This window comes from Manis pentadactyla, chromosome 6, assembly GCF_030020395.1.
Source record: "Manis pentadactyla isolate mManPen7 chromosome 6, mManPen7.hap1, whole genome shotgun sequence".
Taxonomy (NCBI): domain Eukaryota; kingdom Metazoa; phylum Chordata; class Mammalia; order Pholidota; family Manidae; genus Manis; species Manis pentadactyla.
The window spans coordinates 117,366,238-117,438,326 of record NC_080024.1 but is presented as its reverse complement, the minus strand read 5'-3'; positions in this window follow the sequence as shown (position 1 = coordinate 117,438,326).

Sequence of the window (72,089 nt, the reverse complement as noted above, 5' to 3'; positions counted from 1 at the left end):
AAGTATACTCAGACATAAACCTAGTGTATTGTGGCCTGATCCCAGGGCATTTCTGAACTCAGTTCAGGGGAACCAAATTAAATGCGAATTCCTCAGTTCATTTCTAGGAATCCTGCTAACATTTAGGCTGGAGGCATATATTAAAATATGTATTGAAATTTGACCGTGTGTTTTAATATTAAAAATGGATTATAAAATGCTTTCCTTGTATTTGAAATCCTTGCCTTTATAAATTCAACTGGGTTGTAATTACATTTTTGAGTTTTGATTGTAAGTAACAACATGAAAGATAAAGTCTCAGAATGCAGTGGGCAGGTACTATATTGAGTCTGGAAATAGGTTTCTTTCCCAATCAATGCAATTATAAAAGGAATATCATTATTTTTCTTCGTTTTTGGACAAGATCTTGCTCTGCTACAGAAGAATTTCTATTAGATGGTTGCCAAATTATAGATTTGTCACAAATCATTTTAAACTAAATTTGCAGGTTTATTAGAATTTAATGCTCTCATTATACCCTTAAATATCAATGTCAATATTCTTGGTGCTTCATGACAGTAAACCAGTGGGTCCATTATATGCATGTATTAACAACATATCATCAAATATATACCAGTTCTCAATCAAGTGATAATTTCCCATCCCATTTATAATTTCTGCATGTGTACACTGGATAAACACTAGGAGACTTTCAAACTGATGCAAAAGGGAAAAATTCACATAGTTTATTTAGTGGATATAAAACACACTCACCACCGTCTTTTAGGATGAGCCCTTGGCTCTTCTCTAATCAGTGGTGGCAAATACCACCTCAAACTGTCCCAGCAGGCTCCCGACCTGTCAGCTCTGCTTGCGATCCTTTCTCCAAGCAGCCGAATCTACCTGGCACAGCCAGCCAACAGCTCTGCTAAGGTCGCTCTCCTTTACAAAAAAGTTCAACAATTGTCCTTTCATCTTCGAATCCTCTCATTCAGAAACTGCATCTACCGGCTTTTTCTCACAGAAGTCATTTAAAATGACAATTCTTTGATTCCTTATTTCTCTACCTCTGTATGACTGTTGTCCTAAACATCAATACCTGGTTCTCCTCCATACCTTTGCATTTTTGCTGGATTCTCAATTTAGAATATCTGTTTCTGATTGTCTTTGCCCTTTGAACACCATGTACTAAAGCACAGAGGCAAGAAACAAGAGGTCCATATCGGAGACTGATAGGTAGCTCAGTAGGTAGGTAGAGTGGGTGCTCAACAGGTAAGCAAAGTGGGTGCATCATTACAGTGATGCCAACATTGCAGACAGGAGTCAGAATGTGAGAGGCCTTGACACCATCCTAAGGACTTTCATCAGAAAACTGAGCCATGATAGTTTGTGAAGCAGAGGAGTAAGAGAATCACTTGTGTGTTTCAGAAAAGTCACTTGGGCCACATTTGGCAAATAAGACTAGAGTTAGGAAGGCCACTTGGGGAGATCAATTACAACGGAGCAGGAAGTAAGTAGCAAATGACTGAACCAAGGCATGGCAGTATGGAGGGAGGGAGGGGTGGAGCCCGGAGATATCTGGGTGGTAGGATCACTGACCCCACTGGCAGAATTCTGTCTGACCTGTGAGACCATAAAGGAACATCAGGTTGGAGGGGATAGCAAGGTCGTATTTGGACACACTGAATACAATACATTCATCTAAAGAGATACATGGGGTGCGCAATGAAATCGGAGGAGTCAAAAAAGATGGAGGAAAATATAAAATAAAATGATATGAGACATTTTGCACGCTGGTGCTGAGAACAATGGTAAATGTAGAGTGTGATTAATACTTAACTCTGATTTCTGGGAATTAAAAGAAAAGAAAACTTAAAATAAGAGAGCAAGTTGTTTTGCAGCTGTTGAGTAAACAGTGAGCAAGCCAAGTGATCCTAAGGAAGTAAGAAGTTCCCAAGGAACACTTTGGAAACACTTCAGAAAAGCAACATCTATCAACCTTTCTCACAAAGCTACTCATGGGGTCCCAGACAGCCTGGAAAGACATTCCACCTCAGCACATCCATTAAAAGGACTACGGTACTTCTTCATGGCGCTTTTGGCCCTAACACAGCTTTATGTCTTCAGAGGTACATTTAGAAGATATTATTTCTACATTTAGCAATCTGTACATTCCCAATTAGTAGCTAAATGTATATTTTAAGGTGAGTTCTTCTCCCCCAAATTAATCTATGTGTAATATATGGAAAAGATCTTTTGAGAATGCTTCCCTCCCTTTTGGCATTCATTTATTATTTCCTAAGGGAAGCCTTTTTTCAACCCCCATACCAGGTCAGCACTCCACTGATACACTCCAAGAAAACTGGTACCTCTTTTTAGCACTGACACAGACATCAATGACTTTTACTTTATTGGGTTTGACTAATGCTACCTCCTCACTTATCTATAAGCTCCAGAAGGGCAGCAAACATGTTGCTTTTTCTTGTTATTTTATTCTTCAGTGCCTAGAACAGGTCCCGCACATAGTAGGTATTCAGTAAAGAGTTGCAGAATGAATGCATAAAATAAAGAAACAATGAATGAAGGAAATGAAAAGTTTAAACTAGGCTTTTGGCTAAGTGGAACCTTCCCTTCAGTAACAGAAAACTCAGATAAGACCTCTAATTCTGATTAAGGCATTACTTACTGAGGCCTATCAGAGAATACTGGCTCACCACAATGTCAAAGCAAGGAGAAAATTGAATAATTGTTTAAATTTAAAATACACTTTAGCTGTCATGTCTCTGCACATTATGTTTTGCCTGGAGGCCTGCACTGTGAAATTTTCATAAAGAAAAATGAGGAAATGGATGTAATAGAATAGGCAGTGGCACAAATCACGAACTTTTCACATTTGGCAGGCTGTGGCAGGACCCTAAGGTGAGTACAGAAGTGGGGAATAAATCTACAGGTCACATTTGAACTCACATTGGAGAGAGCCTTGAAGGCCACAGATCTGGTGTTTAATCAGAACTTACTGGTGGAGAGAGGTGGAGGGGGCTAAGGATTTTTAATGCAAAATTTACACCAGTTTTAGCAAGGCTTCAGAAACCTGATTCTGGAAACTAAGAATCGCAGGGAGGAAAATCTGATAGGACATTACTGATATTGTTCATATCAGAAGCAATTAAAACCAGAAATAAGGTGGCAGCCGAGACAAAGAAAGAGAAAGCAGTTTTATTATTCTCTCAAATGATGGAGGCACTAATTTGTGATGCTCATTAAGGAGGCAGATTTAGAGAGGTCAGTAAAGAATTCAGCCTCATCACTGAACCTCAGGGCTGTCTGTGTGAAAGACGTCTGGCAAGCAGCTAGAAATGAGAGCCAGAGCCGGGAAGGGGCCCCGACCAGGAGGGAGGACTGAGAAGACACGGATATGGCTGAGATGCTCAAGGAACGTAGGACAGAGAGCAAGAAAAATAAAATTAACGAGGGAAGTATGATTGCGTTAAGGATTTATTTGGATTATTTGGATGGGCCCTGACTGCCATCACAAGCATCTTTACAGAAAGGAGGCAGAAGGAGGGCTGACAAAGAAGAGAGGAAGCAAAGCCATGACCCGAGCACAGAGGGGTCGGAAGAGGCTGCACTGCGGGCTTTGAAGACAGAGGAAGGAGCCGTGAGCCAAAGAGCACAGGTGGTCACGAGGAGCCGAAAAAGGCAAAGAAGGCAGGTCTAGAGGCTGGAAAGGGCAAGGAAACAGATTCCTCCTTTCCAGAATCTCCAGAGGGAGTCCTGACGACACCTGGTTTCAACCCAGTGAACTGGATTTTGGAATGTCACCATCAAGAACCATAAGAGAATAAATTTGTGCGGTTTTAAACCTCAAAGTTTGTGGTGATTTGTAATAGCAGCTATAGAAAATTAATATAGAAACGAAGGTAAAAGCAATTTTTAAATACCTGAAAAGTGAGTAAAATATGAAGTGAAGACAGTATATATCAACCTCAAAAGGGCTGGCAGTTAAAGAAATGCAAGAGTCAAAACAACTTGAAGACCAATCAGGTTCAAAAGAATTAGTGAGCGTGTATTATCTTCTAGATTTTGGGATATCATAATATGTATGTTCATAGGCTTAGAAGAAAAGAAAATCCATGTAAAGTAGAAACCAAAGATGCAAGAGAGATGAAAGCATAGTTGATGGCCAAAGTCATATGGGAAAGGTAAAAAAATGGTAAGAGGCTAGATCTGGGAAAAAATAGAGGGCCCTCATGGAATACACGAAATACAAAACACCTGCACATCCTTTACCTTAGCACTCATCAGTATATATTCAAGGACTGCAAATTGATTTTAATGTTAGCCCAAGCAAAACATGGATAGGTTAGGTCTGCTATATTACAAAATAGAAAACATCTCATTAAAATAATTCATTATTTTGGGTTGTCCATGTTACTATCCATCCCAACCAGTGTTGGTATTATAGACTTAAATACACTTCCAAATTAGTAAAGAATAATAAATCTAGAAACATACTGATCAGAGTAGTTAGAATAAAATGTGTTACAATTATATTCTTTGCATTCTAAGAGCTTCAAGACTTAGAATTTATAATTACTCATGCCTCAGAATTTCTCTCTGGTCAAGCAGTTACTTAAATCATCACCCTGAGTATTAAAAGGTACATCACTAAATTTTTAAGAGGCAGACATGACTGAGATTCCAACAGTTGTGTCATTATGAGACCAGCAATTTGCAAACTTACTAAATCAGAACTTAATGTCTTCAGCCTAGCCCTGTCCTCAGGTTTCAGACATTTCCTAGCAAGTTCTTTATCAGAAAATATATTTCTTCATATTAAAAAAAAATCAGAAGAGTATTGAGGTATGTTGTAAAAGTACTGGTGCTTCCAAGAAGCTGATGAATTAAACTGCCTGTTCATACCTGTAACTCACTGCTCTGAAGCTTCAGCGATTGAGGGGCTATGCTACAAATGGCCTCAGGTGACCTGCATGCTTGCCTGGGAGTCTGAGAGCATAGGACAAGGCTCAAAATAAGAGAAAATAGGATTTCCCTCTTTCTGAGTAGTCAGACTGTTAGGATCATTGTGAAAATAGGGATACACTATGGTTTCCTGAAAGAGCAGCTTCCCAAATGTCTGCCCAGTTTGGCTGATGTCTTTCCCCAAGGAAGGCTTGGGAGCTGAGGAATGCAGGGGACACTGTACTCAGCACTTCTTTACAGACAGATAGTTGTCTCCTGCTCAGTGGGCAAAGGCAGAAACCCACAACGGAAAATAGGAAAACCACGACACAAGTGGGTTGTCTTCTAAGTCCATTATGGACCCAAGAAAGGGAAACAGCTGGCAGACCCCAGGTGCTTATACACCATGGACATTTTTTTTTCTTTTCTAATAAATAAGAAGGGTCCTTAGCATCCTTGGGAAGATCCATATTGTAGAAGCCTTTATTATGGTGAAAACAACCCAAGTGCAGCTAGAAAGAAGTCAATAACCCACCAACCGGAAGATACCAACATGACTAGAGTGAGTCAAGGACATAGAACAAGGAAGGCTGGGAGAGTATTGGGCCTGGGAGAAGACAGCAAGTTCAATTTTTGATACACTGATTTGAGATGACTCCAATGTAAGATATCTAAGTGAAAAGTTTAAGTTGGCATTTGGATTTCAAGCTCAGAAAAGAAGTCTGACTGAAGCTATAAATCCAGACAGCATGGCAATCCACAAACAATTGAAACTAACTCTGGCTAATTTAAGTAGAAAAGAAATTTATTAGAAGATGTTGAACAGCTCCTGAGATTTCCAAGAAATTTGGAGAAACATACTCATAAAATAAGCAGAAACCACAGAATGCTGCTTAGTCAAGAACATGATGAAAGTCATGCTATTATTGCTTCTCTGCTGAGGCCACAGCAGCCACCACTGCTGGCCCTGGACACTGAGCAGGGCCGCTGGCTCCGCAGCTCAGGCACTCCCAGGGTGTGGATTTGCGGACTCTTGTTCCCACCCAAATGAGCTCTTCCCTGCCCCTGCTTCTTGAAGTCACTGACCTCTGAATCAAACCCAGGCACCCAGCACCAGATTTTCTAAGCCCACCTGCCCACACCCTAGTTGCCATTAGTGAGGATAAAATTAAGTAGATTTGAGGTGGAGAGAAAAGGCACTTTCTAGTGGAATGAATAAGATCATTTAGGGAGCAAGAGAGAGAGGGAAAGGACAGGGAAGGGGAGGGGAGGGAAGGAATGGGGGCAGGGATGCTGGCAGCAGGGAGCCTAAGACCAAACCTTGTGACTCTCCAGCATTGAGTTTTGCCTAAATGAAGGTTATCAAGACCTAGTCTGTGATAATACATTCCATATCAAATTTATATAACATCTTAAATTGAAAATAAGGCAGAAATAAAGATGGTTTTCCTCATTTGGGAGCACACTTGATTTTAACAGATGATTCTTGAAGTGAATTCTAAGAATCACAGTATGAACCTGACCCCTTAAGATGGCATTTTCCACATGACCTTGCCCACTCTGGAGCCATCTATAACTGAGCATGCTCATATGGTTGTTAAACTAGTCAACAATGATAACAACATAAAGAGAAAAGCTGATAGAAATTCATAAGAAAATTAATTGAAACACCATTATGTATTATCTAGATGTACTTCATTATTCTTAACTGACCTATGACTCTGAGTAATTATCTGCTGCTCTTCAAAACTGGCAGAATTCATCAAAAGCAAATAAGAAGACATGGTACATCCTTTAGTGCTAGGAATAAAATAAAGTCTAATTCCCTATGAAAAAAATAACTCGGATATTATGATGAGAATTATTATGGCAAAAAAGGCAGGGGGTGGAACTCCTTACCAAGTTAATATACTTTTCCCAGGCATTCATTCTCACCATTAGAAATAGAGCCCATTTAAATTCTTTTTCTTTGGAAGAAATACTCTCATCCTTTAATTCCTTCATCCCCACCCAAGTATTTAGAATGCTTCACTCCAAACACAGTGGAGGGATTTTTTTTTTAATGACTCATGATCTTTTCAGCCAATTCTTGATGGAAAAGCGATTTTTTTCCAAGTAGGCAGCAAGGGGTCCCAGGCTTCCACAAACATACTTTAGGAGTCACTACAGAAGATAAAGGGGAGACCCATTAGCCATGGCTTGGGACTCCTAACATCACTGTGATTTTATATTTCCTACATTGGTTCTATGGTGTTAAAAATTTTAATGAATTATCACTAGTCAGTTATTAATATCAATGCTGTGAATCATAGAGTATTCTAAAGAGTCTGTGAGTATTAATTTAGGACCCCTAGATGCAGAGGACACCAATATCCCCTAAGAACAAAAATGTCGCCTCTAAAGAAGAAGACCTTGGCTTTTGCCACCCACCTCAAATGTTGGCCCATGCAAGGCTTGGACCTCCAGATGAGTTTCAAATCTAGGGTTGCCAGATTTGGCAAATAAGATATAAAATAGTTAAATTTGAATTTCAGAAAAATAATGAATAAATTTTTGACATAAGTTTACTTAGAAAATATACCTCATGTAATATTGGGATATACTTACACTAAAAGATTTTTCATTGTTTACCTGAAATTTAAATTTATCTGGGCATCCTGTACCTTATCTGGGAACCCTACTCAAGTCAGACTTGGCATGTGGATCTGCCATGGAAGGTGATTATATAATCCATAAGTGTCAAAATTCACCTTCAGTATGGGAGCATTTTACTATCCAGGAAGTTTTACTTGGGGAGGTAGGGCCAACAGATGAGCCCAGATGGTCTTTCAGAAGTTCAGCACAGAATGCCATCCCTACAGGTGCCCTGTTACCCATTTTGCTTCCAGCCTGTATGATTTAGCCATCCCTTCATCCCAGTTACTGACTTTAAACCTTACTTCTCTGCCTACCATTACCTCTCCCCAGGTCCCTCATTTCGAGGTGTATTAGCCCCCAAACTGGCCAGAGAAGACCCAAATGTACTCCTAAGTCTCTTCACTTCTTCATGGTTCTTGCCTTGAAATAAAAAAGGCTTCTCAACCCCATGATCTAGAACTTCTAATCTTCAGAGGTGGAACCACTTAAGAACACAAGATTCATCACTACCCCAGACCCTGAGATTGATCCTATTTAGAGTCAGGTCATTATTTAAAAACCCAGAAGTTTGGCATGATCTGCCTCGAGGCCAATCCCTCTATGACCTTACATCCTTCTCAGTGAGGACTTCACTAACCACACAACTTCAAGTTGCACATATCTCTCTCCCGTGACACTCTAGCTCCTTCTGTTTTTTCTCCAGAGCACTTATCACCATTTAAAATGCCCAATATTTCACAAGTTTTTCTTGTTTAATCACTGTCTCTCCTCAGGAGGTTAGCTCTACAGGGCAAGCCATTTTCCATATTTTGTTCAGTAACTACAGCAGTACCTGGTATAGGATAAACCCTCAAAATTATGTTTTTGAATATCATATCCTTCTTTTCGTAACTGCATTACTGGAAGTTATTACCTGATTATTCTGCATTAGGTCACTTCCTGCCCAAGACCTCTGTAAGTCTGACATTAGGTTCTTATCTCCCTTCCCTGACCAAAGTCTTTCTAAAAATGTACATCCTGACCTAGTCCTCAAACCAAACACAGCCAGCTTGCTGATGTCTGCCATCAAAGTTTCTCGACCTCAACATCCTGTCTATTTGAACCTCCCTTTAATGTCCAGATTCACTTGCTCATTTTTGTCCTTCTCATGTGCCCATTATAAAAGAGGGGTACATGTCCTTCTTGTCATCTTGAGATCAAAGGGATAGCCTAGCCATGTAGAAAAGATCCTCACCACCACATGGTGTGACCATCTCCAACTTTCTAGTCTCTCAGGGGTCTTCTCTTGTTTACATATCAGCAGGCTGTCCTCCCATGTCAGTATTTAGTGAATTAGACAAACTTCTAGAATTTCACATGATTCATGACTTTCAACCTAGAGAAATAACTAGCTTTAAAACACAGACATCCTGATAGAACCAGTATTGCACTTACATTTTTAGGGACCGTTGTTATCCTAAAAGCCTACAGACAATACCATTAGATGGTGTGATTTTGTGATTTGGGGGCTTTATAATAAGAAATATATGCCTGTTCTTCAAATCTGTTTCTAGCACACTTTCTAAAAACTTAGAATTTCCTAAGTGTTCAGAGTGATCAAGGTATCTTTTGCTATGTTATTGAGGTGACTTTTGGACCACCCCCAGGTCACCAAAAGATAGGGATGGTTGCCCAGGAAACCACCCTGTGATTGGAGGGTTGGAACTTTCAGTCCTACTCCTTGACTTCTCGGGAGGGGAGAGAGGCTGAAGATAGAATTGATGGCCAGTGGCCAATGACTTAATCAATCATACTTTTGTAAAAACAGCCTCCATTAAAATGCAAAAGGACAGGTTCAGAGAGCTTCCACATTGGAGAACACATGGAAACTAGGGGGCAGTGGTGCACCTGGAGAGCATGGAGGCTCCTCGCCCCTTCCCATACCGTGCGCTATGCATCTCTTCCATCTGGCTATTCCTGAATTATATCCTTTTATAATTAACTGGTGCTCTAGTAAGTAAAATGTCTGAGTTGTAAGCAAACTGGTGTCATGGGAATCTCTGATTTATAGCCTGTCAGTCAGAAATACAACAAATGATAACCTGGAACTGCAACTGGCATCTGAAGGGTAGGAGTGGGGGAAGTCTCATGAGAACTGAACCCTTAGCCTGTGGGAAGGATATGTTGCTATCTCTGGGTAGACAGCATCAGAATTAAGTCTAATTATAGAATGCCTAGCTGGTGTCCAGAGAATTGGTGAATGTGTAGTAAAGGACATCTCACTGCCAACACACACATACACACTAGGAACTGAAGTCAGAATCACCCTTTAGATGGAAAAAGCAAAAATGATTATAATATATCTCAGCTGACTTTCTCATTCTTCTGGATTTCTTATTTCTCAGGACCATTTTGTTGAATATTTTATAGAGTAATAGGACCTCTCTTGTCCTGAATTTATATATTTATATTCATACTAATTAGATAGTATTATGAAAAAAAAGTTATGGATGTATTTTCATGAAGTCCTTCAGTATCAGAAAGATCTTTGGCTATGAGAAAGACTAAAATAACCACATTGGGTCATTTTGTAAAATGATATGTATTAAAATAAAGGAAAATATATTCTAGAACATCTATATTGAGATGACCTAGAACTTCTGCTAAGGAATATATTGTCTCCAGAAGTTGTGATATATGAACGCAGGAAGCAATTTTCCCAGATCATTAGTATTTACAACACCCAGTCTAATCAAGTCCAACAGGTAATTTCAAAATACCCAAAGGCATAAATTTCACTGAAACTAGGATATGAATTTCATGAAAACAGAATTTGTCAGATTTTGTTCATTGCAATATTTCCAGTGTCTACAAAAGAGCAGTCACTCAATACTTATGGAACACAGAAATACTTCTCTTAGTAGATAGGCATATTTGGCTACAGGTGACTTGAGGTTTCCAAAGCTCCAAACTTTGGAAACTCCTTCAAACATTTCCAAGAAAAAAACTGTGAGTGTGACTTATGTTGCTCAGGGGCACCTTTGCCTCAATATTATCAGTCCTTTATGTGGATTACTTGTGTTTCCATAATTGTCAAGATAATCTCTATAACTACAAAACAAATTTTGATGAATATAAAATTAATGGGAAACCAAATTCTAGAGACATTAACATTTGTCTTAGATTCTCTGCTTTCTTATTACTTCTACCAAACTCTCTATAATACAAAATTAAATTAGATAAATAAAAAGGAAAATGGAGACATGTTTTCAATATAAAAATGAAAACAATGAATATCCAAGAGACAACTTCTATTCCTCTTAGATGTACCTAAATCATTGACAATGCAAATTGATATTTTTAAATCACTGGCTCTATATACATATTTGATTCCACTTAGATAACAGAAAAATAAGTATGAGAATGGGAACTGTTTATAGTTAAGGAATATAAAGTATATAAATACATATAATCAAAAATATAAAAATAAAGCTCCCCTAGAATGCCTGGAATTCAGCATAGCTGAGTTTACATAGAGTCTCAAGGGGATTTAACTATACAGAGTGTATGATAGTCATTATAGAAGAGTTATCCTTCAGTCTTATTCTTCAACTTAATATTGTAGCAAGGCTCCAACACATAATACTGAAAAAAGCATTTCAGTAACATCCTAAAACTAAAGATGAATTCCATCATCTATCATGTTTTCTGGTCACCTTGCAATTTTCCAGGGAAAAAATCATGATTTTATAAGAAATACGGGTTTGGGCACTGAATTGTGACAGTATCTGCATTTGATCACCAATTCCCTTTCTAAGTAAAGTTTCTACGTGAAACAAAGCTGAAGTTCAGAATTAGAGCACATAAAAACTCATCCCCTATTTTAGTTTATATTTTCAGATTTGTGCTTCAGATGAAACTAGGAAACTAACATATCATCCATTAAAATATTGAATGGTTTCTACTGTTCAGAGTTACATCAAAATCTAGTAATTTAGATGACTGTCTTATTATCAAACTGTTTAAGGAACATCATTCCCTAGTAAAGCATATGAGTAATTCAAACTTTCTTGTTTTTCCTTGACTTAAAATACCAGATGTCATCTATAAACATGATATGAAAATCATGGAGTTTGTTTGGTGCCTTTAGATCTTCCATCTCTGTTTCACAAGGGATTTCTATGGTCTCCTGAAAGAATCTGATTTATAATATGACCACTAGGCATATTCTAACATCCCAGAGAACTCAGATGGTAGAGTCTAATGAATGTGGGGAATCCACAATTGCTTTTATGCCAGTTATTCTAAGAGTGTAACATCTAGGGAGAATGGTTGGAAAGATTACTGAGTAAGAAGGCAAGGAGGAAACCTCCTACCTACACACCAAGGAAGCAACTACAGCAAATGCAACTAACCCTGAAAATTACCTGAAGACTGCAGAACAGACCATCTATACCTGGTAAATTAAAGAAGGCCACACTAAGAAGGGTAAAGTGGCAGAGCTATGATCAATAGGATCCCAAAACCTTCCCCAGTCCCAGACCTCAAGGAAAGGGAAAGGATGAAGCAAGGAGGGAATAAGTGCTCAGGAATCCTGCATACCTGGCCCTGGAGATCTGCTCTGGGAACATGAGTCCACACTGCATTGGGCTTTGGTGATTAATGGAGCTGGACTCCAGTGAGAGTTAAAGCACCCTGGGAGACTGAACTCCTGTCACTTGCAGAGGAAAGGCATGCCCCATAGGTGCCACTGAGACCCAACACAGAGGCAGCATTTTGAATGATTTACAAGCAGCAGGAAGTGTGCCAGAGGGGTGGGAGGCTTCTCTGAAGGAGAAAGGGCAGGTAGCCAGTACTTTCCCAGCCCCTCCTCCACCCAACTGGTCAGGTGCTCACAGAAGCCCCAAAACATTCCATCCCACTCACTGGTGGCTCAGCCCTGCAGTGTGCCTCTTTGCTCAGCCACCCACAGACCCGACCTACTTGCCCCAGCAGCAGTCAGACTTTGCTGCCTGGCAGGCAGAGGGAGGGCTTTCCCAGTTTTCCCACCCAACTGGTGAGGAGCTTGTGAGAACCAGCTCCAAATAGTCCATCTCCATTGCTAGTAGCTCAGCCCACAGCAGCACTCCCCTGCATGCCCCCCTTGCTAGCCCAGCAGTGGTAGCCATTACTGCCCAGAAGTAAAGGCAGCCCCTCCCATGAGGATCTCAGCAGATGCTCTGCAAGGTACACAAAGAGCATACTATGTAGCTGTCAGCCTCTGCTGATAGAGAACAGACACTGACCATAGGCAGAAAGGTGGCCACAACCACAGCCCACCAACAGCAACTGAGTTTCCACTGCAAAGGAGATCTAGGTACTGGTGAGCAAGCAAAGAGCAATTTACAGATTCAATGCAATCCCTATCAAAATACCAACAGTATCCATCAATGAACTAAAATAATCCTCAAATTCATATGGAGCCACAAAAGACCCTGGATAGCCAAAGTAATCTTGAGAAAGAAGAACAAAGCTGGGGGAATTATGCTCTCTGACTTCAAGCTATATTACAAAGCCACAGTGATCAAAACAGTATGGTACTGTCATAAGAACAGACCAATATATCAGAGGAGCAGAATAGAGAGCCCAGAAATAAGCCCACACATACACGGTCAATTAATATACAATAAAGGATCCATGATTATATAATGGGGAAAAGACAGGCTCTTCAATCACTGGTATTGGGAAAACTGGACAGTTACATGCAAAAGAATGAAACTGAGTTACTGCCTAATGCAATACAGAAAAGTAAACTCAAAATGAATTAAAGATGTAAGACATGAAACCACAAAACTCTGAGAAGAAAACATAGGCAAAAATCTCCTGAACATAAGCATAAGCAATTTTTTCTGGACACATTTCCCTGAGCAAGGAAACCAATAACAAAAATGAACAAGTCAGACTACATCAAAGTAAAAAGCTTCTGTTCAGCAAAGAACACCATCAGCAGAACAAAAAGGCATCCTACAGTATGGGGGAATACATTTGTAAATGATTTATCTGATAAGGGGTTAACATCCAAAATACGTGAAGAACTTGTAAGAATCAACACCAAAAAAAACCACCAATAACCTGATTAAAAAATGGGTGGAGAGGGGCAGAGCCAAGATGGTGGCATGAGTAGAGCAGCAGAAATCTCCTCCCAAAACCATATATATTTTTGAAAGTACAACAAAGACAACTCTTCCTAAAAGAGAGACCAGAAGACACAGGACAATAACCAGACTACATCCACACCTGCAAGAACCCAGCGCCTCGCGAAGGGGGTAAGATACAAGCCCCAGCCTGGCGGGACCCGAGTGACCCTCACCCCAGCTCCCGGAAGGAGGAGAGGAGTTGGAGCGGGGAGGGAGAGGGAGCCCAGGACTGCTGAACACCCAGCCCAAGCCATCCGCACCGGACCGCAGACAGTGCATGCATGGGGTGCTGAAAACTAGGGAAACAGGACAGTAAGACCTGTGAGCAGGTCCCTGCAGCCGGCGTCCTGGGGACAAAGAAAAGCGAGAACTTTTTGGAAGTCTTAAAGGGACAGGACCCCAAAGCCAGACGAAAGCATCCCGGGACACTTATTCCAGCAGCAGGAAATTCCAGGCACCCTAAACCACTGGATAGCAGGGCAGCTCAGAGGCCCGTCATGGAGATAAACAGTCTCCCGGCCATTTCCCCTCTGACACGGCTCCACCATATCGGAGTAGCGGCCCGAGGCAGGCCACGCCCACAGCAACAGCGGAGATAAACTCCACAGTGGCCGGGCAGGATTCAGAAACCCCGTCTGCATGCACCTGCCCAGCACAAGCCACTAGAGGTCGCTGTTCTCCCTGGAGAGGAGGGCCACAAACCAACAAGAAGGGAAGTTCTTCAGCTGTCACTCGTGCCAGTTCTGCAAACTATCTCTATCACCATGAAAAGGCAAAATTTGAGGCAGACAAAGATTACAGAGATAACACCTGAGAAGGAGACAGAACTAACCAGTCTTCCTGAAAAAGAATTCAAAATAAAAATCATAAACATGCTGACGGAGATGCAGAGAAATATACAAGAGCTAAGGGATAACGTCAGGAGGGAGATTACAGAAGTGAAACAATCTCTGGAAGGATTTATAAGCAGAATGGATAAGATGCAAGAGGCCATTGATGGAATACAAACCAGAGAACAGGAACGCATAGAAGCTGACACAGAGGGAGTTAAAGGATCTCCAGGAATGAAACAATATTAAGAGAACTGTGTGACAATCCAAAAGGAACAATATTTACATTATAGGGGTACCAGAAGAAGAAGAGAGAGAAAAAAGAATAGAAAGTGTCTTTGAAGAAATAATTGCTGAAAACTTCCCCAAACTGGGGGAGGAAATAATCAATCAGAACATGTAAATACACAGAACTCCCAACAGAAAGGACCCAAGGAGGACAACAAGAAGACACATAATAATGAAAATGGCAAAGATCAAGGACAAGAACAGAGTTCTAAAGGCAGCTAGAGAGAAGAAAAAGGTCACCTATAAACGAAAACCCATCAGGCTATCATCAGACTTCTCAAGAGAAACCTTACAGGCCAGAAGAGGATGGCATGATATATTTAATGCAATGAAACAGAAGGGCCTTGAACCCAGAATACAGTATCCAGCACAAGTATCATTTAAATATGAAGGAGGGATTAAATAATTCCCAGACAAGCAAAAGTTGAGGGAATTTACCTCCCACGAACCACCTCTACAGGGTATTCTAGAAGGACTATTCTAGACAGGAGCTCTCCTAAGACTAAACAGATGTCACCAGAGAAAATAAAATCACAGCAAAGAAAGCAGACCAACCAAATACTAACTAATGGCAAAAAATAAAATCAACTACCTACTAAAAGCAGTTAAAGGAAACATGAAAGAGCACAGAATAAAACAACCAACATATAAAGAATGGAGGAGGAGGAATAAGAAGGGAGAGAAGAAAAGAATCTCCAGACAGTGTATATAACAGCTCAATAACCGAGCTAAGTTAGGCAGTAAGATACTAACGAACCTAACTTTGGACCTTTGGAAACCACGAATCTAAAGCCTGCAATGGCAATAGGTACATATCTTTCAATAGTCACCCTAAATGTAAATGGACTGAATGCACCAATCAAAAGACACAGAGTAATAGAATAGATAAAAAAGCAAGACCCATCTATATGCTGCTTACAAGAAACTCACCTCAAACCCAAAGACATGCACAGACTAAAAGTCAAGGGATGGAAAAACATATTTCAGGCAAACAACAGCGAGAAGAAAGCAGGGGTTGCAGTACTAATATCAGACAAAATAGACTTCAAAACAAAGAAAGTAACAAGAGATAAAGAAGGACATTACATAATGATAAAGGGCTCAGTCCAACAAGAGGATATAACCATTATAAACATATGTGCACCCAACACAGGAGCACCAGCATATGTGAAATAAATACTAACAAAACTAAAGGGGGAAATAGAATGCAATGCATTCTTTTTAGGAGACTTCAACATGCCACTCACCCCAAAGGATAGACCCACTGGACAGAAAATAAGTAAGACACGGAGGCACTGAACAACACACAAGAACAGATGGACCTAATAGACATCTATAGAACTCTACAACCAAAAGCAAAAGGATACACATTCTTCTCAAGTGCACATGGAACATTCTCCAGAATAGACCACATACTAGCTCACAAAAAGAGCCTTAGTAAATTCCAAAAGAATGAAATTCTACCAACCAACTTTTCAGACCACAAAGGTATAAAACTAGAAATAAATTCTACAAAGAAAACAAAAAGGCTCAAAAACACATGGAGGCTTAACAACATGCTCCTAAATAATCAAGTATCAATGAACAAATTAAAATAGAGATCAAGGACTATATGGAAACAAATGACAATAACACAAAGCCCCAACTTCTGTGGGACGCAGCGAAAGCAGTCTTAAGTGGAAAGTATATAACAATCCAGGCACACTTAAAGAAGGAAGAACAATCCCAAATGAATACTCTAACATCACAATTATCGAAACTGGAAAAATAAGAACAATTCAGGCCTAAAGTCAGCAGAAGGGGGGACATCAGAGAAGAAATAAACAAAATTGAGAAGAATGAAACAATAGAAAAAATCAATGAAACCAAGAGCTGGATCTTTGAGAAAATAAACAAAATAGATAAGCCTCTAGCCAAACTTATTAAGAGAAAAAGAGAATCAACACACATCAACAGAATCAGAAATGAGAACGGAAAAATCACGACAGACTCCACAGAAATACAAAGAATTATTAAAGACTACTATGAAAACCTGTATGCTAACAAGCTGGAAAACCTAGAAGAAATGGACTTCCTAGAAAAATACAACCTTCCAAGACTGACCAAGGAAGAAACACAAAAGTTAAACAAACCAATTACAAGCAAAGAAATTGAAGCGGTAATCAAAAAACTACCCAAGAACAAAACACCCGGGCCAAACGGATTTACCTCGGAATTTTATCAGACATACAGAGAAGACATAATACCCATCTCCTTAAAGATTTCAAAAAATAGAAGAGGAGGGAATACTCCCAAACTCATTCTATGAAGCCAACATCACTCTAATACGAAAATCAGGCAAAGACCCCACCAAAAAAGAAAATTACAGACCAATATCCCTGATAAATGTAGATGCAAAAATACTCAATAAAATATTAGCAAACAGAATTCAAAAATATATCAAAAGGATCATACAACATGACCAAGTGGGATTCATCCCAGGGATGCAAGGATAGTACAACACTCGAAAATCCATCAACATCATCCACCACATCAACAAAAAGAAGGACAAAAACCACATGATCATCTCCATAGATGCTGAAAAAGCATTTGACAAAATTCAACATCCATTCATGATAAAAACTCTCAGCAAAATGGGTATACAGGGCAAGTACCTCAACAGAATAAAGGCCATCTATGATAAACCCACAGCCAATATCATACTGAACAGCAAGAAGCTGAAAGCTTTTCCTCTGAGATTGGGAACAAGACAGGGATGCCCACTCTCTCCACTGTTATTTAACATAGTACTGGAGGTCCTAGCAATGTCAATCAGATGAAACAAAGAAATACAAGGAATCCAGATTAGTAAAGAAGAAGTTAAACTGTCACTATTTGCAGATGACATGATATTGTACATAAAATACCCTAAAGACTCCACTCTGAAACTACTAGAGCTAATATCGGAATTCAGCAAAGTTGCAGGATACAAAATTAACACACAGAAATCTGTGGCTTTCCTATATACTAACAATGAACCAATAGAAAGAGAAACAATGAACCAATAGAAAGAGAAATCAGGAAAACAATTCCATTCAAAATTCCATCAAAAAGAATAAAATACCTAGGAATAAACCTAACCATAGAAGTGAAAGGCCTATACCCTGAAAACTACAAGACACTCCTAAGAGAAATTACAGAGGACACTAACAAATGGAAACTCATCCCATGCTCCTGGCTAGGAAGAATTAATATCGTTAAAATGGCCATCCTGCCCAAAGCAATATACAGATTTGATGCAATCCCTATCAAATTACCAGCAACATTCTTCAATGAACTGGAACAAATAGTTCAAAAATTCATATGGAAACACCAAAGACCCCGAATAGCCAAAGCAATCCAGAGAAAGAAGAATAAAGTGGGGGGATCTCACTCCCCAATTTCAAGCTCTACTATAAAGCCATAGTAATCAAGACAATTTGGTACTGGCACAAAAACAGAGCCACAGACCAGTGGAACAGATTAGAGACTCCAGACATTAACCCAAACATATATGGTCAATTAATATTCGATAAAGGAGCCATGGACATACAATGGGGAAATGACAGTCTCTTCAACAGATGGTGCTGGCAAAACTGGACAGCTACATGTAGGAGAATGAAACTGGACCAATGTCTAACCCGACACACAAAAGTAAATTTGAAAAGGATCAAACACCTGAATGTAAGTCATGAAACCATAAAACTCTTAGAAAAAACATAGGCAAAAATCTCTTGGACATAAACATTAGCAACTCCTTCATGAACATATCTCCCCGGGCAAGGAAAACAAAAGCAAAAATGAACAAGTGGGACTACATCAAGCTGAAAAGCTTCTGTACAGCAAAAGATACCATCAATAGAAAAGAAAAAGGTACCCTACAGTATGGGAGAATATATTCGTAAATGACAGATCTGATAAAGGCTTGACATCCAAAATATATAAAGAGCTCACACACCTCAACAAACAAAAAGCAAATAATCCAATTAAAAAATGGGCAGAGGAACTGAACAGACAGTTCTCCAAAAAAGAAATTCAGATGGCCAACAGACACATGAAAAGATGCTCCACATCGCTAGTTATCAGAGAAATGCAAATTAAAATCACAATGAGGTATCACCTCACACCAGTAAGGATGGCTACCATCCAAAAGACAAACAACAACAAATGTTGGCGAGGTTGTGGAGAAAGGGGAACCCTCCTACACTGCTGGTGGGAATGTAAATTAGTTCAACCATTGTGGAAAGCAGTATGCAGGTTCCTCAAAATGCTCAAAATAGACTTACCATTTGACCCAGGAATTCCACTCCTAGGAATTTACCCGAAGAATGCAGCACTCAAGTTTGAAAAAGACAGCTGCACCCCTATGTTTATTACAACACTATTTACAATAGCCAAGAAATGGAAGCAACCTAAGTGTCCATCAGTAGATGAATGGATAAAGAAGATGTGGTACATATACACAATGGAATATTTTTCAGCCATAAGAAGAAAACAAATCCTACCATTTGCAGCAACATGGATGGAGCTGGAGGGTATTATGCTCAGTGAAACAAGCCAAGCGGAGAAAGAGAAATACCAAATGATTTCACTCATCTGTGGAGTATAAGAACAAAGGAAAAACTGAAGGAACAAAACAGCAGCAGAATCACAGAACCCAAGAATGGACTAACAGTTACCAAAGGGAAAGGGACTGGGGAGGATGGGTGGGTAGGGAAGCATAAGGTGGGTGAAGAAGTAGGGGGGTATTAAGATTAGCATGCTTGGGGGGGTGGGAGAAAGGGGAGGGCTGTGCAACACAGAGAAGACAAGTAGTGATTCTGTGCTGATGGACAGTGACTGTAATGGGGTTTGTGGGGGGCCCTTGGTGTACAGAAGAGTCTAGTAAACATAATATTCTTCATGTAATTGTAGATTAATGATAACAAAAAAGGGGGGGGATTACTCCCAAATAGGATAAAATTAACTGCAAATCAACGATTAATGCATGCTTTACATTTCCTTAATTTTGATCTTTTAAAGGGTGTCAGATGATCAGCTATGGAAGTACATTTTTCTGATAGTATTTCTTTCTCTTAAAAAAGAAAAGCAGTTCCTGTGTGGTGGCCTCCAGTAGGTTCTTCACAATGGTATAAAGGCCATATCAAAGTGTGGGCAAAGGGTTTGTTTGTGTTTATACAGAGGATCAAAGCCTAATTTGGCTACCCTTAAAATGAATTAAGATATGATACGAAGAAGAACTTCCAACATCAACATCCTCTGGAAGTGTCATTCCAGAAGATGATCATCAAAAAACTTCAGCAAAGATCCTGGCACTGTTGCAGTTGTAGCTGCAGCCATCCCACCAGTTCCTGGACTTGCCATTGGAATGAAGAAGGAAATATCTAAGCTGGCCTGTGCATACAGTAAAACAACAAATTTGACTGGATCTATATTGTCGGAACTCATGCAAGAATTAGGAGAAGTGCAAGTTGTAGTGCTCCAAAATTGTGTGACTATAGACTATCTACTGTTAAAAGAACATATGGGATGTGAACAGTCCCCAGGAATGTGTTGTTTTAATTTGTCTGATTTTTCTCAAACTATTGAAATTCAGTTAGACAATATCCGTCATATTATTGATAAGTTTTCACAAATGCCTAGGGTGCCTAACTGGTTTTCTTGGTTTCACTGGATATGGCTGGTAATTGTAGGTCTACTTTTGTTATGTATCTGTATACCTATTCTGTTAATGTGTGTACGCAATTTAATTAGTAGTTTGTTAAAACCTATACATGCTTATGTTACTCTACAAGAAGTTGTATCAACGAAATAATCAATCTTCCCACGTTTTCTTCTGTCTGCTACTTCTATAGCTTTTCTTCTTCCTTCCTCATTACAACCCTTCAGTAGAATTCGTGCCTCATATTGAAAATTACCGAGTATCATAATTCTTCCAAGTGGTAAAGCTACCTCAAGACAAATGCTGGGTATAGAAGCCACAGGGCATAAATCTGCAAAGAAGTAAAAAGCTAACCTTTTCAAACAATAAGGCTTCCCTCTCACTTACCAACTTCACATTTCCCTGTATGGCCCCGGAAGATGACTGGTTAGCCAGAGACGGGTAAGATTCCTCAAGGGAGGAACAACCTAAGACAGGCACAGTCACAGGGGGGCCATCGGGTGAGAAATTGGGGATCAACAGAGGTGAGGCTTAGAACCTCACCCCCCCCCTGTTTTGAGAGAAATTTTCTGCATCCATGGATGTTTTGTTGCCCTTGTCTAGCTTGGATTAATACTTAGTCTATAGGCACACACCTGATCATCTACATTTGCCCTCTTATAGCACTAAATTATGTTTTCTACCTTTATCTTGCATCTACCTACCACTTCAGCATTTTATTTAAAAAAAAATAAGGGAGAAATGTGGGATCCACACATATAAATCAAGTATAAAAATCAAATGAATAATCATTTCTGACTTGATTGTTTATAGTTCATGATGTGTGATCATAACCGAAAGTTTCTGTGATGACTGCCCTTGCACTGTTCACCATGTAAGAACTTATTCACTATGTAAGAACTTGTTCACCATGTAAGAACTTGTTCGTTATGCTTCAGAAGATTGGAGACTGTTGAGAATTAGGCTTGGGGTTGATTAATGATTGTGCATTGAGTCCCCTATACAGAATTTTATTGTTGTTAACAACCATTTGATCAATAAATATGAGAGATGCCATCTCAAAAAAAAAAATGGGTGGAGAACCTGAAGAGACATTTTTCCAAAGGAGACATGCAGATGGCCAACAGGAACATGAAAAGATGCTCCATATCACTAATCAGAGAAATGTAAACCAAAACCACAATGAGATATCACCTCACATCACTTAGAATGGCCACTACCTAAAGGACAAGAAATAACAAGTATTGGCAAGGTTGTGGAGTAAAGGGAACCCTTCTACACTGTTGGTGGGAATGTAAATTGGTAGCCCCTATGAAAAGCAATATGGAGTTTCCTCAAAAAACTAAAACTAGGAATAACATACAACCCAGTAACTCCACTCCTACGAATTTACCTGAAGAACTCAAAATCTGATTTAAAAAGATATGTGCACCCCCATGTTTATTGCTGCACTATTTACAATAGCCAAGATATGGAAGCAACCAAAGTGTCCATCAATACATGAATGGATAAATACACCATGGAATATTATTCAGTCATAAAAAATATATATAAATAAAACTTTGCCTTCCAATATGGTATCCACTAGCCATGCGTTTCTTTAAATTTAACTTAATTAAAAGCCAATAAAATGATAAATTTTGCACATGGTTGTGGTTTCAGGTGAAAAGAATAAGAATATTTTACCTTCCTTTCATGCTGAATGCAATTATAGAACCCAGAAAAATATACTGGACAATTATTTGAAGACTCTGAAAATAAGTAGTAGCAGGCACATTGAACAACTCCAGAATTTGAAGTAACAGAATCAGTGTGAATTTACCAATCTTCTCCTCCAGTAGCCTATGACTTGAATTCAATGCAGCCTGAAACCCAGAAGTAAAGACCTGGCCCAGACAGACTAAACTCCAGAGGAAGCAAGCCAGACCTGGCTCAAGACTAAGAAAGGGAACTCTCAATGCTCAGGGTAGAGAAATTTATTTTCTCCTTTCTGCCATATTCCATCTTCCGGGCAATCCCATGGCAGAAATGACAGAAACAACTATGGGACCCTGCAAGAGCCAAAATTCAAAGAAATTTCTCCCTTGTTCTGCAAAGGTACAGTTGAAAAAAGATGGGACAAAACTATGTTGCTTTCTTCTCTGTCTTCTCCCTTATTAGGCCAGAATGTAAGCCCAATCACAGAAGTGTATGACAGAAAGAAGTCCCTAAAGCCCCAAGTTTCTGGACAGAGAATCAAAACAGAGCTCAGGAAATCAAAAGGCACCTGAGAAATTAGGAAGAGGGAGGAGCTTGGGAAAGTAACTCCATAAAGCTGAGCTTGTGGGCTCACGCCTGACCTACACCTGTGTGATCTGACTGTAATTAGTATGCCAAAGACTTTGAGAACAGGAACAGCTATTGACAGCCTAGGTCCCAAACTGACCACATTGGGTGGTACACACCCAGAAAATATCCAAAGAGCATTATGAAGGCTTTCACAACTAAACTGACATTGAAACCATAGCCCATAAGGATAGTAGGAATTTATGGCCAAATCTAACTAGATCAATTGCCTGCTAAAACAAAAATGGCTACATTCTCCATAGAATTTAAATAAGACACAGAGTCTCACAATGTAACATTCAAAACATGCATTATATCATCTAAAATTACATGGCGTATGATAAACCCAGAAAATGTCAACTCACATAAGGAAAGAAAATGAACAGACATCAATGCCAAGATAACATAATTGTTGGTTTAACTGACAAAGACTAATATATTCAAACTAACATTGTGAACACTTTCGCAAGTGTTGAAATAAAAAATAAATTCAAGATATAAAGAGAAGCAAGTTGAAAACAAGATAACTGATAAAAAGTACAGTGAATGGGCTCAATAGAAGAATGGAGATGATACAGCAAAGATTCAGTGAACTTGAAGATGGAGTAATAAAAATTATCCAATCTGAACAGCTGAAAGAACAAAGAAAACAAAAAATGAACAGAGCTTCAGGGACCAGTGGAACAGTAGCAAAAGTTTGTTCTCATGTCATGTCACCAGAGTACCAGAGGGAGGAGACAAAGTATAATGATAAAAAAAATATTAGAGGGAATAATGGCTGCAATTTCTCAAATTTGTCTAGAAACATAAATGAACAGATTTAAGAGCAAACACCAAGCAGGGTAAGTCCAAAAAAACCCATGCCCCCACACAGCAAAGTCAAAGTGGTGAAACTAAAGACAAAAAAGGAGTACAAATCTCAAAAGCACCCAGCATCCAGAGAAAAGGAACACATTAACTACACAAGAACAATGACTCAAATGACTATTTCTCATCAGCAATCAAAGAAAGAAATCAGAAAGTAGAACAATATTTTTACAGTACTGAATGACTATAAACACTGAATTATATATTTCGTGAAAAGATTCTTCATGAAGGCAAAATGAAGACATTCCCCGATAAAGAAATACTAAGACAATTCTTAGGCAGCAGACCTCTAAAGGAAGCTCTCAGACTGAAGGAAAATGATACTAGAAGGAAACTTGGAACAGTAAGAAAAAAGGAATAGCAAGAAAAATAGTAAATACCTTGGTAAAGTTAATAGACCATTCTCTTCTTGAATTCTTTAAAATGTGTTGGACAATTGAAAACAAAAATTGTAACACTGATTGATGGGGTTTACACTGTATTTATATAAAACAACTATAGTATGAAGGACGAGGACGAAGGGACCCATAAGGTGGTAAGATTTTTAGATTCCAATTTAAGTGGCAAAATAGCCATTCAATAATATTGTGAAAAGTTAATGATGTATTTTGGAATCTCTAGAGCTGTCGCTAAAGAATACATACATACAAAGTGGTATAATAAAAGGTCTCAATAGATAAATTAAAACAGAATACTAAAAAATATTCATATAACCCAAAGAAAGCGAGAAAGGGGGGAAAGGGGAACAGCAACAAAAAAAAGAACAAGCAATAAACAAACAACAAAATAAATCCGAAAGTATCAATAAATGCATTAAACATAAATGGTTTAAGCCACTAGTTCAAAGACACAGATTGTCAGCATAGAATAAATGACTCAACTCTGCCACAGCAAAACTCACTTAAAATATAACTATATAAGTGGGTTGCATATACTAATCAACAGAAAGCTAAAGTAGCTATATTAATGCCAAACCAGGTAAACTTCACAGCAAAGATAATTTACAGCAATTTAGAAGTATACTATCTATTAATAAGAGGATCAAGTCACAATAACACATAGCAATTCTAAATGTTTATCCATTTTACACCGGAGTTTCAAAACATATGAAGCAAAAACTGAAAGAACTAGAGAAGGCATGGAAGGTCCATGCCATTTCCCCATTTCATGCCCTATGCATCTCTTCCATCTGGCTGTTCCTGAGTTATATTCTTTTATAATATACTGGTAATTAGTAACTAAAATGTTTCCCTGAATTTTTATTTTTAAAAACACATTGTAATGGATGAAACTCTATTTTTATTTCATCTAATAGATGAAACACTATTCTATTCTTTCCTTTTTAAATAATCAATTAAAAATATTGTGGTTTTTTTTCAGAAGAATAAAAATATTCCATAACATATCTGAAATATATGCTGGTGCAAAAACTAGGAACTGTGCTTTTGGTTCTAAAATATTATCCAGTTCTGAAATTTTTTGTTTTCCATTCTCCTTTTTTTCAGCTTGAGATAAATTGACATACAAAATTACAAAGTATTTAAAATGTACATTGTGGTGGTTTGATACATAGATATAGAGATATACACATTGTGAAAAGAGCCCAAATCATCAAATTAACACACCCATCACCCTACATATTTCTTTTTTTTTTTTTTTTGGTGAGAACATTTAGGTTTTACTATCTTAGCAAATTTCAGTTGTATAATACAGCTACACTAATCACTTTGCTTGTAAAGAAATTCTATTGTGAATCTTATTGTAAAGGGAAGTATTATTATAAAACCAATATTCACCACATATTTTAAGGTATTGTCTAATATTTATTTTCATGACATGATTTATTTAATTTCACTTTGTAGCATGCAGGTGCTTCAAAGATGAGCATCGCAATATTTACTTGTCTGAATCCCCCAAATGGACTACAACCCTCCTCTAGAACAGGAAGTGCATTTATTTTATTTCTATTGTAGTCCAAGCTCTTAGCACAGTACCTCACTTGCAGGCGTTCAGTAAGTATTTGTTGAATTGAAAAATAAATGAAGTTCATTTCCAGGAATGTTGGACTGGGTAATACAAACTGATCCTTCTACTATAGACAACTAGAAAACTTGAGCACTTTTTAAAAATTATCTGTTTAGAGACACTGGACAGCAATAAGATTGTGAATAATTACAGAACAACAATCCCTGGGAGGGCACATTTAGGAAGTAAAGCTAGGATGAAGAGCAAGGAAATGATAGCTATGGACAGTCAGGGTACTGGTTACATTTAGAGGAGAAGGAGGAGCTAGGGATTCAGAAGAAACATGAGGAAGACTTTCAGATACAGATACTGTTTTTTTAAACCTGACTGCTTTGCAAAAAACCATTATGATATATATTTTTTATTGTACATTTATTTGCATAGTTGTTATATGTCACAACAAAAAAGTTTTAAACAAAACGCTTAAATTATAAATAAATGAGTCCTGGTAGTGTTAATCATTTGAAGTTAGAAGTACTTGAGAAAGTTTACAGGAATTGGAATAGGAAACAACATTTCATTTCGGTAAATGGCTTCTCCTTTGTGTTTCAGAGAATAAAATTAGTGGGCTCCAAACGGGCAGTTCTGGACAATGTGAACCATCGTAATAAGGCACTGTGGAAGGGAATATGAGGACAAAACAGTACAAGAAGGTGCTGCCTACACAAGGTCCATTTTTCTTTTGCTTAAGAGTCTGAAAAAGAAAATATATTTATCTTAGACAAAGGCAAAAAAACAAGCTTTCCAGACTGATCATTAAAGCTTCCCACACACACTCGGAATAGCCTCGGCTGGACAGTGAGAGTCCTTAGAAAAGCAACAGTTCCCAAGTCAAAGCAACAGAAAGTTTTCTGTTCACATTCCAACCGAAGAGGTACGATGAAGACAAGTACATGTGCGGAGAACTGCGTATTTCTCATAAGCAAATCATGACTATGGGGAATGCCTAAAAATCCATTAGCTGCCCTTAAGGCAGATCTTTCAAGGAGACTTCCTTATCTCTGTTTTGACTGCATTAAGAAAGAGGATCGGGAAAGCCTGTGAGAAGGTGTACTAAATCTTTTGCCAAACAGTTCTACTGGATTGTGGAAAACCTGACAAAACTTTGATTTTCCATTTTGATCTCTTCTAGTTTTGTTCATACACAAGCTGCCAGCTCAGTGCCAGGAAAGTCATCAGCAGCCTATTGCAGCTCTTCTTTAAGCACTATTGGGCAGTTTTCCTACTTACTTTCTCGTTGCAAGGATTTAAACTCCATGTAAGACTGAAAGGCACACACTGCCCCCATCAGGTCAAATCGCCCTGCAAAATTAGGTTCTTTGGAAGAAGAAACAAACTGAGCGTAGCAAACAAATATGCACAGAGAAACAGACTGCAAACCTCTTGGTCCCACTTATGGTCCTGGCTCTAAAGGAACTTATCTGAAATGCATCATTCTTTAAGAATATTTTTATGTAAATATTCAATTGTCAGCATCAGCTCTAATTCTAATACATCTGAACTGAGTTATCTTATACCCTCACTTCCAACAGAGGGAAGCAACCTGAGGAAAACAACTATCTTTTCTCTCTCCATTCCTACAGAATCCATTCTTTAATTCTTAATAAAATTGAGTTAATTCAGACCATTAATAGGTTCCATTATAGGATCTATCCTGTTACACGATGTTAATGCTCCTCTGCAATCTTTCAAAAAGAACTATGTGCCCTATTACTTTACTTCCTTAAACTGTCTGGGAAAATTTGTATTTTATTATAAGTCATTGCATGTGAAGTAAACTTTGTGCTGATGCTGATGGCAAAATTTTCTCATTAGGAATATACTGAGATCCTTCTGGAGAGAAAGCTAATGATGATAAATGCTATTTTTAGTATTTGGATATGCATATTTATGGATGGCAAATGCCAGGCACTGTAGGAATTCATTCTTCATGTAAGCTAAACTGGTCATGCCCTCTATGGTATGATTTTAAAGAGATTCTTGTCAAAAAAAAAACAGAAAAACCACATACCTGGCTAGATATCAGAAATTTCTACATCAATTACTTTTTAGAATAAGATATTAAGTCTAAATCATCTAACTGTCAGTGGTACCATTAAACTTACTAACCTGTCTGGAGGTATACAGTCTCTGAAGAAAAAATATTCAAGAAAGGGAAGTTTTAATGGGAGGAAGGAACACAGAAAGTGGGGAGAGGAACAGAAGCAATATGGAACTGCAGGACCACAGTAGTGTTTCCTTTGGCCTGGAATGATCTGTGTGGAGAACTCAAAACTATTTTTCAAATTGTAACTTAAATGTCAAATCTTTTTAAAACCTTTTCTCTCTGTTAAATGGTACTTATTTATAATCTGTTTATAAATAGATTTTTCTTGAAGTACAAACATGCATAACAAAAGTATACAATTTTAAAGTTAACCACCCAAAGATTTTTCACAAAGTAAGATGCTCATGGCCAGCACCCAGTTCAACTAGAAGACCATCAGCAGCCAAAAGCCTTCCTTTTGCTCCCTCTAAATTACTACCACCCCAAAGGTAACCACCTTCCAACACAATAGTTTTGCTTTCATTTTTTTATCTCTGTTTTTGAATTTCATTTCAATGGAATCTAGCTTTAGGAGATATTATTTTCCCAAGTGGTTTTACCAGTTTATACCCCAACCAGCAGAGTTCAAGAGTTCCAGTTGCTCCATATCTTTGGCAACATGATGTTTTACAACTTTTTCTTTTTATTGATCCTCTTGGATACACAGTGATATGTCATCATAATTTATTTGGATTTTGGGGATGACTAGTGAGATAAAGTACTTTTTATATATTTATGGGCAATTTGGATATCCTCTGTTATGGAGACCCCATTCGTTAAAGTAGTCGTTGAATTTCTTCTTTTTCTTATTGACTTGTAAGATTTATTTATATCAGAGATGCAAGTCTTGTCATTACAAATATCTCTAATACTAGGTTTTTTGTGTGGCATGAAGTAACTATCAACATTTTCTTTTTCATTTCATCCAATTAACACAGCAACTTTCACAGAAGAAATTATCTTTTCCCAAATGGACTTCCATGAGACCTTTGTCAAAAATCAACCAACTGATTTTATGTGTGGGTCTGTTTTGTACCCTATTTTTTTCCTGACATTATTTTCCTATCCTTCTGCCAACATTATACTGTCTTATTTACTATGGAGAGTATCCTTTTCATTTCCATAATCTAACTTCATTACAGGAAATATTTGAGGTAGCTAACAAGGACAGATAAAAGACACACAAAAGACAGTGAAGGTTCTAGTGGCATGCAAATCTCTTATCAAAAACAGCTACACAAACATACACACACACAAATCTATTTGAAGGCCCCAGAAAGTCATCCAAACAACCAGAAGCCAAGGAATAAGAGAAAAACATTGAAGTTAACCTTTGCCATTTTACTGCTGCTTTCCCCTTTAAACCATTTATTTCTAAGCAATATAAGCTGTGTGCTGGGGATATCTTTCCAAAATAACTTAGCTAAGAAGTTGAAGAAACTAAAGAAGACATTTGCCAGTCTCATGAAACTGAGAAGGTTAAGAATTTGAATTCAGGGCCCATAAAAGTGATGGGCCCTGGTTATGATCCTAGGTTTTCAGTTGGAAACCCTACAAGATTACACCATAGGAATAAAGCAAACCAGAATAGATCATTCCTTAAAAAGACTGAAGCACAGCTTTAAATTAATTTTCTCTGGTGAGAAAAAGGTTATCTTCCTGTATTTAAACTACCTTCCAGAAGCTAAAGTTTCAAAGAAATATCTGATGAAGAACACATAAAAATATCAAATTGAAATTTAAAAATGAAAAACTAAGTTTTAGACCAAAAAAAACTGAAACATCAGATAGAACAAAATGAAATATAGAACCAATGAACTGAAAGAGAGGTCCGTATAAAATATGCTTACTAAGGCACACAGAAAAATAGAGAAAGGAGCATAAAGGGCACCATGAGAAATTCTAACACACATACAAAGCAGTCTCAAGAAAGGAACAGTGATAATGTGACTGAAACAATACTAAGGAGATAAATGAACTCAGATTGTTCCAAAATGATGAAATACATCAAGACAAAAATTCAACAAGTGCAATAATCTACTATTAGGATAAATAATAAAACTCCTGGACATATTAGAATAAAATTGCTGAAAACTAAACACAAAATAATAATATAGGTAGTCAGAAAAATCAAGAAACATTAGTGTGACCCTTGAACAATACAGATTTGAACTGCATGGGTCCACTTATTCATGGATTTTTTTTCAGTAAATATATTGGAAAACTTTTTAGAAATTTGTGACAACATGAAAAATATTTTTTTCTCTAGCTTACTTTATTGTAAGAACACAGTATATGATACATATAACACACAAACTATGTTATTCAATTGTTTTATTGGTATAAGGCTTCTAGTCAACAGCAAGCTATTAACAGTTAAATTTGGGGGAAGTCAAAAGTCATACATGGATTTTTGACTGCATGGTTAGGGGAACGGTGCCCATAACCCCATTGTTCAAAGGAGCAAAAATATGACTTACTCCAGACTATTCAAGGCAAATGATGGATGTGAACACACAATGGGAGAATATCTGTGAACGACCAAAAGACTATAACTGTCCACTTATAATTATATACCTTACAAGATAGATGTTTCCAGACACAGTAGAAAGATCAGAAATACACTGTAGAAAATAATCCTCACCAGGGAATATGTGGTTGTAAATGATAACATTTGAATGAATGAGAATCACAGCAGACTTCTAGAAAGGTTAACTAACTCATCTAGGGGAAATAAGGCTTTAAAAAGAACAATTATGCCTGTAGGCCAACTGGATACATGTCAGGAACTGGGCCATAGATATCTCATCAGCCTCTGTATTACCAATATATTGCATATAACTTCCAAACCCTAAAGAATAAAGTACACTCAGAATTATAGCTGTCCTTAGAACAACAAATCCTGGCACAAGTGCATTTCATGTACAGCATAACTCCAAAACCTTTGTTCTTATCCCACTGACTGAGTTCAGAAATATAATTGCCAACAAGGCCTCTGATAAGTCTAGAGTCACTCCTTCATAATCATATTTAGGTTGGTAATAAATTTTAATGTACATTAAAACGTGCATTGAAATTTACCATGTGGTACGATACCAATAATAGGTTTTAAAAGACTTCCAATATTGTATTTGTAAATCTTGTGTTTAAAATAATAAACTTGTTCATTTTTATTGTTTCTGTATTTTGTTTCTATATAGGAAGATAAGAGACAAGATTCCAACATCCTGTCTATAAGAACTTCTCCACAAATAAAATGTTAAGGCAGTGAGTGGTTATTATTCCCAATCAATGATGACATGACAAATGAAATAAACTCATCACTATATATTTTTTTAACATTGTTTATTGAAGTGTTGGTAGGATTTTGATGTTCTATGTAAGAATTTTGATCAGATGTAGATTTTTGAAATTACAGATGTGTGAAAAATCACCTTACAGTGAATTTGTATATTATAATTCTATGCTTTTCATTAAATTGTTATATTTTAAAGTCAACATTCTTATATATCCTGACTTAAACCAATGGTCAACTATGGGCATAAATTAAATAACATATGGTTAACAATAAAACTGACTGATAAATCTAAATAACTGAGTTATAATCATGTTCATCTGATCTCCATTAATATCCTCATGTGTTCAGTTAATAGAAACTAGGTGGCTTTCAAACTGACCCACTTAAAGAGAAAAATTCAAATAATTAGCTTCTTCATTGATACATGTAAATAGGCTCCAATATCCCCTTTGGAATGAGCTCCCCAGTGAATTATTAATCATTGTTGGGAGACGCTGCCTAGAACTAGCACAACAGGCTCCAGTACACTTGCTCTGCTTCCGTCTCTCTTTTGTGCAATCCCTGTACATGATACAGCCAGCCACATAAAGATTCTGAAGGCTCAGCTCTGCTCATATGACCCCTATCATCAAAATTACTCAATAACTTTTTTTTCCCTAAACTTTTCCTCTACATTCCACTCATATGAACTGTATGCAACAGCCTAATGGGACGACTTGTTTTTCTGTTTTTTAAAGAGTACAATTTTTTAAAGACAAAAGTTTGATCCATTGATAAAATTATAAATTGTCAAAGCATAACATATAGAACTAAAAGAGCAAACAGAAAAATTAACAATCACTTGTAGGATATTTTAACAGAACATGATCAGCATCCAAAAGAAAAAAACAGATAAAAGTTAATAAGCATATAAAAGATTTAATAAGATGATTTAAAATTAACCTGACATATATAAAGTATTGTTTCCAACAACCACAGAATACACAAGCCTTTAAGGGCACACAGACTATTTGCCAAATGTGATCATATACTGTTCTTAAAGTAGCCTCAACAAAAATCAGAAATTTGAAATCATACTAGATATTTTCTCTGACCAAAATAAATTTAAACTAAAAATCAACAATGAAAATAGCAAGACAATTTCTACATATTTGGATATTAAGCACTTCTGAATAACTCATGTGTCAAAGAAAAAATTGCAATAAAAATTTTTAAATACTTTGAAATATTGAAAATGTATCTATATATGTATAATATACATTTATGGATATATAAATGTATGTCTGATGCATGTGTCTATGTCTCAAAATTTGAGAAATATCCTGCTAATGATTGATAGTAAATTTGTAAAACAAATAAGTATATAAGAAAAAAGACTGAAGACTTAATGATCTAATATCCATCTCAAGAAAATCAAAAAATAGCAGCAAATTTACACCCAAAGAAATAAAAGTAAATTTTTAAGAAGCAGGAAACAAATTTAATTAGGAAACAAACATAAAGCAGAGAACATAACAAAGTAAAAATTTGATTCTTTGAAAAGAATAAGTAAAATGTATAAGTTCCTAACAATATTAGTTAAAAGTGAAAATTAGAAAAGACGTAAGTAACCAATAACAGAAAGAGAAACATAAATACACTGAAAAAATACGACAAGGATTATGCCAATATATACACTATGGTCTGAATGTTTGTGTCCCCAAATGAAATTTTTATGTTGAAATCCTAACCCCCAAAGACAATGGCATTAGGAAGTGGGGGTCTTTGGGAGGTATTTAAGAATGGGATTAGTACCTTATAAAAGAGATCCCAGAGATCCCTCATTCCTTCTACCAGATACAAGAAGTCTCCCGCCCAGAAGAGGGCCAGCACCTGACCACACTGGCATCTGGATCACAAACGTCCAGCCTCCAGCACTGTGAAAAATACATTTTTGTTGTTGCTGTTTATAAGCAACCAAGTCTGTAGTATTCTGTTATAGCAGCCTGAAGACACTAAATAAGACATTATATAACATTGCAGATATAATGGACAAATTCCCAGAAAAATACAACTTAACATAACAGATACAAGAAAAGGTAGAAAATTAGAATGATTTCGTACCCAATAAAGAAACTACATTTGTAATTAAAACTTTCCCACAGTGAAAAATTCAGGCAGAGATAGCTTTACCAGAAAATTCTTTCATACATTGAAGGGAGAAATAATACCTACCAATCTTAACAGAAAATCTACCAGACAATAAAAAGAAAAGCAAAAAGAAAACACTTCCCAGTCATTTTATGAGGCTAGCAGAAACTTGATACAAAACCTGTCAAGAAAATTTACAGGCCATTCTATCTTATGAACATAAATGTTGAGCCTTGAACAAAATATTGGCAGACCAAATTCAATAATCACAACAAAGTTGGACATTTTTGTTAGTTATACTTAAAAAATAATGATGAGAAATCATATGATCATCATCAGTAATTAAAGAAAACACTTGATAAAATTCAACATCATTTGACAATTTAAATAGAAATAAGAAATGATTAGCATACTAGGAATAGAAAGAAACTTCTTAAAGTATAACTGCCAAAAAACCTATGACAAATATCATACTTAACATGAAAATAATGAACTCTCTCCCTCAATATCAGAAATAATACAAGTGTATATACATATCACCACTTCTATTTATCATTTGGGATATGCTTGGTAGTTCACAAAGACAAGAAAAGCATTAGAAAGCAAGAAATGAATCTGTCATTACTCATTAGCAATATTATTGTGTAGACTGAAAACTAAAATAATCCACAAATTTTATAGACTCTACTTGAAGTAAAAAGCACGTCTAGCAAGATTCCTTGACCAAAGTTTGTACAAAACTAAACTGCATTTCTATACGCCTGCAATAAAAAAATTAGAAAATGAAGTATTAAAAAAATACCATGTTAATAGCATAAAAAATCTCACATACCTAAAAAAAGTCTAACACAAAATATGCAAAATCTCTACACAAAGCACTTCAAACACTATTGAGAGAAATAAAAGGAATAAACCATGTTTATGGATTTTGTAATATTGGAAGGCAATATTATAAAAAAAATTTTTCCTTCCAAATTGATCCATAGATTCAATTCAATCCCAGTTTTTGAGAAATTGACAAGTTGATTCTGAATTTATATGGGAATACAAAAATCCCAAACATAACCATGATAATCTCAAAGAATAAGAACATATCTTGAGTGCCAGATATCAAAATGACATTGAAAAGCTGCAGTAAGATAAAGAGTGTGGTATTGGCAGAAAGATAGAAATATAAACCAATGGAATAAGAAGTCCATAAACAGATCCATACATATTCAGTGACTTAATTTCTGATAAAAATGCCATAGCTGTGCATTGAAGAAAATATGACTAATAAACAGTATTGGGTTAGTTGGACACATATATGTAAAAGAAATAAATGTTGACCCCTACTTTCACCATACACAAAATCAATACCACGTGGATTACATCTATAACTTTTAGAGGGTTAAATATGAAGGTCTTACAACAACCACAGTAAAATATCTTCACAAACTTAGAGTAGACAAACATTTTTTAATCAGGACATATATAAGATTAATAAATTGGAATTTATAAAATGAGAAATTTCTGGTCATCAAAAGGCATCATTAACAGATGAAAGGGCAAGCCACAGAGTAAGAGAAACTATTTTCAATGTATATACTGGATAAAATTTCTATATACACAATATGGAAAAAAACTCACACAAATCAAGAAAAAGGCAGAATCTTACTACACTGATGGACAGTGACTGCAATGGGGTATGCGGAGGGGACTCAATAATATGGGTGAATGTAGTAACCACATTGTTTTTCATATGAAACCCTCATAAGAATGTATATCAATGATAGCTTAATAAAAAAAGAAAAAGGCAGAATACCCAACTTCAAAACACAGCCATAAACCATTAGCAGGCAACAACAGCATCACAGGGTAAATTTTTTTTAAAAGATATATAATATCCAGTAAGCACATGAGAAGATGTTCAGTGTAATTTGTCATCAGGTGAATGCAAATTCAAACAATTACATACCAGTCTTTATCCATGAGAATAACAAAATGAAAACAGACAATACTAAATGGTGAGAATATAGAGCGGGTGGCACACACAAATGAGAGTGTCAATTGGTGTGAAAACATTGTGCCCTGTGATCTTGTAGTTTTGCTCCTCAGATTACTCAGCAGAAATATGTACATATTTTCACCAAAGGCCATGTACAAGAATGTTCAGTGGAGCACTATTCATAAAAGCTCCACTGTCTCTCAACAGAATGGGTACCATACAGCAAGAAAACAAGCCAAGAGCTACTATATGCAACACGATGGATAGATCTCAGATATAATGTTGAATGAAAGAAGCCAGACTTAAAAAAGTTCTTGCTGTATAATTTCATTTATGTCAAGTTGAAAACAGGTGAATCTAATCTATAGTAATAGAAGTCAAAATAGTCGTTCACTTTAAGGAGGGGCCGGATAGTGGGGAAGAAAGAGGGAGGGAGGGTTTGGCTGTGCTGGTAATGTTTTATTTCCTGATCTGGATCTGGTTACACAGGGTGGTTTCATGGTGTGAAAATTTATTGAGCTTTATTTCTACTATTTGTGTGCTTTTCTACATAAATACTTTAAGTGAAAACAAAATACAAATGTGTAGGCATTCAGTGAACCAAAACTAAGACAGATACAGATAGACGATAGGAAGATTGATGATAGACAGATCCGCAATCACCTATATATTGTCTTTTGCTAAATTGAAAAGGAAGCACTGTTACAGCATTTACATTGTCCATAACACAAAATGTTACCAGTCATTCAGGAGAAGTACAACCATTCTTGGTACTAAAACCAGCTGGAGTATCTTCTGAGGAGCCTCATAAAAAGTACATTGAGAAATGCAATTAGCAGCAACACCAACAATTTGCATTTTGTCTCATTTTGTTAGATTATTTCTCTGACAGTTTTCAGAAGTGAATGGAATTATACCAAGCACAAATGAAACCAATTTCATGAAAATCGTAGGCAAATTAGTTTCTTCCCTCTTCATGCTTTCCTGCACTTGCTGTGTACATCTATCATAGCATTTACCTCACTCAAATTACATCTCCCTTAACAATTAACAGTGTCTTGCACATAGCCACAATCAATACAAGTTTTACAACTGAATAAATAAATGAAAGGATGAAGCAGTTGGCACCCAAAAGAGGGTGAAAGAGAAATGGCAACGACATAAACAACAGACTATCTGCTTCATAAAATTGGCAGCAGACAAATCTCTGACATGTAGCTTTCAACCTAAGACAAGTATTATTGATAAAGATAGATATGACTTACAATGACATTGAACTAGTACAGAGATTACCTGTCATATATTAATCCTGTGCAGAAGCAAGCAATAAACTTTACAACACTTTTCTATATTTATCATCCTTTTAAAATTTTTTTCTTATTCTAGCCTGAAAAATGGCTATTTGACAAATCAGTAAAAAATGCAAGATGCTATTAAATGTTATACCAGTTAGAAGCAACTAAGAGAAAAACCAGTCCAAGACTTTGTTACTGCTTGAGTCAACCTCAGTTTTGTTCTGCAAACCATTTTTTTTCCTTTCTGCTAGAGCTTTCGTTTCAATTCTCTACTCTTTCCCACATTTTAGCCAAGTCACTGGCTCAGTTGGCAGATGACAGAGTTTTCTTGTAGCTGAAATTGCATCTGTCATTTTGGTATCAATGTGTCCTGTCTCTTAGAACTACTGTAGTCTTGTCTCTAAGTGAAACTATCTGTCTTGTATTGCCCTTCTAAGTGAGATTTATGAAGGAGAACATTTGAATTGCTCATCTCTCCCTAATTCAGTTATCATTCTGTCACTAAAATATCTCAGAATTTTCTCTTTATTGGAAAAGAAATGTTCTCTCCTTTTTGCTCTTCAACTAGCCGGTCCTGCCTTTTGCCTGTAAAACAGCACGAGATAGGGAGCAGGGTAGGGGACCATCTAGGCCCCCCTGGAGCAATCATCTTCCCAGCAGTCAGGTATATCAAGAATACATCACTCACAGCTGATTCATAATCTTTCTCTCTCTTCTTAGTCCTCAAATTTTATTTCAGCATCTGATTAAAGTCTGAATGCTTTTAAGAATGGTACATTTAGTCCAATATCTTGCAAACAGTAAGTAGTAACTGAATATTCTACCTACAGCCTAGCATTGCTTCCGATTCTGGAACCTATTCAGCCACAAAGGGAAAATATAAAGCACTATGCTATAAGCCATCCTTATTGTTGTCCACCACCTGACTAGCATTGTGGTTCCAAAGTCCATTCTTTTCTCACACAGTCCTTGAAACAGACCCTTGCCCTGAACCTAGTTGACACTGAAATTAACACAACTTCTTGTGAAACCCAGAAGGCTAAAACATTGTACAATTTATGTTTGAGTGATACACAGAGTTGGCCCAACCCTTTTGTATGCAATATTTTATTTTTATGAAAAGTCAAAGTTGTTCAGCTCCAGATGATGAGTACAATGTTTTCTTCTTTGTTTAAATGTATCATGGTGTCTTGCCAGTGGGTTTCGGCCCCAGGCAAGTTCGCTATGGATTCAATGTGACCAAGAAAATTGACAGCAAAACGTTCTTGGGGTGAAAGGGTTATACCCAACTTTATTTCCAGGTGGCAGGTCAGTCACTCGAATCCCATTCACTCAGAGTGAGTCTGCATGCAGCAAGCTGGTCTCTGCCTCTGGGCCCCTCTGTCCTCATAGCCGCCCTACACAGCTGTCCTCTGGGCCTCTCTGCCTGCACAGCCATCCTGCACAACCGTCATCTGGGCCTCTGTCCTGGGTGCTGCTGCCACTCCAGCCTCTGCTCTGCTCTCCTGCAGCCTTGCAGTCCTGCCACCATGTCGTGCCCAGAGCACTGGGTGGAGCTCTTTATATAGAGTCAACAGCCACGTATTGCCCACAGGTGTGCAGTGAGCTAGTCAACCATGGCCAGGTGAGAATCCTGGCCACAGGAACTCTCATTTTATCCACACATGGATACAAGGATTTGTGGTCTGACATGCTTTATCTAAAATAGGAGGACCAGGGCATAACACATGTTAAATTGTATTTGATGAGACAATCCTTGAAGAAAGTTCTGAGATTAAGTCTCCAAGAAGCATAGGGAGTGAGGATTTTTATTTTCTATGAATATTCTCTGTAAATTCATATTATTCTGGGGCAGCCACTACAAAAAGAAACTACAATTCAAATCTAGGATACTATAGTAGAAGTCCCTTCCTGCATAACAAAGTAGTCAATCATAGAGAAAAACAAAACTCAATGACTTATTCATAATTATAATTCTGGATCATATACAACCAGCATAAAGGCCAAGGATGCTGTCAGTTTATATTACAAGTAATTGAGACATCATATGCCTATTTATAAAATGCCACATCAGCTCTCGGATGCAACATGGAGAGTTCCATAGTTTCATCTTCTGTAAAGATGCTTTAAAACATTTACTGTTCTAAACCTTGAAAGGCACAGATGATAAAATCACTATAATAATCTTCACATGAAATAACAGCTGTGACTACTTCCCCCAAAGCTGGTCATCCTCTCTTGGTCATTAACTCCTGGTTCCAAAGGAATTTCCCAAAAGAAATGGCACATCCTGACTCCACTTCCCAAAAAAATAGCTCTTCAAAGCCCCAAAAGAACCAGATATGTAGTATCTAATGAACAGATTTTTTTTTAAGCTCCAAGTAAATGTTCCCTATCTAAAAAGGACAGGAAACCAGAGATTCTGAGACGTGTTCGTGATGATACAGCATCCTTGAACTTGAGACTTGCTGTATAAAAACAGCAGAGTGAATTGAAAATGAGAAATTGGGACCACAAAAGGCATTATCTTGGGGGGAAACTGGAACATAAAGACATTGATAAGAAAAAGGAACTAGCCCTTGGGTTTTAAAAAATTTAAATAAGACACACTGTTATTGAGAACTGATAAAACCACATACTCTTGAATCCTTGCTTAAATTTCTCCATCAATACTGTTCAAGGGTATGTGCAAATATTTGAATATTAGCTCCCCTGGAGAGTCACTTCTGAAAACAAAGATAGAGTGACCTAAAATCCATGCTATTATAGCAGGTAGAAACATCATTTATCAGTGTATAGGGTTTTGGTGGGGAGTGGGAGAGAGAGGATATTGAAAAGAAAGAACAGACTGGCCTGTTTTTACTGTATACATGTCTTTCCCTGTAAGCTGAGAATTACTGAATATTCATCTACAAAATAGCTACAAAGGAAGCCCGAAGTATGACTCAGCCATTGCAAAGGAGGTAGACAGATTTGCCTATGATACACAGCCCAGTCTTGCAGCTAGCTTTCCCTTTTGTTTTTTTTTTCTTTTAAATTCAATTCTGAGGTTAATAATTAAAAAGCTAAACAAAACAAAAAAAGAATAGAAACAAAAGAGCTGGTCTACTTTTCACACCCCTCAGTCCCAACCAAAGAAAACCGAATATTTTATAACAGTAATCCTCCAATTCTCTGTTTTAAGGCTTTAGAATTGATTTCCATAATAACCAAACACCAGCCGATAGCCAGCTCCTGCTCAGTGCCACTGCCTGCATTATGTTGCCTACCGCCTATCCCCTCTGATCCTTTAAAGATACCTGAAAAAATGAAAATATGCCCTTTGTCAGTACCATGAGCTGTTGCTGCAACAAGTCTGTAAACAGCAAAGAAAATAAACAAGAGCCGTCTTCTTTTATCAGAGCCTAGTACACACACACCCAGCCTGTTGCTTAAGTCCCAGAAATAAAGGCAAATACACGATGATGGAAAAGAGAGAAATGCACACATTCCTACTTACACCCATAACTGGACACACACTCTACAGAGTATGCCTGCTAGAACTCATCTGCCTGTGGCTACCTCCTCAGCTCCAGGAGTTCTGTGTGGGTTTTCTCTTCCCTTCCTCTTTCCTCCCATGTGCCACTTGCAAAGGGACTCCACCAGAAGATCATTAGAATTTAATTTACATCCCTAGGAAACTAATTCTTTCCAGCTCATTCAATATCCTCCACACCGATTTCAGCCCTCCTCCCATTGTTGCTTTGTCTCTAAACAAAGATGTTTCTGGAGCTTTGAGAAAAGTCTTAGAGGAATAAAATCTGCTTTTCAGTTTAATGCTCTATGATTCCACTCAACTGCCCCTAATAAAAAAAAGAAAGAAAGAAAGAAAGAAAGAAAACTTCAAAGAGTGGCTTAAATAATCTAGAAATTTACTTCCTTCTTTAAGTCTGAGTTGTTGTGGCAGCTGATTGAGACAGTCAAGAATTCGCATTGCTTTTACATCTCTATGCCAGTATCTGCAAGCATAGCCTTTAACCTAACAGTGCAGTATGGAAGTTGGAATTCCAGCCACCATACATGTGTCTCAAATCAACACAAGGAAGAAAATAAAGAACATTCTTCTACCCACCTCCACTTAAAGAGACTCTTATGGGGCAATTTTTTAAAGCAATGTGCCAGCTGAAACCCAGGGCTCGTTAGCCTAAAAGGGAGACATGGATATTGGGAAGCATATAGCACTTCCCACCACATGTTTCTCTATTTTGTATAACTAAGCACAGTCTATGCAATCATCTTCATGCATCATCACAGATGGCATGTGTCTTGCCAATGGTTTTCAGCCACAGGCAAGTTCTCTATGGATTCAATGTGACCACAGAAATGATAGTAGAATGTTCTTGGAGTAAAAGGGTTTATTCCCCAGCTTGTTCTCCCGGCGGTAGGTCAAGCACTAGAGTTACGCCTGCACCCAACAGTCTGCAGGTCACTAATCCTCCGTCATCTCTGCCTCCTCCCAGAGCACCAGGCCGAGTTCTCTATATAGTGACTCAGTCAATAATAGCTTATTGCCTATGGGTGTGGAAGCAGTAGCCTAGCAACAGGCCAATTACATCAAGTGGTTTAGGTTCAGTGAGGATCTGGCCACGGGAACCCCAACTTTCCCCACAGCATGTCTGTGCTAAGTCCTCTAAAACTATTGTTTTATTTAATCCTCAACAAAATCATAAAACCAGTATTATCGTTAATCCCATTTTACAAGTTAAAAAAAAGATAGGTTTAGAGAAGTGAAGTAAATTTCCCAAGGTCACATAGCTTACAAACAGGGATGTGGTACTAAGCCCTGGTCCATGTAATTCCAGAGCCTGAGCCCTTAATAAGCAATATCACTATTTCATAAAGAGGTGCCCTCTGTAAATGACAAATCATGTTCAAGTCAGGTGAGACTGATGTCAGTAGCCAATCTCCTACAGAACATCCAAAGTAAGGAAATATAATCTATCATACTGCCTTGCCTGAGGGGGATTGCCCCCAGGCAAGTGCACTCCGGATTCAGTGAGACCAAATTACAACAACGGAATCTTAGATGTAAAAAGGTTTATACCAAGCTTTATTCTCAGCGTGACCAGTGAATGCTGGAATCACCTTTGCAGGGTGTCCACAAACTGTCTCCTCTCCCTCTCTGCCTCTGGGAAGAGCACTGGACAGAGCTCTTTTTATACAGTAACAACAACAATAATGGCTCATTGCCAACAGGTGTGTAAACATTAGCCTAGCAGCAGCTCAATAACATCATCAAGTAGTTTAGGGTCAGGTGAGGATCCTGGCCATAGGAACTTCCATTTTCCCTACACATATTAACTAGCAACTATGGTGCTTTTTAATTATGATCAAATAACTGACATGAGGACTGAAACACATAGTTTTGTGTCATAAGGAAATAAACTTATGGCAAAATTAACATTTAAAATCAATGATCATGATTGTGCTACACAAAAAAATGATTTTAAGCATTCATCTTTTCTTGATTATAAAATACAGTAAGGCATTCAGATAATAAAGAAAATTGGTTTTAAAATTTCTCAAGGTCTCAACACTCATGTTTTTATGTAGTCATAGCATCCAGATAAATTGGTATTTCAATACTTTCATTTTTTTTACTGAAGTATAATTGACATACATGAGTAAATTAGTTTCGAGTGTGATATTTTTCTTTTTTCTTAACTTTATATACTAAGCATAATAGGTATGACAAAAAGTTGCATCAAGTTCCATTGGGAAGATGCACTATTGCATATTTAACATTTAGCTTATTTCTAATATTTTCCTATTTCAAATTACCTTACAAAAATTAAGTGTGAATGAGAAAACATTGCTAAACTAATTCCTCACAGCATTTCACTAATTTATAAGTGTGGAGAAAATTAAGGTTCCTTTGGCCAGGATTCTCACCTGGCCCTGGTCCGCTTGCTCACCATACACATGTGGGCAATACATTGTTACTGACTCTACATAAAGAGCTTTGCCCAGTGCTCTGAGTTGCAGCAGGGCTGCAAAGCTACAGGAGAGCAGAGACTGGAGTGGTTGCAGGGCCAAGGACAGAGACTGAGACGGCAGTGGGGTGGAGAGGCCCAGAGGCAAAGACCAGCTTGATGCAGACTTGCTGTAAATTTGGGGGGAAAAGCCCAGGGCAAAATACCTTTGAAACCAAAATCACTCAAAGGGAGAAATAAAGTGGAAGAAACTCGCTTATTTCTTACAAGCAGTTGTCCTGCGTCTCTCTCAACCAGGCTGCAGAAGAAAAGAGAGCTCCACCCAACCATTCTGGTCCAGATGAGCCCTTGCTCACCCATCTAATTACCTATTGATATGGAGATGGGCTACTTCTCTCCACCCCTTGGAAACACCTATTAATATGGAGATGCACTAAAGCTGGGTGAGAGATTCTGGAAATATTACAATTTTACCCAAAGCCCACCCCTCCAGAAATCTCACCTTACAATCTACTCGTTACCCATCTTCTGCAATGGCCCCTGGGGAAGAAAACTGGAGCACTGTAACCAGGCTAATAACATAAAATACCAACAGCAATAAAATCATGATAATCCTCAAGCCAGAGGATTCAACCAGGTTCAAAGCCCTATGCAGACTGAGTCCAAAGCTTGCCCATTCTACAGGCAGTCAGTAGCTAAACAGGTAGGGAGTTAGGAGCAATCATCACATGGGAGCTGCAGCCAGGGGGCAGGTCCAGGCCACAAGGAGTGTAGAAGAAAATAACCGTAAGGGTGATAAGATACAAGTTTTAATGACAACAGCATAGGCAAATCTTGTCCATCAGGTGGGATGCATGCAAGAGAGTGGTCCTGTGATAGGACAGTGGCAGGAATGGGATCTTGTCCTGGTCTAGTATACCCGACTTTCACCTCTCTCCCTGTGGGAGTTACATATGGGTCAATATATAGGGCTATGGGAGGTACATGTACTGGCCATAAAAATAAAACAAAACTTCCCCATAAGATGCTCTTACCTCCCAGACATTTGGGGGCCACTAGCTGTTACTCCAGGAACACAAAGGAGGCCAGCTTCCAGGCTTTTTCCCCAAGGTGCCAGAAGGGCCAGCCATCACGGGTCCATGTGTTGAAATGTCCAGGCCACATCCATTCAACAGTGTCTTCAGGGTTTAATGCGGTTGGGGCTGGCAACAAGATGTTGCTCTGCTGGCCATATCCTGGCTTCAATAACTCCTCTTTGGTTTGTACATACAGCTGTACAGGAGAGTCAGCAATGTGTGTTAGCATGTCCACAGGGCTCAAGGCTCCTTTTCAGGGCTTCTCATTCAAATGCCGTAGCACTGTCCAAAAGCAAACTGACCAGCCCCGTAGACTATTGGTGTTCGATTTCAGGCCATATTTCAACAAACCATTGTACCTCTCTATCATGCCTCCCAGTAGTGTTATATGGTACATGAAACTTCCACTTTACTCCTAATTACTGCACCAATTCTTGTAATGCATGTTGAGTAAAGTGGGTGCCTTGATCACCCTCAGTCACCTGTGGCCAGCCATAGACTGCAAAGAGACGCTCCAGGCCCCTCTTGGTGGTTCGTTGATCTGCACAATGTACAAGAAAAGCAACCAACAGTCCAGTAGCTATGTCCACACAAGCCATGGCATGCCGATATTCTTCTGATATGGGCAGAGGCTCAGTAGAGTCTATCTGCTACCTGACAATGGGTATCAGCCCTTTTACTATTTTCCCATGTTGCTGTGGGACTTAGTGTAAGTCCCTCTTACAGCACACAAGACCCTCCACTCAGTCAAACAGTGATGCCCAGTTGTTGTCCTGTGGGGGTGAGGACCCCTGCAGAGCCTGAGTACTGTCCCCCAGGGAAGTCTTGCAGGGACACAGGCTGGACATGGGGCTTTGCCTCCAGCTTCCGTGTCCTGGACCTCAGTGGCTGGAACTGCTGCTCGGGCTTTAATTGGTGCCATAGTTCTAACAAGATCTTTTTGCGCTGCCTATCAAGGTTTTATTTCACTACCCAGCCTTTATCAGATCAACCCACAACTGGGTCCTCGAGACATTCACAGGGCCTTTTGCACCTCTCCTGTCAGTCATAGCCCATACTTACTTCCATGCTCTCATTGTTTCAACCTCCCCTAGATCTGCTAAAGTACGAGTAGTCTCACTTATGGGTTGCCCTATGTGAGGGGCAAGAATAGTCACTAGGGACCCAAAGAGAGATGGGGGAGCTGTATGCAGCACCAGATTTCTCATTCCTATGGTGAACAACTCCTCACTGGGGTCCTGGGGGTCCATGTTGTAGATGACATTTTTCATGCCCAGCTCTCGTAACACCTGATGGAGCTCTGCATACGTTTTCCAGCTAGTGGGTAAGTATGGTAAATCACCCTAATTAGGCCAAACTGCCCTGATGGCTGCTGTCAGTCAATCCAGAAGCACCTGGGTTCCCTGAGGTGTGATGGGCACTTTGCAACCACTGCCAGAGAGAAAGGTGAGTCATCAGGGAAGCCAGTCTACCCATTTCAGAACCTGACATAACAATGTTTTCCACCCCCATACCCCAGAGACACAAAAGCCATATAGGCAGAGGGACAGTGACTGGACGCTTCTGCCAAAACTGGATGCTCATGTTCACCAGCTCATCCTGGGTATAGGGGCAGAGCATGGAGTGCTCCACAACCTGGAGGGGGTGGCTCCTCCCCCTGAGGAACCCGCTGTTGTTGCATTTTTACTTTCTTAACTACAACCAGGAGGGCCTTTAATACAGGAGAGGCTGGTGCCTCAGGTGGTGGCTGCAGCAACAGATCAGCCCGCAGGCCATACCTAACATCTCTGGGGCTGAAGGCACCCTTTCCTCCCCCTCCCCCACAGCCTCCTGCAACGTGGATTCTCCAGCTGCCTTCTTCCTCGCTGCTAACTTATCTTCCAGGAACATGACCTGTCTTTTCAGTAACTGTCTCTCTTTCTTAAGGGCATCCCGTAGTTCATCGGCCAGCTCCTCCAAGTGATGCCAAAGTGTGTCTCTCTCCTGTCCAAGTATCTCTCCCTCCTCAATAACCCTCTCTCGCTCCTCGGTAACACTTTCCACTATCTCGATGAAAAGAGTTCCTACAATCCCAGCTGCTACATGGCCATTTCGGGTCTCTAAGCAGTCGTTTATCTGACGGAGGGCTAATTCTGCAGCTTCCAGTGTCTCCACCCTTCCCCAATTCTGGGGAAGGCATTGCCCCTCTAGGAGGTACTTCACTCTAGACCAATTCCCCAGTAGGGGCTCCCCAATTGGAAGCTCCACATACAGGAGGTTCCCTAGTGAAGCTGCACCTTCTACTGCTGCAGCCACTGGGGCCTCCCCACCATCCCTAGAGGTAGCCCACCCAAGGGTTATACCCATGTAAACAGATTTCACGTTCATAGATCCTGCTATGTCAGATAAAACTCTGGGGAGAAATCCCAGGGCAAAATACCTTTGAAACCGAAATCACTTAAAGGGAGAAATAAAGTGGAAGAAACTCGCTTATTTCTTACAAGCAGTCATCCTGTGTCTCTCTCAACCAGGTTGCAGAAGAAGAGAGAGCTCCACCCAACCATTCTGGTCCAGATAAGCCCTTGCTCACCCATCTAATTACCTATTGATATGGAGATGGACTACTTATCTCTCCACCCCTTGGAAACACCTATTGATATGGAGATGCACTAAGGCCAGGTGAGAGATTCTGGAAATATTGCAATTTTACCCGCACTTGCTCTGAGTGGATGGAATTCTAGTGATTGACTGGCCACAGTGGGAATAAAGTTGGGTATAAACCCTTTCACCCCAAGAACATTCCACTGTCATTTTTTTGGTCTCTGAATCCACAGTGAACTCGTCCAGGGCTGAAACCCACTGGCAAGGCATTAAGTTATCTGGTTTCTATGATCATTATAGATAACCAACAGTTTCCCTGATGTTTTATAGTTCATTTCAACAGTTCAGTTCACTAACATTTAGGGAAACCTGGACCAGGTATGAGTCATACACAAAGATGAAGAGGACACTGTCCTCAAGTTGCTCAGTCTAGATCTGTGAAATGTAAATTGCTGGTAATGTTTCTCAACCTGCAAATAGAATCAAGTAATAAAGCTCAACCAGAATGACCTCCCAGGTTAGTTTAACAGTGTTGGGCAGGACCACCAGCAGGTGCATGAAATAAAATTGGTTTGCCTTCAGGGCTGGCATGATGGAACAATTTCAGGAATTTAATGAAACATAATCTCTTCAAACAACTGCAAGGATTTTGTACTCTATGGTTGGAGCTAAGGCTTACCTTCCCCTCGTATTTGTGAAGGGTTACATATTCATTTGAAAAGGTCCTTGTCAAAATGAACTGACAGTGATAGGAAAGAAAAAGCTAGAGAATGAGAAGGCATTGGAAAGGAAAAGTAGGAAAGAGGAGGAATCCAGTGGTGAAGGAAAATGCAAGAAAATGAGTGGCTTGAGTCTCCAGAAACAAAATTCATCTGCTTCATTATTGTACATCCTTACATTCAACCAAATTTCAACATTACTTCCCATGTTTATAAAATCCAAGACAAATTCAGTACTGTAAGTCAGATTATTCTGGTACATTCTGGGCGCAATTCAAATATTCTTTGTAAGCTCCATAGATCCATTGAGTGTGTGTGCATAAGCAGCTCAGTGGAAACATTTATAATCAGGGTCATTTCTTTTATGGCTCATAGTATGGTTTTAGACAATAACCAAATGCCATATCCTTTTCTAAAATACACTATGTTGTATATAGATTTTCAATCCATCTTCTCACAGATAACCTCCTAAAAATGATTCCTTGATATAAAGTAGGTAGAACAAGAACTATTAATTCCATATTTGACCAAACTGATTACCAGCTATATAAGTTAGGATAGACTAGGCTAGGCTATGGTAACAAATGCTCTCAAAATCTCAATGGCTTGAGCAAACAAGGGTTTATTATTTCTCATATAAACAAAAGTCTGTGGCATGACTGGACAAATCAACAGCTGTAATAGATTAAAAATGGCTACACAATTTTCATAGGTACTTTCATCAAGAGGAAGAATCTATTTTTCCATCCTTTGGATCTTTAATCTAGGATGGTCTCAGAAGTAAATCTGTATGCATTCTGAGCTAAGCCAGTGGAAGCCAACCAGCTTCTCTTCTTGCTCTTTCGGAATGCTGCCATGGGAACAAGCCCAGGTGAACCTCTTGGAGAAGCAGAGACAACATGGAAAGAGGTTCAGGGCCACAGCCATTCTAGCTGAGGCCCAGATAAGGAGAAAGGCCATACTAATGGTCCAGTCCCACATGAGCTGGCCTGGACCAGAAAAACCACTCAGCCAGCCCATTTTCATGAAATAATTATTAAATAATTTCTGTTTTAAGCCACTGAATTTGAGTGTTTTGTTATTCAGCAACAGCTATCTGCAGCAGTCCCCCATATGCAGGCTTAGAAACCATCAATCTCTTAGCACCTCCATATCCATGCAAGCCTCCATGATTGCCACAGCAGAAGAAGAAATCACTAAGACCTCAGGCCCTGACAATTAAACACTTTTCCTCAGAAATGACCCATGTCACATCTTCTCACAATCCTTTAGCCTTAATCAGTCACCTGGCTCTAACTACAAGAGATGCTAAGAAACTTGTCAACTTCCTGTGGGTTCAGAAAAAGAAGAGAACCAAACATGATTAAGATGTGGAAGATTTGCTGTATCAGCAGAGGTTTAAAATGGCCTATTACTTTAGTATTTAATTGTCCCCTCAGAATTGATGGGTTAGGATTGGAACTTTTCTTTTCAAAACCATATTGTTTTATTATCATTATGGCACAATTCATAAACCATAATATTTACCATTTTGTGTACAATTCAATGATTTTTGGTCCATTTACAAGGTTGTGAAAACATAGCTACCATCCAATTGCAGAGGAACTTCTTTAGTATTAATCCCACTATGATTATTTTTGGTGTTTTTTTAATTGGCTTATAAATTAAGCTAATTGGCCATGCTATTACACCAGGCTGAATTCAATACTAAATTCAGATAATCTCAGAAGCTGCCTGGTAGCTAGCTATGTATTAGCCTACATTAAGTTTCTTAGGCCATTGTCATTTAATTAATCACTGCTTTGTAAACAATAGTATAAGGTTTTAGGCCACCAGGATTCTATGCCTAAATTCTTACTCCATACACGTATGTATAAGTCCAGAAATTCATACGTTCTTATCCTTCTCTAAAGCAGAAAGGTATGAATAAATCCCTTCCTTTAAAATGTTTTATAATAGAATGTATTTCACCCCATAACAAACCAGTAATTATGAGAATTTATTCCAACCTCAAAACAATGTAATGTTGTCAGAGGTCTAAGCTGACTCTCAGCCAGTCAAGTAAGCCTTAATCAACAACGTCATCTAGAACAATAACCCACAGCAGCCATGATCTTGAGGAACTCAAAGGGTATTAGTTATCTTGCTCTTCAAATGTCTTTAATAAGTATATTTATAGTTTCCAATGTGGGGAAGTCAAGGTTGAGCTGGCCAAGAAGTCTTGAACGGAGCTCCAAGAAGGGAAGGAACATCTTCTTAAATATAGCACAATCAGGAAAGACCTTTGGCAGGTTTTTACTTATGAAGACAGGGCAGAATATTTGTTTCCTATTGCTGTTATTATAAATCACCATAAATATAGGTGCTTAAAACAACATAAATGGATTATAGTTTAGAAGGTCAGAAGTCCTATATGGGTCTCACCAGGCTAAAATCAAGTTGCTGGCAGGGCTGTGCTTTTTTTTGCAGGTTCCAAGGAAGAATGTTTTCTTGCTTTTTACAGCTTCTGGGGGCTGCTTACATTTCTTGGCTTATTGCTTCCTCCAGCTTCAAAACTAGAAATTGCTGGTTGGGTCTTTCTCACATCACATCACTGTGACATGGATCCTTCTGCCTCCCTGTTCCATATTTATGGACTCTTGTGATTGCACTGCATTTAAGTCACCACCTCAAAATCCTTAACTTAATCACATCTGCAAACTTCTTTTGCCCTTCAAGGCAACACTCCCAGGGTGCCTTAGTCTGTTTAGGCTGCTGTAACAAATATATCATAGACAGGGGGGCTCAAACAACAGACATTTATTCCTTATAGTTGCGGAAGCTGGGAAGTTCAAGATGAAGATGCTGGCAGATCCGGCATCCAGGGAGAGCCACTTCCTGGCTCACAGATGGCCATCTTCTTGCTCTGTCCTCACATGGCAGACGGGCCAGAGAGCTCTGTGGGGACTCCTTTATATGGGCACTAATCCCTGTCACGAGCGCCTCATGACCTACTACCCAAAAGGCTGACCTCCTAGTATTGAGAATGAGGATTTCGACATGAAAGTTTTGAGGGGACACAAACCTTCAGTCTCTAGCACAGGGATTCCAATGTGGGCACCTTTGAGGGACCTAGTTCTGCCTACCATGGGCACTGTTCCCAGCAGCTCAGTGCAGCTCATATAACTAAGGTTCTCTTCCACATGCAAATAGGAAAATAAGTTTTGTCAGAGGTGTGTTGTCAGCCAAGAAGCGACTTGCCTCAGCAGCAGAGCCGCAGCCTTCAGAGCCAGCCCAGTGCTCAGCCCTGTTGGCCACAGTACTTTCGCCACACAGTGAAGCTGAGTGGGCCCATTGCCATCGGTGACGCTCTTACTTGGCTACTCAGAGAGAGTAACAAGAAAATGTCAGCCATCTTGGCCTGAATCAGTCGTTATAGATAGTAGATTAAACGATACTTCAATGAAGCAATCTCCAGGAGGGAAATGATAGTGATACTAAAAAGTAAGGATAAAGTTATGTCTCTGATTTCAGCTTTATTACATTTTCCATTCTTGCTACTGCACTTTGTAAAAGAGGTTTTTAATCAACTTGAGTTTATTGGCTTCCTTGCAAACCAAACAGAACTATTTTGTCTTATAAAATCAAATCTAATAAAATTTCCACATGAATCTGCTCTATGGGGAAATAGTACTCCAGAGCCTTAAGAGAGTAAATGAATGTAACAGCCTAAGTAGAATCTTGCAGTAGAAAACTATGGATCATCTTTTGAGCACAAAGTTTTGAAATATTTCAGTCAAGATGCAATGGAGCAGCTGACCTCAGAGATGTCCAGCAATGGGGTGATAGATGATGAAAAAGAGAAGAAAATGAGTTAGGAATCTCAAGAAATAGTCAGTTAGTTACAAGTCAATATGACCCAGGGCAAATGGCCAATTCTAAGGGTCTTAATTCATTTATTTCATTCAATTAATGTTTTTACCTACTAGATGTCAACCATGGTACTAGCCATTGGGGATATAGTGGAATTTATCACTTCCTTTATGGAGTTTAAGATCTACTAATGGAGAGAGGCATTTGTCAAATAATTGAAGATATGTATAATATATATGGGGATAAGGTCTATGAAAGAAAGGTACAAGATGCTATTTCATAAGAAAGGAGAACCAAGCCTTATCTGGGAAAGGCAATATCTAAGGAAGAGAAATTTAAGTTTAGACCCAATGGAAAATTTGGTGTTAGTAGGAGAGATGGCTGGAAAAGCATCCTAGGAGATGGACCAGGATATGCAAAGGATTCATGTCTAAAAACATGACCCAGTATAGGACTGTTGACAGTGGGGTAAAGCACAACGGAGGAGCCTGCAACCTAGAAAGAGATATAGTCATAGGACTGAGGCAAGGGCTGGGGAAGTGGGCCCACTGCAGGAAACAGCAGATAGTCTTCTCTGAAGAACAGATACAATATTCAGGGGGTGAGAATGACAGGGTTGCTGAAGGGGCGGAGCTCAAAATCAAAGGGTGGGAGTGCTCAACATTCAAAGCAGCATTAGGAAAATAGCTATTAGCAGAAGCCCCCACTGGCAGGCTTCAGGAAGGACTTGAGGCTAACTCCTCTGAGTATTTATAAAGTATATAGCCTCCATTGCAGTGACAAAAGCACTGCTGGGGGTCTGGTGCTGGCTGACTGTCATGAGGAGAGTGAGGCAGGAGAGCATCAGGGAGCAGGTGAGTACTGCAAAGAGGAAATAAGGCTTCCTTGGAAAAGGAGGCATGATGACTACTGTCTCAGGAATCATCATCAGATCATCATTGTATTGTATGCTAGGGCTGCTAGAACAAAATGTTGCTTTTTCATAGTTCTAGACCTGGAAGACTGAGATCAAGGTGTCAGCAAGTTTGGCTTCTTCTGAGGCCTCTCCCCTTGGCTTACTACAGAAGGTGCCTCCTTGCTGTGTCCTCACATGGTCTCTCCTCTGTGCTCATGCATCCCTGGTGTCTCTCTTATTTCATTTAGTATAATTTGTCACAGATGGTAAGATTTCCTCATTTTTTATGGCTAAATAATATTCCATTGTGTATATATGCGATTTCTTTACCCTTTCATGCGCTGATGGACACTTAGGTTGTCTCCATGTCTTGGCTACTGTAAATAATGCTTCTATGAACATAAGAACACAGATACCTTTTCAAGGTAGTGTTTTTATTACCTTTCAGTATATTCCCCCAAAATGGAGTTCCTGGATCATATAGAAGTTCTATTTTTAAATTTTTGAGGCCCCTCCATACTGTTTTCCATAGTGGCTGTAACAATTTACAATCCCACTAACAGTGCACAGGGGTTCCCTGTTCTCCACATCCATGCCAGCATTTGTTATCTCTTGTCTTTTGATGATATCATTCTAATAGGTGTGAGGTAATATCATTGTAGTTTTAATTTGCATTTCTCTGATGACTAGTAATGTTGAGCTGAGCATCTCTTCATGTAACTGTTAGCTTTTCCTAAATCTTTTTCAGAGAAATGTCTAGTCAGGACCTTTGCCTATTTTTTAATTGTGTTTTTTTTTTTGCTATTGAGTTGTATGAGCTCTTATATGTTTTGGAGATTAATCTTTTGTCAGATATATGGTTTGCATATATTTTTTTCCCACTCCATAGATTGTCCTTTCATTGTGCTCTTGACAGTTTCTTTGCTGTGCAGAAGCTTTTTAGTTTGATATAGTTCTACTTGTTTATTTTTTATTTTATTGCTTGTACTTTAGGTGTCAAATTTAAAAAGTCATTACCAAGACCCATGTCAGGGAACTTTGTTGCTCTGTTTTCTTCTAGGAGTTTCATGGTTTCATGACTTACATTTAAGTCTTTAATCAGTTTTAAATTTGTTTCTGTGACTGATGTAATATGTGAGTCCAGTGTCATTCTTTTACATGTGCATATGCAATTATCCCAGCATCATTTATTGAAGAGACTGTCTTTTCTTCATTGAGTCTTCTTGGCTCCCTTGTCAAATATTAATTGACCATGCAAACATTTTAATAGTAAAATACTGTCAGCTCAGATGTTGAGCTAAGAAAAACAGAAAGTTCAGAATATTGCTTTACTTTAGAGACTGTCTGCAATAGAGTGTAGCAACTGGATAGAATTACATGTATTTTTATTTTTTATTTGCTTTCTAGCCTTGATTGCTTTTGTGCACATTCCAAATTAAACATTTAAGTATTATTCAGTAATTTTATCTAATGTTAACCATATGCAAATTGGGTTTAATATATTTAAGAATTTGTTCATCTGAAAACTCAGTCATTGCAAAGAAATTCCCTTCATTAAGATTTGTTCATATGAAAATTCACTCATTGCAAAGAAATTCCCTTCATTTTCTTGAAGCAATTTGTAGGTATTTTCCCATTAGAAAAAGTATCAATCAGAGGATTATGGCCCCCTTGCTCCTTTCCAAAGTTCAAATACTTATTCAGTGTTCCTTGATCCTATATTCTTAGATAATTTTTGTTTTTAATCCTGTATCTGCACAATGTGTGTATATACATCTTGGGAACTGCACAATGTGTGTATATACATCTTGGGAACTCCAGAAACATTCAAGATATTTTAAGAGAAACTATCTTAACATTTCTGGTGGATTTACTTTGGCCTAGAAAGTTTAGTAGATCTTTCAAATCTTTCAGAACATTCTGGATTTACCCTAATTTTGCTTTAGTATGGGTCTTTTCATGTTTTTGCATCCCTAAAGTTTAGCTGACTTTGTAAATCTGCTCTTGTTTTATCTGTCTTTGCCATTTTCTCTATTACTTTTTCTTTCAGAGAATACCAGTTCAAAGACCTTCTGCTTTTCCTCCTCTCTATCTGAAGATTGACAAGAAATAATGACTATGCTGTCTTTTGCCAAAGGGTTCAATATAAAACAAATAAAAGTAGACACCGCATTACTTTTATAAAATACTAGCAGAAATTTTTCTTATACCTAACACTCAATAAAAGGAAGAATGACTTTGACACATTTCTATATACATGGAAACAACAAGTGGCCGCAGTGCACAAAATGCATATTTTCCAATGATATTATTGCATTTTATATTTGGCTAAGATACTAATGAGAGTTTGTGAAAAACTAACCTCTGTTTTATTACCTATGTTTGTTTTTTGACATACTTGGGAATTTATGAATCCTCTAAGAGGAAGGTTCACAGAGATTCTAGACTAGAAGAAGGCCATACCAGGTTTACCTCATTTTCATTCATCCTCTAAACATTGGAATTCCCCATGGACCTGCCTCCACTCCTCTTCATTACACACTCTCTCCCTAGGTGAGCTCATCCAGTTCCATAGGTTAAAGGAAATCTATAAACGTCAGGCCCTGGAAAAATAGAATCTGAAAAACCTCCCATTTCAAACCTTAAAAGTTACTAGATAGAATGCACAAAAACTACTTCAAATGTATTATACGCAAGGTTCTAAGAGAGAAAGAACACTGGAAGTTAAGAAGACATGGAACAGCAGATGTAAGCAAATGAGTTAACAATGCAGCTGCCTTGAAGTAAAATTATCAAAAAATCTCTGGTAAGAGACCTAAAAAGAAAGCCTCAAATATACAAATGTGGCAGAATAATGATATTAAAACATCCAAAATCATACAGGGAAATATTAATATATCTCTTTATGCTGCTGATAGAGCAAACAGACAAAATGTGTACAGATAAAAAAATTTAAGCATATGATTAGCAAGCTTTACATGTATATAATTCTACATCTAAGTTAGAAAAAATGTATTTTTAAGTGAATAATTAAATTTTTATAAACACTGACAGCATACTAGCCTTAAACTAAGTTTCTATGAATACCAAAGGGACTATTTGATACAAACCAAATTATGTTGTCACATGCAATAAAAGCAGAATGCAATAAAAAAGGGAAAAAAAAGTCCCACATGCTGGAAATGCAGTCAACACTGTGAAATACACTAAAGAAGAAACCATAATGAAAATAATAAAATATTTAGAAATGAAAGACAGTATATATTAAAATAGTGGGATAGATTGAATTTTCTGGTAGTGTAGCAGATAAGAATTATTGAAACCTTACTAGTACATAACATTTGTATGTGTTCAAAAGAGAATATTGAAAATAAAATAACTTTTTAAATCGACAGATGAGATCATAAGAAAGGAAAGAAAAAAATAGGAAGCCAGGTGAAAAACCCAACCTTCAGTCCAAGGAAGTAAATAAACACTGAAACCATCAGCTATCTGAAGAGTATATATGTGTATTTTTACTCCAATGATCTAGAGTGTCAGTGTATGAGGCCCCAGGCAGGCCCAGAACCTGGTTAGCGACTACACCAGATAAAGCTGGGATTCAAATGGACATTTTCTCAGAGAAACAGTAAGATGGAAAACTAATAAGGAAAAAAAAAATTCAGAGTAAGTCAGCAGAGAAAATTTGCTATGCAGGCCTAACTGTCCATGGAGGCTTAAATAAAAAATTAATAATTAATTAATTAATTAATTAAAGGCTTCCCTCCCTTAGAATCCATGGCAAATGGTAGGTCCACCTACAAATGCTTTAGGCCTAAATCTTTGATATCTCGTAGGTCAAAAATCCATAAACTAACAATTATAATAAAAACAAATAGGGTTATACATTTTCCACACAGTGTCTGTTTAACCAAAGCCCACAAATGTAAATACGTAGTACTTTCATTTCTATTCTAAATATTTTCTAATTTCCATTTAAATTATTTGTAAGCATTTCTTAATTTACAAATGTAAGTGGAGTTTCTTATTATCATCTGTTATTTATTTCAGATTTAACTGTATCACCATCACAAAATGTATAATACCAATTCTTCAAAATTATGATCTAAAATAAGGTCAATTTTCATAACTGAGTTCTGTGTGTGTTTAAATGTGTATCCTCCAATTATTCATGCAGCAAGTTACACAACAAAGAGGGTTTATCATAGAATTCAGTGTTGGTTTAATGTTAGAAAATTGTTCAAGGTAATACAAAATTTGTGCAAACTAGAGAAAGAACATAAAATCATTTGTTTAGGAAGTTCATAAGAAACACTTAATAAACTTCAACATCCATTTATGACTTTTTGTTTTTTTCTAGGAGAGCCAGGGAGACTTTTATTGAGAGACACAGTGAGAGGACAGACAGAGCTCCTGGCTCATGCCAGGAGGGGACAAGAGAGCCATATTTATGACTTTTAAAATACTACTCAGAAAAGTAAAATGAAATAAATTCCTATAGTTTAATGAAGGTCATGTTATAAAAACCTACTGCAAGCATACTTAATGAAGAAACATTACATGAATTTCTGTTATTTCAGACATAATACCCACCATTACCTAAACTGTTTCTTTCTCAACCTCCCAATCTCAATTAATAACCACTCGTCACCCAGTTACTCAAGCTGGAACTCTAGCAGTCTCCTTGATGTCTGTTTTTCCTTCACATCCAATGTCTAATCCCTCCATGAGTCTCATCCTCTCTCTCCAGAATGCATCCTGAATCTGTCGACGTCTATTCACCTTCACACCTACTGCCAGAGGAAAACCTCTCTCCATCTCTCATGTGAACATCTGTCATAACCTTATAACCAGTCAGTTTCTCTCCATACAACCATTTGCTATGTAATGCAGAGTAATTTTCTTTGTTTTTTCAGCTTTATAGAGAGGTACAATTGACAAATAAAATTGTAAGATACTGAAAGTGTATATTGTGGTGTTTTGATGTATATATACATTGTGAAAGGATTTTTCCCATCTAGTTAATTAACACACCATCACCTCACATATTTATTTAAATAATTTATTTTGTGTGTGTGTGTGAAAATATTAAAGTTACTCTCTTAGGAAATTTCAATTATACAACAGAGTGTTATCAACTATAGTCACCATGTGATACATTAGATCATCAGACCTTACTCATCTTGAAGCTAAAAGTTTAGATTTTACCAACCTCTCCCTATTCCCACCCTAATAACCACTACTCTTAACTCTCTGCTTCTGTGAGTTTTTCTTTTTTAGTCTTCACATATAAGTGCTACTCCTAGTATTTGCCTGTCTTATTTCACTTAGTATAACGCCCTCAGGTCCATCCATGTTGTTGCTAATGGCAAGATTTCCTTCTTTCTCAGGCTGGATAATATTCCATTATAAATACACACCAAAATTTATCCCTTCAGCCACTCATCCATTCATCTACCGATGGACAGTGAAGTTGTTTCCATATCTTGACTATTATGAAAAATACTGCAATGAACATGGGGGTGCAGATGTCTTTTCAAGATACTGATTTCATTTCTTCTGGACAAACACCCAAAAGTGGGATTGCTGGATGAATGGTAGTTCAATTTTTTATTTCTTGAGGAACCTCCTTACTGCTTTCCATAGTGGCTCTAACCACGTACATTCCCACCAATAGTGCAGAGGTCTCCCTTTTCTCTACATCCTCACAAACACTTGGTATCTCTTATCTTTTGGATGACAGCATTCTAACCGGTGTGAGGTGAGAACTCATGGTGCTTTTGGTTTGCTTTTTCCTGATGATTAGCGATGCTGTGCAGAGTAATTTACTTGAGATACAAACCAAACCATGATGTGTTTCTACTGAAAAGCCTTCGATGGCTTTCACATCACTTTTAATAAAATCAGAGTATCTGACTATTGTCAACAAAAACCTGTGTGACCTGGCCTTGGCCTGGCTCTCTGGCTACATCTCAGACATGATTCTCCAGTGTTTATTTAAGTACTGGTCACACTAGCCATCTCTCAGTTCCTTGGCTACTCCAAGCTCGTTCCTCCTTTAGGACCTTAACATTTTCTGCTCTCTCTGCCTAGAATGCTCAGGTCTCTGCTCAGATGTTACCTTCTTGGGGAGCTTCTCTGACCACTTCCACAAACCCCCTCCCCAATCACTCTGTCTCATTGTCTTCTTTTTCTTCCCTCATCACACTAATCATTATTCAAAATCACATCATTTACTGAATTGTCTGCTTGCTTTTTATCCACTTCTCCCTCTAGCAGGTAGACTTTTTGAGATTAGAATATTTGTCTTGTTCACTGCTGAATCTACTGCACCCCAAACACTTCCTGGCACACAAGGGAGCTCACTAAGTATCTTTGAATGAATAAACACACAGTGCTCTCCAAAGTATAGCCTGAGGACCTCAAAGCATTTGTTACTGGTCAGCAAGAAGATAAATACAGAAACTAAGAGTAAATTTAGAAATTTTGATAGAAATCTAACATGTGCTGGATCATTTTTCCAATACTTAAATTTTCATTGTGTCTCACAAAAGTATTGATTTGCATCAACTTAGAAATTTTAAACATGGTCCTTCATCACAGACAGTTTGAGAGAGCTAGTCCACACAAGGACTGGGGCAGAAAGTATCTTCCTCCATATGTTTTTGTGTTATTGAATTTATTTCACATTCAATGAAATGCTGAGTGCCAATTGCATGGCAGGTTCCAGGCAAGGTGCTGGGGAAGTAGAGATGAACAAGACATACACCCTGTCCATAAGAATCCCAGTGTCTGGAAAGAGTACTTCACACTTGTTGAAAGGATTAGGAGACCTCACAGGAGAGGTGACTCTTGAAGAAGAAAGTCACCAGATGAATAAGGGAAGAGATATTCTAGGGAGTGGAGAAGCAAATGGAACGTCAGAACATGGTGTGCTCATAGAGTGCAAAGAGCTACATGGGACTCGAATCGGTAGATGAAAGTGAGGCAGGAGATAAGGCTAGAGAAAGCCTGTGAGAATTTGTTTTATTGTGCAAATATCAGCTGCACTATCAACCCTTCTGTACGGGAGGATGATAATTATTCCCACAATGACTAAGTCAGTTTTGGCCTATGAAATGAATGAAAGTAACACAAGCCACTTCTCAGCAGAATCTTCAAAACCATTCATGGGTTTGCCCCAGCGTCCTTCTCTCTGCCAGGACCCTGCTGTGTCCTGGACAGGGGCTGTCAGTTACCTGGGTTCCTGGAATAGGGACTGGGCAGCAAAACTGCAGCCAATCCTTGATGAACAGAAAATGAGAGTAGGAAGTGAAAGTTGGATGTTGTAAGCCTCTGAAATTTACCACCACAAGGAAATGTAGCCTAAGATGATTGGTCCCAGAGCCCAGTGCAGAGGCCATTCTTCAGATGGAAGGAGAAACAGGGCAAGGATATTGTTTATCAACCCCAAGCACCAGCTGCTGACCCCACGCTGTAGCCTCCTAAGTAGTGACAAGGTTCCTCAATGGACAGTCCCATTTGAGCATAGAATTGGGACAGCATTGACCTCTACGTTTTTATAGCATTCTCTGTTGTGTCATGGCCAGTCACACTGAGAGGATGCCATCCACGGGCAGTGGCATTCTGAATCCATCACTCCATTCAGGGATAATGTTACAGTTGAGAAAATGAGAGACAGCATATTGTCAAAGGAAAAGTGATCCTGTTCTGCAGTTCCAAAGCTTTTACCAGATAAAATTCAAGCCAATATATTGACAAAATCAAAGGAAAAAACATGTTCTGAAAGATGGATGGTGTACCAAGCAAGGGAAGTCTTCGGTCACCCAAATCTGAGAATTTCTGAATGACATATAACATTTAATGCCATTTCTCTACATTTCTGGGAATGTAGTTGGTGTTGGCTTCCTCGATGACCATTAATACTGTCGTTTTTCTGATGTGAATCTAAGGTGGGAAAAATCCATTCTTCGATGTACAAATTCAAAATGCATGATTTTATGATTCATGAAGATCACTCCCAGGTTCCCCAAGGGGCAGCCGCCCCTCAATGCTGCTCCCCCTTCCCACTGCTGCTGGTCAGATTCGTCTCTGCCTACTGTTCCTCTCCCTATCAGAGGGGCGGTGCCATTTGAAGAGGAAGAATGTTCCCCCAACCCTCAGTCCTGCAGACTGATGAGGAATCCTTGGGGTTTCAATACCCAGACCCACAGATGACATCAGTTACCTCATCCTGCTGAACATCTAGCCTTTGGATATCAGCATCCAAAGTATCCCTATAGGTGGCTCTGAAAAGAACACCGGTGCAGGCAGAAGAAAAGTCCTGGTCAAGTGAACAGTGTGGCCCAGAGACTCTCCAGACCTTCTAGGAATCCTGGGGGCATGCACGCCCCGCCCTACCTTCTTCCCTCACAGCAAGTACATAGTCCAAGAGAATGTGCTTGCTCTCTTCATGGGGTTCTCTTAACACAAAATTGATTTTTATAAGTATATAATATTTTGTACCACATGAGTTACACTGGTTTCATATATTGCATTACTTGTGTATGTGTATAAGTTGTACATGAATAGAAGCTTTATCTAAAGTGTCATTCTCTTTTATTTAAGAGAAGAACAATTTTAAACAGGATCCTACATCTATGTTATAAAACTGTGACTGGCAGTATCAGCTATGTAATAAAATCCATTCACAGCCCTCCATTCTGCTAAGGCTTTGACTTTTCCAGCAATTCAACTGTCGTTCAAAGATGGTGGCATCTTAATGCTGAAAGACTGTTTTGAGGTGCTCCTATTCCTTTTCTTCCTTCCCTGCACTTACTCCTGCGTTTTGATTACTGTCAGAAGGTAAACTCCCTTTTTCTGGACCTGGAAATAACAAGGATCTTTTCTCACAAGCTTAAAGTTAAAGGCAGAAAGATAGCATCACTGACACATAAGGGAAAAAACAATTTAAGGTAATAGGTGGGCTTGGGATGCACAACATTAAGCGTTTACCAGTTTCTTCACTGAAGATACTTTTATCTAAACTATTATTTGCACACAGGAGACAAGGCCATTACCTCTAACAAGACCATGAATCCCATTTGTGCACAGGATCTTGAACTAGAACTACTTAGAACCAGGCCCCAGCCACAAAAGAATTAAATTCTCAGTAATTATTTTGTTAGCATTAGTGGTGTTAATTCCCAGTGGGAAGGTAAGTTTGTTGATAATAATGATCATCTGCGTTCAAGTGAAACTGTGATTTGCAACAGATAAAAATTTATTTGTACCCATTATAATTTGGAATTAATACTGGTTTTACCATTGTCCCAAATAATTTTTTTAAATTTAAAGTTCATAAATCACAAACCAGGGTCAAATAATTCCTGCCTCTTTTTGGTTTGTTCTATAAAAAAGGAAAAGAGAGAGTGAAGGCAAGAGAAGGAATATAGGCATTTTCACTAATGAAGTCCACAAAGTCCATACTTTTGTCTCTGTACATCTGAACAACTCCTCAAGGGACACCACAGTATCATTCAATATTTACTGAGTTTAAGGCAGCCACCTTGTGGGAAAGATGAGTAAGGAATTTGTCGTGAGGCTGTTTACATGATGAGCACACTGTTTCTGCTTGGACCTTATGATCACCTGCAGTAGGTGGGATCACAGTAAGGTCTTAATGCCCCTCTGCCCACTAGCCTTGACACTGTTATGCCTGCATTCAGATACCCTGCATGTCTGCAGCATGCCATGCACTATTCCGGTTTCTGGAACTACAACAGCGTTCAAGGATATTATTCCTCCTCCAGTGAGCTAGCAGGGGATGGAGGAAAATAAGCAAGTAATAATACTACAATGTGAGGATGGCCTATGACAATGATAGACCAACAGAAGAGGTACCTAAGCCAGACTGTGGTTGGGGGTGATACTGACAAAGAAAATTATATCCAAACTGAGATATGAAGAATAAATAGGGGTTAATCTGCTAGAGAGGGGACAATTGAATGACATTCTTAGGCTGAGAGGACATACCAGGAGGAAGAGTAAGAAGATGGCATTGACAAATTTGTAGCAATTGTGACAATCTGGGTCCTCAAGTACCACCCCCGAGGTGCTTTCTCTATCATAAGGGAGGCTGTGGATTTGGAGGCAATATTGTGACAATACCTAGAAGGGGAAGACCCATTCCTCTGCCTACCAGGAGGTCCAGTTCCTCTCTTTGAACCTGAAAAGCAACACAGCATTAGAGAAGGGCAGCTCTGGAGCTTCCCTGGAGTCGTGTCACACAAAGACCAGGACTTCCAAGTCAGAGTCCATGCTGTCATTTACCAGCTGTGAGACCACGAGCAAGCTACTCAACCACCCTGAGAGAGCTTCAGCTCTCTCAATGAGAAATTATCATTTCCCGGGATTATACTGAGGATTCAATGGAATTTTGTATTAAAACACTTATTAAGTGCTCAGCGATTGTCTCTTCCCCTTCTCACCATCTCTTTCTTTAGTGTAAATGACCTCTGAGAATAAATGCTTAGCTCCAAACACACTTCACACACACACATACACTCATCCTCATCCCCAGCTCAGTTTCTCCCCAAGAAGAGTTCCTAAATAGTCCTCCCAGTGTGGCGCTCATCATTTGTACTGGGGCTACAGATCCAGGAATGTGAAGAGGACCTTGGCTGTTTCTGTGTTGAGAGCCCCGTGTTGGGGCAGAGGTGGGGGCGTAGATGTGGGTTTGGGCCTAGACCCTGCCAAGAGATGCAGTAGGTCCTATCCTCACTACAGCTGCGTTTCTGATCCCCACTAAAAGGCAAAAACTGTCGAAGCAACATGCTCCCACTTTTTATTTTGTTCTGGTGTCCTTGAAATGAGAGACATTTATAAATTTCTCCTGTCTAAAAATATCTAAGCAAATTGGTCAAAGTTACAAATCTGAAAGAACATTTATGCAGTTGCATTCTAAAAATCTGAGCTTTTGAAACACAAAATCTATTGGTCTCCAAGATAGTTTCACTAACCCTTCTTCAACATAAATTATATATGCTCTGCTGCTTCAAAGTCTCTTTACTCTTAGCACAATATTTCTTTCTTTTAAAAATGCAACAGATCAGCTGAGAGTCAAAGGTATCATCTGAGGCTATATAAAATAAAAAATATGCTGCTAAAGAAATAAAAGTACACTCAACCAAAAGAGAGAAAGAAAACCTTCAGGAAATGAGCTGGGACATCCCTACAAATCTCACCACAGAAACCAAATAATAAGCAAGGGGAGTTAATAATGAAAGAACAAAGGGATTGGAATTGGATACTCTCAACCCTACCAAAACAAAAGCCCCCCTCCTGTCTACTTTGGCTCTATTTCTCATTTATTTAAATCAAGAGCAGCGTATATCCTGGGCTGACCCTAGAAAAATAGATGGTCTTCAGAAATTCCACTCTGTGAGAAGAGGCATAACTCAGTGTAGAGGGGTTAGATTTTAAGAAAGCAAAAATTAAGGATTTATCCAAAAGTAAACTTCAGTTAGGACTTGGGTTTTCCTGCAGCAGATAGCCATCTCCAGAGAACAGAGGAGCATAATCTCAGCCAAGAAAGAGTTAAACCAACCACCTGCTGTGTTTACCTAAACATGCAATTATTATAATTGCTGCTGCTGAAGCTCCATGTACTCTGGCAATTGATCACCCACCTATGGTCAGGGAAATTTGGATAAACATCTTTCTGCCAGGGAGCATCCATTGTAATAACTCCTTTGGAAACCCTTCCCTTTGTAAAGCCCATCAGCAATCCTTCAAAGTAAGTAAAGCATTTATAATTATCCTTGTTTTCAGATGAAGAAAATTGAATCTCAGTGGTTAAGGGATTTATTTAAGGCCACACCCATCAAACTAGTAAATACTTGAATCCTGATCTTTGACCCTTTGTCTTTGCACGTGGCAACTTCCCCTACAGTGCACATTTTTCCTTAATTTAAACTTCATTCCACAGCAATTAGACATACACTGAATAAAAATTTATATCAAATAAATTAAGCCTCTGTTCATGAAAAACCAGGGTCCAGGCATTGTAGGCTATTAACAGCACATTAATATAAAGCATTTCAGCTTACACTACTTTCCAGTATGTGAACCGAGACTCAGAGAGTTCATCTCAGGTCACACAGCTAGTGCATGGCAGGGCAGGACTAGACACTGGCTTTCTAGCTTCCCACCATGTGTCCTTTCCACAGTGCCCTGCTTGACTGCCTGCCGCAGCACAGAATTTAGGAAATGTTTAAATGGCCATCCATAAATGGCCAGTACTCAAATTATATTCTAAGGAAAGGTCTATTGGCACTGGAGCCCTTGTATCAGCCCAATGTGTGGAAGCTTCCAGCTGGATCACAAACATGACGCAGGACCAGGATGTCCTGTGACAACTCAACCATCAGTCACTTACTGCAGTTCTCTTACCTGCCTGAACTTGTGATGTACTGTCCCTTCTGGTGGACAATGCTAGCCACCTCTTTCATCACTGCCCTCTGTCTGCTGTGGCCCTTAAAATACACTTTCTCCCAAATACGTCCCTTTCCTGCTCTGATTCCTAACTTCTCCTCAACTTCAAGCTCCCACGTTGACTTCCCTTCCCTCCATCTCCACAAGATTCGGGAGAGCGATTTGCTGCCACCATTCTACAGATCTGTGATCCTCCCTAGTCATTCTTTCTCACCTTCTTCTGGAAAGCTCAAAATGAGGGACAACTGTTGGCTTTCCTTTGGGTTTTATTTTTTGTCTTCAGTTCAGCGACAATTACCCTATAGTTTGCTTTTACCTTCCAAACACCCACTTTAAAACAGTAGCATGTCTTTCCTCTATTTACTGATACCTAAAGGAAATATTCAGCAAAAATTGCTCCATATTCTTCTTCCTAGCCTGTCTCTAGGACTTGTGGTAGCCCATGAGTCCAGATTATTCCTGAACAAGTTATCAAATTCCACTACAAAATACTATAATTTCACTACTCTCCATGGAATCTTTGTTTTAAATTTTCCAGCTGGAAAACACAATAATACAGTAGAGGCACAAACTCATAGAGGTTAAGGGCATACATAAAAATCAACATAAAACAACTTCCATTTGTTCATTTCCTCACAAAGTTTCCAAGTGTTTTTTTCCACTCTGTGGAATTTTTTCCTTCAAGCTAAAAGACTTGTTAAAGTCCAAACTACCATGAGTTCCGATGAACATTACTCCATAAATACTTGGGGAGAAAAAAACATGATTTGCTCTCAACTTACTTATAAATAAGATTTCAAGATCCCTTTTCACTTCATTCAACATATTAAGAAATTGACCTTCAACAGCTTGCAAAGGGTTTCCTCAAGAAAGTAAAAAGAGATCTTCCTTTATTTCAGTGACAGCAGTGTTACGGATGTCTAGGACTCAGCCATTTTCATTTTCCCTATGGCGATGTTTGGAAAAAAAAACCTCTTAATGGGAAAGAAGAATTTCTGAACCTGTAAATCAAAAAAGGCATCATTTTTCATTTATCAAAAAGATGAGTTTTTCAAGTAAAACGCAGATTGGTAAAAATTCAATGAAACCTTTATACAGTACTGGTGCCAGGCTAAGAATTTTCTAAGCACTTTTCATGTACTAACATACTTCATCCTCATAAATCTGTAACTCATAGAGATGAGGAACCTGAGCAAGGTTCATTAACTTGCCTAGGTCACAGAAACCTGGTGAAACAGGATTTAAATCTAGGCTGTCTGATTTCATCATCTGGGCTTTTAACTATGGTGATGCCATAACCACTTCCATTAGGAAACTCATTTCACAAATAAACCAAGAGGAATAAAAATATACATGCACTTTGAACTGGCAATCTCACTTTTAGGAAATTATATCCAGACAAGAATACAAAAAAATTATATATTAGGAAATCATAGTCAGTCAAAAATACAAAATACCTAAGATGTTTGTCTTAGCATCATATATAATAGTAAAAAATAGAAACAATCTAAACATTCAGCAATACGGCAATAAATTAGGATGTTTACACCTAAGGCAATATTAAGCACTTCAAAAATTATAGTTTTGGAAGCAGGGTAGCAACATAAAAATGTTATAGAAAACAGTTATAAAATTCTATTCTTACAGTGATAGGAGTAAAAAAATTATGTTCATGAAAAATAACTTGAAAGATTTTTAACTGTCATGTGTGTTAAATGAAAATCTAATCTTTGTTTCTACTTGCTATATGAACAACTGTTTCACTTCACAGAAAAACTGCATTTTCTGAAAGCATATTTTAAAATGTATTTATATATTAAATCTTCTCATACACATACAAATGCAGCAAGAAATGATTTCAATATTAAACAAGAGACAGGTGATCTAAGAAAAATTTTGAGCCCAAACATAATTATTTTTTAATCCTCCTAAGAATCTTTCTTGATATAGAGTTATTTGATCATTGTTTGGCAAGGTTTGAATTCGAGTGCCTTAGATGAAGTGTGCACTCACATGCCATAGTCCTCACCACTCCCTTTCATTGTAAAATCTGCTGCACTGAGTTTGCAAGCTCTGAAAATTTTGTTCTAAAACTGTTAATTTTAGTCTAGGAATATCAGTGTGATTATCTCAGGAAATCACAGGAAATTTTCACTTTCCATGTATTACTTATGTAACTGATTTTTATAAGTATGTCATTACTTTTGTTACCAGAAAAAAATATATTTTATAAGAAAATGTGCCAAAATGTTAAATGGTAGAGGTTAGGTGATATTCATATTTTCCTTATGATTATCAACATTTTATAGTTTATCTGTAATGGAAACAAATTACTTTTATAATCATATTAAAAATATATTTAAAAGCATGCAACAAATATTTTTAAATCGTACTTAAGAGAAATTATAATTTCTCTTATTATGCTGATAGAATAATGCAAAAATTTGGCCATAAAATGTGGATAAAAGATATGGAATGTATTTATGGTGGTAACAAAAGCCTTTGTCTAATAGAAAAATAAGAGTTAAATCTAACAATCTCCATATCTCCTCTCAGTTTATCTGGAACCCAGCCACACTTTAATATTGAATTCAAATTTTTCCACTTTAAAGCTTCCTAGGGTAAAGCCTACCTAACTCCATATCCTTCTTGTTTTCTGTCACATATTTGGCAGTTTATCATATTTATCCAATCATTATACATTTCTTGCATTGAAAATTTTATTACATACTGTCATGTTACTTTTAGTAAATTTATATCTCTTCTCTCCAACTAGACCAAAAGTCCAAAAGGATAGTAAATGTGTTCTATTCATCACTGCTACAGTACCCAGAACAATGGATTGCACATAGTAGGCCCTCTGCTTATATTTTTAATCTGATTTGTTAGCTGAAAATTTCATCAATTTATGTTAAATTAATAGTGTATTACAATATATAATTCCTTTTATTTGCTTAAGCACTCTTTCCTATTGTAGACTTTCCACCCATTGGAACAATGATCATGGGTTAAAGGAGAGAAGCAATAAAGATGCCTAAAAGCATATTTTAAACTGCAATAGTTACATCACCTGAGTAAACATTTCCTGGAACTCAATCAACAAAAACTTAAAATGATAAATATATTTTCTGAAACAAAGGAATTTATGAAGGATTAAATTTGTGTAAGTGAGTCTTTGGTTTATGCATATATAACCCAGTTCCTGGTTTATGAATTTTATAATAAAGAATCGCTTTGTGTTGATCTTCTGTATGATGATTGTTTTGTGTGATGATGTGGTTATCTAACAAGCTTATTTTCTGAACACTGGAGTCTTTATAGTTTCATGCAACTTTAAAGACCTGCCTTACAAGAAACCAAATAAGATTTTCAGTCAGCACAGATTCAATTTTAGATATTTATTAAATTTTCTCTGAGAAACAATTATATTGGTAGCTACCACAACTAGAATATCTTTTTTGAATCCCAATGAATACCGACTTAAAATCTTTATTAGGGCAAAAGTTATTATCCATTCCTAAATATATTTATGTAAACTACCAAAAGAGAGTATTCTGTCTCAAATTATGATATTCAGCTGGTTTTCTATTCAACTGACCTTAGGCACTCTATGGAAATGTCAAGGAAACACTGATCTCAGACACAGGACTTGAAGTGAACAGGAAGTTAATTCCCTTAAAGCTTCTATTAGAAAACTATGGATTATTGAGTACTATATACAGAAAATAGACTTAAATGTTTTAAATGATTCTTAAGAAATAAAGTCCTTCAAGAATACACAAAGAGTTGCTTTCATCTATAATATCCTCTAAGATAAACAGCATATGAATATAATATCACAATTTCTTCAAAGCATTTTCATTCAGTAGGACCCTACAAATTAAATTTAAATGCTCTATTAATGAGAAAGTGGTATCTCTAAGACCTCAGTCTTTCAGCTTTAGAGCTAGATAAATCTGGGTTTAAATGCCAGGTATTTTACTTAGTGGTTGGGTGACCCAACTGTTGTGTAGCCTATGTCAACACTTTGCATTTATTATTCTAATCCTCCCAATAATCCTACAAAATCTATTATTATTCTCATTTTACAAACAGTAAAATGGCAATGGTAGGAAAAATAGAAGTTCCGTGGCTAGGATCCTCACCTGATCCTAACTTACTTGCCCACTGTGTATGTGGGATGATGTAATACTTACTTACTGCGCAGGCACGTTTGCATACCCATTGGCAATAAGCCATTATTACCTGTGTTGCTGTAAAAGAGCTCCACCCAGTGCTAAGGGCAGAGGGGAGCAGAGGTGGAGGTGAGAGCAGAGCCTGGAGAAGCGGATGGGATTCCAGCACTTAACCTACCACTATGAGAATAAAGTTCTGTATAAAGTCCCTTTTTACCCACCACATTCTCTTGTCATTTTTTGGTATGACCAAATCCAGAGTGAACTTGCCCAGAACTGAAACTCCCTTCAGCCCAAAGCCACAGCAACAGAGTGGTTAAGTGACTTGCCCAAGGTCACAGTCAGAGACAAGGCAGAATTCAGATCGTAACACAGACCTCTCTGAATCCAAAGCCTTTCTAGGGCACCTGTTTTAACCTCTCCTAGCCTTAATTTCTTCCTATACAATGTATATAATGATAAAACCTTTGAAGTAATTTGAAGATTAAGAATACCATAAGAAAAATGCCTGGCATATAGTAAATTGTAGGCTTGTTCATTTATTCCATCTACTTATTGAGCTTCAGCTCTATCCTAGATACTGTGAGAGACACTGGAAATCAGTGTTAGGAGGAAAGATTCCAATACATCCTGACCTTGTATATTAATTCTTCTCTCCAATAACACATGTACACACACACACACACACACACACACACACACACACACACACACACATCTTCATTGGTCCATACTGTTAGGCCATTTCGCAGTCTTGTAATCTCTGAATGCTTAAAGATAAGAGACAAGGTAAATTTTAAACAGGTCATTTTGAAACTGGGCTCAGTAGGAACTCTGTAAGAAATTATCAAAAGTACATTCATATGCTAAAAGAATATTCTCTTTTCAATTGTTCTTTTCTTAAATTTTCAAGGAAGTTTTATCTTTGTGAGTAGAAAAAGGATTTTACCTTCGATTTGAAGCTCAGAGCTCCACATTCAGTAGCTGTGGCCCTTCAGTCAGTCAGCTACAGGGGAAAGAGAATGTAAAAGTGGATCTTTTCCTAAACAATGCATTTGTTTCTCAACTGAGAGTCTAGAAAAATACCAATTGAAATGAGCACTGGAAATGGCATTGTAGGAAGACATGGAGAAATGAGAAGAGGAAAAAAAATACTTCGGTATTTGTGAGGGAGCCACCCTACAGCATTCAGTCATCTCCAAGATTCATTCCCTAAACAATTCATGTGGTGCCAACTCCGGACCAAGTACCACACTGCCATGGTTACACATGTGAATGGGGGACATGGTCCTGCCTTCAGGAGCGACCCGTCCTGCCTGTCCTTCAGGATGGCCCTAGGACCAATGACTGTTGCAAAGAACAGAGATATTCTGATTGGTCAGAGCTGCATGTATATTTCCATGTGGTTGGGATGGGGGAGGGGGTGATGGTTGTTAAGGAATAAAGGAAAAATTCCTGATTTTATGTCTCATTAGAAAAATATAGAATGGACAAAAGGTGATCTGTCAAAAGAAAAATTGTTAAAAAGATGAAGCGTATATCCCCTATATTCTTAGCAATTCTTCTGCACGTTTAATCCTGTAAGATACAAACTTTGCCTTGGAGAGCTCTCATCTTGAAAAGGGAACAAAATATTTCTTTAAGAAACATTAATCAAAAACCAAAAGAATCTTCAATAACTATGCCTACCAACCACATTTTCATTATCAAAAGTACAGAATAATAAAGAGTTTATTGTAGCATGTTAAACCCTTCTGGCAAATGCTTTTTTGTTTTTTAATTGTCCCAGAATTCTCAACCTTAGATCAAGTTCAATAGCCTATTACAGACACTGACTTTATTTCACTGAATGTGATGACACAAATTTCTAAATCAATAAAGGCTAATGATGAAATTATGGAAAAGAACAGGAAAGGACATACGGAAACAGGGAGATAAAAGGTGAAGTCACGTGAGGAAGATAAGGATCCCTTAGAACTAGAGAAGCCCATGTTATAACCCACAAAAAGTAAACATGTAAAGTCTTTTTTTATCCCAGAATTCTACAGCTAGTTAATAGGGCCAGAGAGGAAACAATTATCAGTTACTTCTTCATAGTGAGAAAGCCTTCTTTCAGGTAAAGCAAGCAGTAAGGCTTTTGTCGGTGCAGAAGCCATGCTTAAGTAAAAGGCAGGATGGCAGCATTTTGCCAGAGAGCATCTTAGGAGAGAAGAGAGCAAGGAAGGCCAACCCGACACACAGACCAGACTGAAGAAGAGGATCAAGAGAGAAAAGGGCAGGAATTCAGCAATTCCAGCAATCCTCTGTGAAGGAGGACTGGGTTTATTATCATACACATCCTATCTTCATTGTAACTAGATAAACTTAGATAAATTAATACTTAAAATTTTTTTAATTAAAATACATTTAATAAATTAAAAACTTAGATAAATTTTGTGTCCCTGGAAATGCTCTACTTGACCAGAAACAGTATATCCAGTCATCCAGTCCTCAAACACCAAGCCAACCAAATCTGGGCCTTTTCATCCCAAACAAGGTTGACCATGTGACCCCAGAGAATCAGATGTTTTTTTTATTTTTCTCTTCCTTGTCCTTTATTCTTTATCCTATAAAAGCTTCTTGCCTTCTGCCTCATTCTGCAGCTCTCTGAAAGGAGACTATATGCCTCATGAAATGTTAAAGTTTGTTTGTATCACCTAAATTGTCTTCTTTAATCACTTTTAACAAAACCTAAATTTAAAGAATCCTTTCAAATACTTGTTCAGACACTGTAACCAGGGTGACTGCAGATTTGTGCCCAGAACCACCCACCTAGTTAGCAAATATTCCTTTGCTGAAGGAGACTATGGAAATAAATGAAGGCCACCAAAATGAGAACAAACAAAGGCTATTTGTCTAGTTTGCAACAGCAAGGCAGTCAGCCACCATCATTTGCATTTTGACAAGTGACTCAAAAGCAGGCAGAGGAGTAGGGAGCATAGGAAAAGGCTTGGGTCCGCCCTGGGCGGAAGCTGTTGGCCTGGAGGAGCTGAGGCAAGGCTAACGAGAAGTGCAGCATCCTATGTGGTTGGGTCGGAGAGCAAATACTTAACTTTCTATGGTTATTACATTGGAAGCAGGGGCAAAAATTAGGAAAGTGGTCAGCTACTGATTGCATCCTGGCCACTCAGGGCTGATTGCTACAGAGGTTACGGTTTGGCTTCGTGGAATCATTGCAGGCTGTGGGCCAGGGTTCTATTTTAATATGCCGTCTGACCCTTGTCCGCTTGCATCCGCAGTCTCTGTAGCCTTTGAGTGTGCTTCAGATCCCCTGCTCAACTGGCCTCATCAACTGTTCACCTTATATCCAATGGGAAGAATACATTTCCACTGGGACAATGATGATTTCCTACTTTTCTTGATGCTAAAATGGTCCTCCATTGCCAGAGTGAATTCAGATGAAGTGAATGAAACAAAAAAAATGTTAAAGGAAATGATCTGACTGCAAAAGGGAACTATGGTATCAGAAAATGAATATGAGGTTCGCTCTCAGCAGAAAGTCCAAACAGAATACTAAGAGAGGCTGAGAGAGTTTAATAGAGACCACTCAGTGGGTACTGGACTGAAAACCTAAAAAGAGCATTGGGCATCACCATGATGAACTTTAGTGTCCACGGCAGCTTCTGTGCTTTTTCTAGGTCAAATATAGTAAGCTTTCATAAATTCATTTTGTGAGAATTAATGATGGAAGTGAAATTAAAACTCCCTAGTAATACTCTTTAAAATGCATAATTGTGCAATTACATTTTCCCAAAGAATTGGA